This window comes from Dermacentor andersoni, chromosome 3 (assembly GCF_023375885.2).
Source record: "Dermacentor andersoni chromosome 3, qqDerAnde1_hic_scaffold, whole genome shotgun sequence".
NCBI lineage: Eukaryota > Metazoa > Arthropoda > Arachnida > Ixodida > Ixodidae > Dermacentor > Dermacentor andersoni.
Window position 1 is genome coordinate 150,609,378 of NC_092816.1, and position 61,580 is coordinate 150,670,957.

A 61,580-nucleotide genomic window follows, 5' to 3' on the forward strand; every position below is an offset into this window, starting at 1 on the left:
CATTGCAAATAAAAGCACTTGTCATTCCCAAAACATTGCCTCGTGTTCGCCGATGAGATTAACACCTTTGTTCACCCCTGTTCAACAAGCCCATTTCTTTCGAAGATAAGGTTACGGAAGGCTGACTAACGCAGTCGCCACCTTTTATGGGTATGTGCCTCTGCGACATAAAAGTTACACACTCATGATACCTAGCTTTACATGCGTCGTAGTTTCCTGTGCATGCACCTGCCGCCGCCGTTCTCTGCTCGACAAACATCACATATCGCATTCGCCCTTGTGGTACCGCTACATGGACGTCTCATGTTGTGTATCCGCCATATTTGGTTTACATTTAATATCATGCAAATATGAATATTGCATGAGAATAAAGTTGTCACCCTTGCGTGGCGTAAAGATACACATTGAGTGAGGTTTCAGATAAGCTTCATTTCACATAGGTATCAAAATGTGCATTGGATCAGCATAATGTTTTTTTTTAGAATGCCGTATACAATTGCTCCAACGTGTATTTTCCTGCAAGAGTATAACGTGCGTTCTTGGAATTTTCGTAAATTTAATAATACATATTTATGCATACGTACGTAAGTAGGTAGGTACATACATACATGCATACATACATACATACATACATATATGCATGCATACATGCATGCATGCATACATGCATGCATGCATACATGCATACGTACATACATACATACATACATACATAGAATAAACGTTGCAGACCAATGCATGGTGACATCGGTCCACAAATTAATTATGGGGTTTTACGTGCCAAAACCACTTTCTGATTATGAGGCACGCCATAGTGGAGAACTCCGGAAATTTCGACCACCTGGGGTTCTTTAACGTGCACCTAAATCTAAGTACACGGGTGTTTTTCGCATTTCGCCGCCATCGAAATGCGGCCGCCGAGGCCGGGATGCGATCCCGCGACCTCGTTCTCAGCAGCCCAACACCATAGCCACTGAGCAACCACGGCGGGTATCGGTCCACAAATTTGAGGCAGTGGCAACGTAGGCTTAAATGTTATCGATAGCCACGGTATCTGGCATACCACTGCATACGATGTCTACAAATCTGGTCAAGATTAAACTGAAGGCTGCTATCTCTGAATCACTCCAAGTTGAAGGGTCCGTTCTATGCGTAATCTGGACTCCTACAGCCGACGGTTAAAAGATATTGAGGGCCGATTCACAACAAAGTGGGCAATGCACCACGCTTACACCACGAGGAGCGAAAAGTTGCTACTGACTGACAAAGTAGGTTATTAGAGACAAACTGCAACGAAATTTCACTTCATCTAAACTGGTTATAAATTAGTGATATGTGCTACTGAAGCAATCTTAGTAATGTTGGAGGACTGGTAGCTGCCTCATTTCTTGTATTAGCAGCCTCTAAACAGCACTTAAACAGACGGCTCATGCACCTAATAAAGGGAAAATGAGACATGCACTCGAAAGAAAAGCCTCGCAGTTGAAGAAAAATTCGTCCCGGTATGGCACTCGAACACGGGACCACCGCCTATCCGGGGCAGCCGCTCTACCATCTGAGCTAACCAGGCAGCTAGCAGGTGGGAGGGCGAAGTCGAATTTATCAACAACTCGAAGCAAAGTCAAGAGTTTGACGTAATAGTTCTGCTGAAACTCGCAACAGCAAGTCGCATCCGATAGTTACCAGCGTACCATGGACAGCCGTGGACGGCCCATAATTCCTGGGGTTATGCCAGGGAGTGGAGCGTCCTCAGTCATGTGTCGTTTCCAGCGATCAGAAATGACGGCGTTCTTTTTTTTTTTTTTACTCTAAAGTTTCGGTATCAAGCACGTTTATTTTTCCATGCATTTCATGATGCTTCTTCTCGCACTTCAGACGTGAAATTTGGACGCAGGTTACTATTAGGAAATTTATGCGCCATAATAATTTGCAATAATCCACCCATTTCTTGGGCAATCCCCCATCGTGGGTAGGAGCCACACGCATCACAGGCTACAAGAACAACTACTACTACTCCGCATGCCCGATATATAACAGTGGACTGTGTATGCGGTCGGTTCATTTTGTTGCAGTTGGCCGTTAAATTGAGGTACATTGGATGCCTGAAACGGAGCGTGAAGTCGGCTTATGTAAGACCGGAATAATTGGATATTCCTGGGACCTGAGACCTTCCTCTGGCCTTTGACAATGCGCAATATAAACTGAGAAGCACAAGCGAAAGCAGAAAAAAAAAAGATACAGACAGAAACAAACAAATATTACATATTAGAAGGGAGTACATAATTAGCCGCTTTAGTATTGCTATTTTATACCATCCATTTTAGAGCGCTGGAAAGCTCTACTAGTCGCTTAGGATTCAAGTATATTTCGCAGGGAAGTGCGCAGTAACAGGAACAAGCAGGTTATGTAGCCCACATGAGGCTAGATCAGTTTTGTTATTATACTTTGTAGCTGCTCTGCAGGACTTTTATAGTTCTACTGAAGCGCTATAGACATATTCACTGGGCGAGGAGGAAAGGGCACGCGGCGAGCTTTCCTACTCTCCGGTTTGTGCGAGGGCGCTGCTTGAATGTGTTGCCTAGTGTTCCTGTACATGCTCCCGCAGGGTACGGGATATACAGGCACACTAGTCCCGAACGATTTGGAAATGTTCTAGCTTGTTCTCCGTGAAATTTAGGCGATGTCGGTTCATACAAGCTCGTCTAGAAACGGCTGTGTAGCCTTTCGGTGCAGCGGCAGCTACAGCATGGGGAAATTTACATTCGCTGCGCAAACGTGCGACGTGCATCATCAGCCGCGGTGTGCGCACGTGTTGTGAACTATTTTGGCTGTATCGGGTTTTCACTCCACGAATATAACCGACGTCTTTGAATTGCCAGCATGAATTGGAAAATCTTGTACCTGACCACTTGGCGCGGGAACATAAGAGTGCGTGTACGGCCAATCCACTGCAAACCCGAATCATCTAAGCGCCAATCATTATAGAACACTTCCGTCAGCCGCCGGCGTCGTTCTCCTGCATTTCAAGTGTACTAGATCTGAAATCACTATGTTATGCCTGCGCTCTAGTCTACGTTAGCCTCTTGTATGATGCCGGTGGCGTTGCTCAACACAGCGCTCACTGCGGTTGGTAAACCAGCCTCATACATAAAAGCGCTGTGCTTCGGCATTGCCTACTAAAGAGCAGCTCTTAGGCGCCCGTTCCTAGGTGAAGTGTCAGCGTTCGCTAAGTGTCAGAATCCTGGTGCCTGCCCAACTACCACCTCACACAGTCCGACACGAAGCAGGCCGACACACTTTTGAGGATAGCTTTCAAGACCGCTCTCCGCCTGCCGATGAGTATATCGACTGAAAAATATTGGCTCTAGGGTTGCACAGCACCCTCAGCGAACTGACAGAAGCCCTTTACGCCTCGCAACAACAGAGACTTGCGCGGACTCGCACGGGCCGGCAGGTCCTGCAAACCTTGGGGTTCCCAGCTATAATAACACGAACCCAAGAAACCTGCTTGATACCTCGTCACGTCCAGGACAGGTTTCACGTTGCCCCGATACCACGCAACATAGATCCCAACCTGCACTCCAGCAGGAGGAGCGCAAGGGCCCAGTACATGGAGAAAGCATTCAGGTTCAATACCACAGCCAGTTTTACGGACGCCGCCATGTATGGGACGAACAACAAGGGCGCAGTGGCAGTGGCATGTGACCACCGAGGCCACGTAACCTCCGCTGCATACAACCGCCCCTGCACGATTACGGAAGCCGAAGAGCTGGCCATCGCGTTAGCCATCCGCGAGGGCCTACACGCAAACCAACCACTGATGATCCTCACGGATTCCCAGCAGGCCTATCGCAACTTCCTACAGGGAAGAATTGGAAGACCTGCTGCACAAGTCCTTGCCCAAATACTCAAGGAGGACCCTGAGGACTTCACCACCCAAACCATCATCTGGATACCGGGCCACACTGGCATCACGGGCAACCTGCAGGCCGACAGAGCAGATCGAGGATCCGTACATAACCGAGCGCTCATGACGCCGGCTGCAGAAGACCCGGACCCTGTCGATCTCGAATATTCAGCCATCGTGAACTAACACAGAGGGCGTCGCTTGCGATATCCACCACCCCATCGAAATCTAAAGACAGAGTATGCCGCTGCCTGGCGTAGGCTCCAGACAGGCACTTACACGAACCTGCACGTAATACATCGGATACACTCCACAGCCTACAGGGACGACACCAACCCTATACCACATTACGTGGGAGTGCACACTACACAACGTAGAACACCCCGACACGAACACCACGAGGGAGCAATGGGAGGCACTGCAGTCCAGCTCGGCCCTCGACGACCAGCTCAAGCTTGTAAGGAGAGCTGAGGAGATGGCAAGAGCCAGCGGAGCCCTGGACTAGGGGCACCGACCATTAGCGGTTTTTCTGATTATTCTTTTAATAAAATGTATCGATCTATGTCAGTGTTCGCGCGGTTACAAAGCGCGAACGCGCGCATGCCTCGCGCGTTCGTCGTCGTCTTCTTCCACAGCTGGCCCCGTTGCCACTCTTCATGCCAGCGTTCCCATACTGCCCCTCCCCCTGCGAAGGCGCTGACGGCACTGGCCCACTACCAGTCGGTGCGGTGATTTCGGTATCAAATTCTGTGACTCAATATATCTCAAAATAAAAACACGTATAAAGCTGCGTTCAAATTTCCCATCAGGGAATATCGTAATCGTCGGACATTTTTTGCGCTGTAAAGCAATTAACATCCAAAGGGGATCACATAAAAGGAATTCGACGACTATTTGTGGGGACACAATTGCCGTAGGATGGCAAAGAACGTCCTAGACGATGGGCCGAACATGACAAAACAACCCTCCCTGCCTTTCTGTCTTCCCTTCTCTCTCTCTCTCTATGACAAAACAACAACAAAAATTGGCTTTCATCGTCTTTCTTTCGCCCCCGCCCCCCAAAAGAAAGAAAGAATGAGCTAATGCTGCAATGAGAGCTCGTGTGGTCATGCCGCATGCTTCTGCCATGTTCTATACAGAACAAACCGATATACGACCCGGCAGCTAACACTGCTTCAGATGTCCGTGCAGTCCGCACTCAACCACTCGGCAAGTGCCATTCGCACTGCGCCGAATGGTGTGATTACTAACAAAAGCTATATTATTCGTGGGCGGAAACCTCGTCCAATAAACGAGGTAGTCGAAAAATGTATGCAGATAACATTTTGAACGGATGTCAAAATAAACAGCACAGCGAATTCCGTAGCAGAACGGTACCCACGCTATCGGGATCGTCATATGTTTTCTAACTGCTCATCGCTGCTAAACCGCAGCTTAGAACTACAGTGAGAATGCTGCAGTAAGGTCACATTAGCGAAATAAATGTTTAGAAATGCAATTGATCTCCGAGGCTGATTTCAGGCTCAAACACGCGCGCACACATCACGCTGAGTGCGCCGCGTCCGCCTCAACGCCGTAGAAACTCAGGCCACGATTGCTTAAATCACTTCACTGCGTCTCTCATAACCGCGCTTCCCACGTAGAAGACGCCACGTCATGTTAAACAGATTGCGCGATCGCGAACACAACCACCAGAAACTGCCGACGAGCGTGTACCTGGCATACAACACGGAGCGCTCGCCCAAGCCAGCACGCCGGCTGCCCATAGACGACGCCACTGCCTACACAGTAAGCAGGCACCCACGAAAGAAAAACGTATATACGGAACGAATAATCAATATGGCCCCTTATCATTATTGTCATTATCATCATTACCATCATCATCCTCATTTCTGTCCCCGTGGACATAAACTAGCTTATATCATTACTGCGTGCTTTTCTTCCTATGGAGCTTGATTTTTTTTCTTATCGGACAAAGTAGAGCTGCATTGCGCTCTAAAATGTCCGGTCAAACATAGCATTAACGCAGCGGCCAAATCTGAACGCGGTCGTAGTCAGTATTATTTATTCGTCTGGTTCTTCTTTCTTGCTTTCGTTTGTTTTATCGCGTCCGATTACCGAGTGTCGAAGACTAAGGTTGGTTGGTGCATTCATTCATTCATTCATTCATTCATTCATTCATTCATTCAGTCAGTCAGTCAGTCAGTCAGTCAGTCAGTCAGTCAGTCAGTCAGTCAGTCAGTCAGTCAGTCATTCAAATGCTCATATGCCGATGAAGAAACCACTAACTTGGTGCCTCGAAAGCCGCGAGCTTCTCGAGGCTATGAACTTTCTGAATGTTTCTAAAAACCCTCGCTCACTCGTACGACACTTTCCAAATGGTAAAGTTGTTAACATATGTTGCATTTTCCCAGGTAGACTACACATTAGGAAACCTTTTAGGTGTTCATGTTACCTAGCACAGACTGATTCTACGAAGCCATTTTTGCGTGAGGTTTATGGCGAAAACAGCAGGTGAAATTGCGTTCTAAGAAGTTATATTCCTCGACCCTAAAAAATAGATATCAATGAGGAAACATAGGAGTAGGCAAGCCACGGCGCTGTCTCATATTTCTGATGCGAAAGCGTCAAATGACCCATTGAGCGAAAAAATACGGCGTCCGTAGCAGCTAAACAGCACCTAAATTCCCATTGGCTGCGACGCCAAGTCACGTGCGCGCCTTGAAAGGGCAGAGCCGGCTAAGGGGAACATCTGCTGAATCAACACCCTCTGAATATTCTTCAAGGCCTCTCCACCGGTCGCATGACGTCACGCCAAGTGACCGTGCCGGCGCTGCGCTTCGCTATCTCAGAGTTGCGCCCGTTTGCACTGCAGTTAGGGTACTGCCCCGCTTAGCTGCCAAGAAGTTCCAAACCGTCTGATACAGTGATTTGTTCATTTTTCTTTCGTGGTTAGCGCAAAAAAAAAAAAATGAAGCGGAGTAGTTTGTGCATGCCTAATACTGGTTTTTATCTGCTTTATTTATAGTTGGTTTCATTATTACAGGACACCTTATATACTGAAAAATATTCCCGCTTTGAGCTCCTAATCAAGCTTTTTCCCTTATAAATTTAAACATTTTCACATACTCTGCGACGATACTATATTGAGCATTCTGGAAGTTTATAAAAAGTCTTCTGCTTCGCTGTTAGTATTTTACATTCAGATATAATGGCGTGCACTCACAGGAACGTTGAGCTGTCAGAGTTCAACCATATGTGTTAATGGGGGCAAAATACTATTACGGCACGCCATATAAGTTGTCTACGCGTGCACAAGGGAAGCATTGTGTAGCTAGTCCAACCAATGTAATAAGAAACCATGAGACGCCAGCAGTGAAGTGTTCGCAAAAGTATTTTTATTGCGTTAGAAAGAACTTGCATCCACTTTTATTGCATTCACTTTTTCTTGAGCGTTGCTCCATTGCGGGCTGCCACCTTCTGCTGCGCATTGTCTTGTATAGTGCCATTCTTACTTTACAAAAGTTGCTTAAAACTACATTGGTTGCAACACGAACTACCAAACGCAAGAGAGTTTGTGCACTATGACCATTCTCGCATGTCTCAATGTCTGGTTCTTCCAGGAGAGAAATCGTCTGCGAACTCACAACACCCCGCTGATTACCACAGGAGAGAAAATCTTTCGCGTTGGCTCCGAAAGACAATTTCTCTGCAACTAATTTAGTCACCAGTACCATATGCACTGTGCATGGCTGCGGAAATTTCAGCCCTCCTCTCGATAGGTTAACTATCATGGCTGTGTTTTCCGCTTCAATCTCACGGTTTTGAATAACCAGTGTACTGAAGCAAATGGAGCACGAAAGCTTCTTTAAAGCAGCATGAGCAGCGTATCCTGCAATGTAAACAATGGCATCCATATCGGAGTGGGCACGTGCAATATCGTCGTCACTGACAGCCACGGAAAAGTTGCATCCTACAAGTTCTTCACTGATGCCTTCACACTCTGTTTCATCGCGTGGAAATGTCAAAAGTTTTTGAAGACGAAGCTTTTTCTCACATTCGTAGAGTTGACGCACCGAAATATGGTACTGTGCTCCTGCTAGTTGGCGGTAACGGCCAAACCGGTCTTTTAGTGCGTCCGTCTGAAACTTTCCCAGCAAGACGTACTTAAAGTGAAGTTCCTCCAAGCAGTACCGCGAGAGTTCAACCAGGTAATAGCACGTCAGTCGCAAAGCACTGTGCGTCTCTTTCGTCAGCGAGCCACTGCTGGCGCCAATTCGTATCCAAGCGTCCAGCCAGTCGACAACTGCACTCAGGAAAGTTAACTGAGTGTCGCCAACAGACGTTACAGGATATTGCATGCTGTCCCTAAGCATCTGGCCTTTGCAAGGGTCTTTAACGTTGACTATTCGCCACCATGTGAGGATAATGTCAATGAAAGAGCGGTCGACTCAGCTTGAGGAATCTTCAATGCGGAACCATGTGTTCTAAGTGCATTTGACACGAACTCATTCATGAGATCCAGGACGAGTTTCACATTTTGCCGCTCCAAAGAGGTGGGATTCACGGCTTTTGCGTTCAATCTATAGCCAGCCTTCACAAGCGATGATTTCTCTGCAGAATAAAGCTGCCTCACAGCTGCAAAAGAAGCAGCTTTCATACGAGGAGGCCCTTCAGGCATGGTTCCATTCAAGTCCATTTCAGGGAAATAGAGACATGTTCCGTGGTTTTTTTGGTTGATCCAATTGTTCCGGACGCACTTCAGCAGATGCACAGGATCTACAACGTAGAAAAGAGGACGAGCGTTGTCTGCTGGATGGGGATAAACAATGTTCAGTTGAGGGCTTGCAGCAAATAAGGACATCATCTTGCGGTTCAGAGCATTGTTGTCTGTTACTACAGCGATAACTTTAAGGCCCATTTTCTCAACATTTAAGATTATGTTCTTGGCATGCTCGTGCAAAATTTCTGCGCTCATTTTGCTCACAGGCAGTATGTGAATGACATCCTTATTTGCAGAAAGGAGCGACTGTATCATGAACACATGAGCTGTTGTGGCGGGTTCTGTGGAATGAACCGATGATCCTACTATTGTGCCCCCTTTGTAGTCAAAGTATGGTTTTATGTGGATCTCATCAATCATCAGGGTGACGGTCTTTTCATGGTCTTGCATTGACTTCACTCGTTCTCGAATGTAGGAAAGGTAGTGCGTTTGCTTTTGCTCTAGAAGAGGGTCAGCTTTGTAATTTGAGCAAACACGCCGGAGTGTGGAAGGATGGGGCAAGATAATTCTTGATGCAGCTCTTGTGAAGTGATAAGCATGAGGAGAAATCGAATTCATAATACTTGCGAATACCAATAGTTCTGGACTATACACACGCTGCTTCGCAAGAAGAAGTGTTATCTGCTGACCCAGAAATTTCAACAAAGCAGAGTGTTCTTTCGGCGTATCACTGTCCTCAATGACGTCTGCAAGAAGTGAACTGACTAAGTACAATACTTTAGTTTCCTTCGACTCTTTCGTCACTCCAGGTATATCATGGAAGTGTTTCTCGATCTCCTCTAGCAACAAGGACAGACTGGAGGTGTCACATACTTGAATTGGCACAGTGCTACCCCAAGGAAGCTACTGAAGCTTCACTCCGTTCAGGAAAACGGAAAGTGATAGATCTGGGAGAACTAGCAAGGCGCATTTCACATTAGGTGAAGGATCGTTCTCAATGAGAAGAAACATAACGCGCTTTTCATCGACAGAAATAGTCCAAAACGTTGTGTTGCAAATCCCAGACAGCTTAGCTTTCAGTTCCTCGTATGATGAAATTTTGTTTCTTTTGTGTTCTAGTTCATTAGATTCAAGGGATCTTCTCATAGCCTCCTGCAGCGCAGCATTTTCCCTTCTTGCTTTTTTGGTGTCTGGCGATTCACTGCGTGCTGGCGTTGAGGAAAAATATTTTGGACAGTTTGGGAACAGAGAAGGCACAACATCCTTCTTTAACTGCAGTCTATCACGCTTCATCTCTATTGTTCTTCCTGTCTGTTCATCTTGATGAGACAACGTCATGATGAAGTCATCTGCGTGGAAGTGCAGTTCACATACCTGCGTGAGAAAATGAAATGAGGGAAGGCCATTCGTCAGAACTGTCTATTGCATAAAACGCTCAGTAAAAAGCATCTTAAGAGCGTGGACATTTTCCACATTTTCCACGCAAACAGACAAAAATTGTAGCACGCAGAAGTGACGCAATTTATACTAAGGGCGATAATCTAGGTATAGGAGCTAAAATGTGAGAATGAAGTTCGTTCGAGCGTCCGTAAAGATGTTATTATTCCTGTACAGATGTACGCACAGTCTAGCGCTCATCCGCGTAAATAAATGCCTGCTGTCCAATCCGTACTTTATTTAAAATGCTCTCACTGCCTACGAAGGGTACTTTCCATTCTTGGAGTCACAGTCCATACAATAGCAAAAGCTCATCACTAAAAAAAATTACCTGAAGCAAAGCTTCAGTGCCTTACCCTCGAATGCGCTGTAGGTGTGAAATCCTTCCGTGGAATGGCTCGCAACCATGCTTTCTTCAGTGCTTCGTCTCTTGGAAAGCAGTAAACACGCACTTTTGGGCCATTGTCATAGTTTCCACGGCACCCGGGAACACAGCACCGGCCCATATTTCACAAAGGTACACTCGGCGCAACAAGGCAGGCATTCAGCGATTAACTCCGGGTGAACTTTCCATTCCTACGATAGTACACGTATACAGGCCACAAAGGAACAGCCACACGGAAAAGATACTGCTGACGTTGCAGAGGTTGTCTAAGTAAACACAAGTAAACACAACAAAACACTTGTATTGCATTAGGACCGTTGCACGGCGAAGAGGTGGCAGCGACTGACTGACGCCGCTGACGCTGCTAGCGAGTCAACTGAACTAGACGCTGGATGAGACGCTGGCTGCGCTCAAGTTCACTTGCGCGCGCTCCACGCGCGTTCGTGGCGAACGCGGGAACAGGGATGGCGTCGGCATTGGCGTTTGTGCTGTCTCTTGCGGGAATGGCCATGCCGGTCGAGCAGCCGGACACATGGTGTGACGTAGCACGTGTGGAAAGGAGGGTCAGGAGAGGCCTGAAGAATATTGACAGGGTGTTGGCTGAATCGATGGCGCGCCAGGTGTTGCGTGAGGGGAGAGGGCATCGTTGCGATGCCACTACACCTTGGCTCTCGGAAGCCCGCGTTATCCGCGCGTTCCTTGTGCGCGCAAGCTCTCGCCTGTATTCTAACTTCACTTCGGTGATTGCTACAAAGGAACTAACGTTTAAAAAATATATAAATTCGGAAGGGAAAACGCTGGCCGTAGAAAGTCTTGAACCTATGCCCCCGCGCTCAGAAGCCGAGTGCCTTACCCACTGGGCTAAACAAGCGCCTCATAGATAAGCCGGCCTGTGCGCTCTGCTTTGTGACGTCGTGCTACTTGGACCGACATGTCCATTGCCAAGCCCGGCATGACAAAACGGTCATGTCAAAATCGCCGCAGCTTACTCGCGAGTGTCCCCATTAAGATTAAGAGGTAGGGCGAGGTAGCATGACGTCACGGATCGAAGTGCAGAGGCCTTGTGCTCTCTAGGAAGCGTTGGCCAAGCGTCTCAAAGTGCTCGCATGCCCCCGAGGAGTTCTTAACCTGAAGGGTCGCTCAGCTACGTTCAATTGGAGATTGACGTTTTCGCATTCACAACTCATAAGTGCTTAGGTGTCCTCGTATTTCTTTCTATCAAACTTGGCAAGGCCAACATGGAAAATCGTCTACACGTTCAAGAGTAGGAGCCCTTATGATATAAGATAAGCCGAATTCTGAGTTTTTAAGTTGTATTTTTTTCCAAGAAAGCATTTCAGATTGACATATTTGAAAGTGATAACCGTACTAAATGCTGTTCTACAGCAACTATAGCTTTGACAGCTACTGTTGTCATACCAACATGCTCATCCTATACTAATTTAAATCGAGGAGTTCAGCTGTTCGAAATTTGTTATTTTGTACCTCTTACGCCTTTCTAAGTTAAACCACTCCCACAAATCTTACAGAAGAAAATTAAATATTACAAACAGCTTTTTTGCGGCAAACGCTTCATAATTTTTCGTGTCATTACTTGATATGTTTATCGCAGTGCAGTAATTTAGGCTCTGAGCACAAATTTCAAACATGTTCAAAAGAATAATAAAGTTTTATATTGAAGATAATGACCACTCGTTTAAGAAAAGTATTAAATAAGACACTGTCTGACGTGTGATCAGTTACATTGGATCATGTGAGCAGGCTTTAATTCCTTTATTCTTGTTCCCCTCATTCCTTCAGCTCGTCGTCCTTTTCCACATGTGCCTGCTTATTAAAATGTCCAAAGCAATGCACTAGAATATAACAAGAATTAAAACATGGTGCTATCCCAGCTTTAAAAGTTCTTGTGAGAACTTATCAGAGCGATAGCGGCTGAAAATAACCAACAGCCGCTGAAAGGAATCTTTCAAGTGCCGCCTAAATTAGCGTTCGCTGACGCGGCGGCAATGACGACGATGACAATGACTGTGACCCCAACGTCTTCAGACATCGTCGTATCGTGCGCCGTTTCGTTTCCTGCCAAACATTCTTTTGCCTCCTCAGAATGTTACTGGCATCTGCGACAAGTCATCTAGATTACACGTTAACCTTCGCGACCTCAAATCTATCGTCTCTTCGTGCATGTCAGTTAGGCGCCCTACCGTGGGAGCATTCTGGAAGTTCATAAGCTTGATCTCGGATCCTGAAGTTGTGCTTTTATTGTGCGTGTACTATGGCGAATCACGTTCTGATGTCATAAGGCGCCTAACGTCTTCTTCTCGTTCGTTCTTTCTTCCCGCATCTCCCATCTGTGAGGTCGAAACACCTCGCGTGTACGAGCCATGTTTCTTGAAGTGGCGGAATCAAAACCCTGGCCCCCAGCGGCTGCATTTCGATGGGGGCGAACAGCAAGAAACGCCCACGTACCATGCGTCGGATGCACGTTAAACGACCCCATGCGATAAAATTTAATCAGCAGTTCCACACTACGGCATGCCTCATAATCATATCGTCGTTTGGCACGTAAAATACCAGAATTAAATCATTTTAATGTTCAAGAACACAACAAAAACAACACAACGAAAACAAACTAACAAACAAAAACAAAAGAAACCCGAGGATATGGAACTTGTGCGGCGGCTCCTATTCCTTAACGTCTCACATTTATCGTAATTTATCTCTACTTCGACGGCGTGAGAATAATAGCTTTCTTCGCAACGCATGCACGGAAACCATCGAAAGCCGAAGAACCAAAGCCAGGTCCCGCTTTACACAACCACATGTCAGCGACCGCAAATATGAGTCCCGTTACTTCATGCAGTGCATCATGTCAAAGAGTGGGCCACCGTCTAGACTCTGACAGAGCTATTGGAAGTGCAGTTGTTACCAAGACTTGAACGTCAGTACTGTTCTTTATCACTACTGAGATGAAAATGAACTACAAGGAACCCGTATGGGGGTTTTCTTTGTAGCAATTGCTTGGATTGCATGGACGTCTCATTTTCCCGTTATCAGTGTGGGCACGTCAGGGTGGCCTCGCAACCCATCTTAAGTTTTTTCGTGCCTTTGATTGTTCAGCTAAATAATTCCTTTCATTGTAAGAACGTTCTCTTTGCTATTACATTAGCGTACACACACACACACACACACACGTATATATATATATATATATATATATATATATATATATATATATTTATATATATATATATATATATATATATATATATATATATATATAATACAAAGAAAAGTTCCGCAGGTCCGGTGCATAGGTAGTTGAAGAAACGGAGCACACTTACGAAAATTGCATCTTTACCTTAAGACCTAAAACCTTAAAGATGCAATTTTCGTAAGTGTGCTCCGTTTCTTCAACTATATATATATATATATATACAACCAGGCACAAATAGAGCCAATTATAGTTCATCTGTCCAACGCAAATTTTTCTGATATTAAGTGCCGTGCCTCGTCACATGGTGTACAATTTTGTCCCGCCGCAGGATATTCGAACGAACTTCAGCAGTAAAAGGATTTGGAAAAATGTTCCGGCCGTCCGAGACTTCGCGAGCTTTATCATGACACACATCAGGCTTCACACGAACGCCCTCAACTTCCGTTAGCTCAAGAAGCAGAAAAATGCGTTCCGAAACCTCAGCGCAAGCACTGGCATAGCTATAAAGCTCGCGGACAAGTGGGGAGCCACCTTAATTATGAATACTGAGGTACTACATGAAAGAAGCCGATCGCCAGCTAGAGAACACCATATTTTACCAACAGGCAGACAAAACCCCAGTTTAGCATTTAAAGAAGTCGTTCGGAGCCCCTTCAGCGACCTTCTAAAACAAAACAGCATCATTGATGCCGTTGCCAAATCACTTCTTCCTCTAAGCCCTACCGCAGGCAAGTTTTTGTCTTGTACCGAAAATGTGTAAATAAAATAATCCTGGCTGACGCATTGTCTCTGGAATTGAAATCTTAACAGAAATAATTTCGAGTTACGTAGATGGCCTTCTTAAAGTGGATGGAGTGTAAAACGTCGGCCTAAACGCCTAAATTAAATGTTTTGGCTTTTCTACGTACGTGCACCTATATATATATATATATATATATATATATATATATATATATATATATATATATATATATATAGACAGAGAGAGAGAGCGGTAGGAAGGCAGGGAGATTAGTCAGAAGCCCCGCTCTTTCCTTATGCTCTGGGGAAGGCGATAAAGGAGGAAATATCCCACCACGAAGTTTTCATGGCACAATGGACAAGCTATCTTCGGCGCGTGTTCAATCGAAGTTCATTGATTATATTGTTCTGCTGGGGACAGTCAGCAACATTAACTAGACCGGAAAACCCGGTTGCTATCTGCATAGCCAAATCTGTACATCGATATCGGCATCACTACAACGTCCCAGCTCTCTATTTCCGGTGTCGGTATTGCTTCAAGCGTGTCGCGACGTGTCTATGTCCTACAGTAGGGATGAACAATAAAGAAATAGAGCGTGGGGGAATTTAACTATTGTGCGAACGTTCAGCCGAGAGAACGTCACAAAACCGCTCGGCAAGACGGATTCAGAATGCCAGCAATGATTGTGTACACTTATATGACCAAACATTACAAATATAGTAGTACTAAATAAATAATAAAGAAGTAAATACTATATAGAAGTATCAGGCCAACGGCGGACTGTTCGTAACCGTCTTCAGTTACTCAGATAATTTTCGAAGCGCGATTCATTAGCTGATTTCTTACACTTAATTAGGCGAAATTTAATAAGAAGCTGAACTGCTGCGATGTTCGACTTTCATGGGCTGGCAGTTGCTGCGCTGATGACGTATTGCTACGAAGTGTTTCGTGTTCCGTACATGCATGCCTTATCTGATGGTCACTTTATGAGGAATTACGCAGTGTGCAAGTATACATAGTATAAGCACGTGCTACAAGTTCCAGTTAAGTTCACACTCATTTCCGCAACAGCTTGGCGATCTAGGTATATTAACTATCTTTATTGTTACTAGCGATGCATTGCTAAGATCCTAACAACATATTCAGAATAAAAACAGGGACAGCGCAACAAAGGACGAGCGAGTAAAGAGCACAGCACAGAGCGCTCTGCCCTGTGCTCTTTACTCGCTCGTCCTGTATTGCGCTGTTCCTGTTTTTATTCTGACGATGAACCAACCAGCCCCTTTGAACACACTACTAGCAACATATGTTATAGTGACTTACAAACGCCCTTTCTTAAGTAATTACTTCAGTTTTCTTTTTTGTAATCGTGTACACGTTTAACAGACTATTCTGGGCCGTATACGTGGACCTAGCTATCTCGAATGGCAACGTGCAGTCTTAAGGTTTTGGAAAGAAATTATTAGCTAAGCAGTCACTATATTTAGCGACGAAAAGCTGCAATATTTGTCAATAGATATGCCCAGTTCTGAACGGCGTTGCAAATACCTTCTGCTGAAAATCATGAAACGAGTATCGTTTCTCTGTCTGTCTGTCTGTCTGTCTGTCTGTCTGTCTGTCTGTCTGTCTGTCTGTCTGTCTGTCTGTCTGTCTGTCTGTCTGTCTGTCTGTCTGTCTGTCCGTCCGTCCGTCCGTCCGTCCGTCCGTCCGTCCGTCCGTCCGTCCGTCCGTCCGTGCGGAAGTCCTAAAGAGCTGCAATTGTGGTTTAATTTTGCTGCGCAGGAAAGCAACTGTGATTCATAAGCAGGTTCAACGCAGCTATCTTTTTTTTTGCAGTACTACTAGCAACAGACAAAAGTTCGTAACGGCTTCAGCACTCGACACCCAACAGCGAGACAGTATACTAAGATCACAACTGGACAACGCACACATGGTATGCATGACTGCGATGAATGGCAAATAAAGTAGTACTGATAGGTATGGCGCTTGAGCGTCATCCTAATTTTTCTTTCTCATTGACTGATACTGGCCTGTACGAGACATCGCAGCAGTGGATACCGTTAACAACTATGATGCAACACAGGTTACGATAATATACAGGCGAATTTTATCTGCGAGCACACGCTTAGTCAATTCATTTACGAAACTGTTGAACGGCAGATTGCGCAGCGCACAACGCTTACGGTATTCCACAGTTGAACGGTCGGAGGTCGTGCTCCTGCCTCTCCTTCTGTTCCTGCGCGTTACGAATTTACGCAATTTTAGCATCAGACTCCTCCAAATCTAAGGAAACTAAATTGTTCCAGGTTTGCCTGCCAGAACACCGCGACCTGGTTACGAAGCAGGTATAACCTGTAGGACGCCGGCTTAATTTTGACCATCTGGGTTTATTTACCGTGAACACAAGTGCACGGTACACGAGCATCTTTTTGCATCCCGCACTTAGCAATACACGTGCGACCGCCGCGGCGGGGAGGGAACTCGTGACCTCGAGCTGAGCAGCTCGACGCCATAACCACTCAGATACCGCGGCCAGTTCTTTCAAAGATCCCAGCCAACTCAGAAAATGAAATTACTCCCGCGATATATCGGCGAAAAAAAAAAAAGTCATTTGGAAGTAATATCCAGGGGAACAAGCCAACTAGACGCAAACGCAGAGACAAGCAGTGCGCAGGACGATGCTGGACTAATAACTGACGTTATTATTTGCCTATGACCGCAAGGTTCTCAACAAGTGCATGCGCCAGCACGAAACGACACCGCACAACCAGATTTTTTTTTTCACGTGTCACTGACACATGCTATCGAAATCACATGTCTAGGTACGAACACTATTCAGTTAGGTTGAGCGACGGTACACTAATACAATAGTCATTGGGCTTCTTAAAAAGCTTAAAAAGTCTCCCTAGCGGTTCGCGCCTTTCCTCAGCCAAGAATCGTTACCGAACTAAACATAGGAACAGACCCAGATATATTGCAATGGTGGCCTAAATGTCCAACCTCACTTGCGCCTACTTCGTTTTCACTAGTTTAATTCCTTGTCGACCTGATAGCAACTACGCCAGTACTTAGCCTTACTGCCAGATAAACGGCCCAGTCATCTCCAGCAACAGATAAGCGTCGGGAAAGGAACAGCGTATCGGGACTGCCACGTCGTGATAGTTTCGATCACTCGGCTTATTATCAGTCATTGGGAGCACAATGAAAGGGATCGTTTCAGCTAAAAGTGGGACATCTCATGATATAGTCATACGGCGGCTTTTGGAAAAATGACAACCAAAAGGAAGTGGGGGGGGGGCGGATTTCCTCTTCTTTCATTTTAACAAAGCGCGTCAAAAGCGGTGCTATCACTGACTCAGCGTGAGAGCGAAAGTTAGTCAGGCGGGGAAATTAGGGCCGCTTTATAAGAAGCAGCCTCAATCCTCGCGGGTACCATTTGGACGCGAACTATACGCTTACTTGCTGTGCGCCTAGCCAGAGGAGCGGATCCACAGCGAAGATGTTCACCAAGGCGCAAGCCCTGGCCATGACGCAGATGATGGCGGTGATTTTCTCCAAGCTGCCAGCGCAAGAAGACTACTACGACTTCCACGAACTGTCCGAGACGTACGACTTCATTATCGGTGAGTCCTCTCTTCTTGGCCAAGCGGGGTTGCACGGGCGACGGCCCGCGTGTATCGGGCACGTGTGCGTGAAGTCAGAGTTCCACTTTCAGAGCAGCCTAACACTAAGTCACTTTAGAGCGGTGTAGAATGTGGTTATATCGCGACTGCGTCTAAGTTTCCTAGTGGTGGGAAGCAGCTTAATCAAGAAGGAAACCATAAGCTAACCTTGGATTTTTTTTTCATTCGTCTTTGCTTATTTCATCTGTAGGAGCGCCACCGCTGCCGCCTGTGTAATGTCAGCTATATCGAGGTGTTCTTCCCGTCTCTGCACCGTTTTATTTTTACGCAGAAAAAGTAGCTCAAAGGCTAACAGACTGAATTTCTGCTCATTTGCCGCACAGTCTATAATCATCGCTGTGCAAAACGTCAGTGCTGGACCGACGACGCCTTTGACAATCCAACCATGCGGCACACGTGCGACCTTTCGTAACCGGAACTATACCATTGGTTACCGAGCTAACTGTCGCCTATGCCGAGTTTTATATCCGCGCGTTTAGTTGTATGAATTAAGTAGTTATGGCGCTTCTGCGATAGCAGAGAGCTTCCTCTTACCGCGAATGGGAGGCTTTGTAGGACAGTAAAGACGTCAAGGGCGAAGGGCCAATGTCGCCCTGACGTACCCGCGTCAGGGTGCCGTATGATGTCATGGTTTATGATAGCGTTCGCAAGCGTCTAGTTAGCTGTTTGTCCGCAAGGAAGGAGCCTCTACATTTCATGCTAAAGGAACAGAGACTCAACCTGGCAAATTTTGCTAACTTATGATAAATGCGGTAAATTGTTTGGAAATTTGTGACGTCACACTTACGTGCCCACGCTCAGGGTTACGACGCGATATTCCAGAATGGGAAGCTTGCCCTTGATTTTATCCACTAAAGCTTTCTTAATTTTCCATCTTCATTTTTTTTTACCTTAAAGATCACTAATTACGTAAGGGGTGGGTGAATGTATTACAGGTACGCTAGTAAAATATACACAAGCGATGCATTTGTAATGAAGTTGAGTTATCTCTGTAAGCCAAGTTTGATGTTCTTTTTCACCATATGAACATATATGAAGAGCTTTTTTTATCTAAAAGAGCCGAATCTAGAAACCGAAACTAGTTGAAATTATGCTCCAATAGGAAGCGCATATAATCAGCTTTCCCTAAAAAAAAAACCTATCAGAACGAATTGGGTCAAATGACGCCAGCAACACAGATGCACAGATCCTGTTTGAAATCGAAAATTAGCCTTTCGGTGTATAGATCAAAGTGAGTCAAATCCACTCCACCTGTAGGAGCACGCTTACTGCACAATGTGATCGAGGCACTATGGCAATTTATTTCCAAGTTGTGCTCCTGGTTATGTTATAGCCTTCAATGCTGCTCAAGAAAAAAAATTCCTGTGAGACATTACAAATGAGGCTCCCTATGCTTAAAAGCAGACAAATTTTCTATCTCCAAATATTACTCTGTGTTCATGAAGCATGGCTAGCACCCCTAATTGCCAACGTTCTAATAGCTTTTCTGCTAAAAATAACATCAGACCGTTCTGACAGTCGTTTTCAACAATGTTTTCTGACCAAAACTGCATCAAATAGAGTGTTTAGAATTAAAAAGAATCAAATGGGAATTTTACAGGCTAATATTGGCAAATATGCTGCATAATTTTTCATTACTTGTCGCTTGCAGAGTTGCCCTAGCTGACATGTAATAGGTATCGTATAATTGCTTTTGTAACATTTCATGTCCGTTCGAGAACAAATATTTTCCTTTTTTCACAAGTTCTGCTTAGGTGAATTTGACTCATTTCGAAAAAAGAAAATAACGCATCATGTAGAACTTCCGAAGGAAACATTTCTGCGCTGATTAAGCGCTGCTCTTTTAGGTTACTTCGAAGGCCAATATTCAATATTCACGGCAGCCAGCATCCGTAGCATTGAGCTTCAATGCCAAAGCCTAGCTACCCAAAAAAGATAATTAAGGCAATAAATAGAAATTCCTTTTCACCATAAAACATTTTCTTTATCGAACCAGACAGTAAGGAAAGTTGATTCGACCGGAGGTGCATGATCAAATACACAGAATAACTTGTTCATCATGGTCAGCCTATGTTGCTCTCACTGCTGATCGAAGACCAGAGATGTCCATTTACGTCAGTCACGCGTTAGTTGACACCATATTATTTCTGATCCTCCTTCTGACTTATAGAGCTCGAAAATATGACATGGAGACATTCAGCAACATGACAAAAATTAACCAGCAAACACGAATTACAATATGACACATTACAATGCACGTAGTAATTCCTAGGTCGAACGGATTACTGCAGTGAAAGCGCGTATTACAATGTTTAGCTCTACTGGAACAAAAATTGACGTAAAATGTACGCGGTTAGATAAACATGAGCCTAGTTTAATAGAGACACAGTTTTGAAGACTACAGTCGAAGGAAGTTGTCCTCACTGCTAACCAGCAATTCATCCTCTAAAGCTGCCCACATAGGAGTAGGATAAAAAGATTACCCTAAGTTGTAGAAAGGCAAGTAATCGTGAAATTAAAAGAAATAAATTTAGCAGAAAAAGTCAAACGATCGATCCTGTGCCAGGCTTGAAGCCAGTCATCGAAAGAGTTCACAACCGTTTCAAGAAGTGCAAAATAAGTGGATAGTAAGCCAAGCAATCCTAAGAACGTGAATATGATAATAGGCGGAATCATCGGAACTATTTCGACATAAAACTGCTCGTATACCCTCCTTTTCATCACTGTTATCTCTTTCTGAAGATGACTGGGCCGTTGATATAGTCATGAGCGCTGTCAGCATTTCACTTTTTTTTTGCTCGCGCACTGTTGGAGTCATTATTTTCTCTGTGTTGGCTGGGAGCTTTAAGGAACTCGCCGGGGTAGCGAAGTTCCTATGGCGGTGCGCTTCTGAGCTCGACGTCCCGGGTGCGATCCCAGTCGCGGCGGCTGCGTTGCCACGGGAGCGAGATGCAAAAAATTCCCGTGTGCTCAGCTTTACGTGCCCGTTAAAGAACCCCAGGTGGTCGAAATTAAAACGGAGTTCCCCTTCCCCCTACGGCGTGCCTCATAATCATAATCATGGTTTTGGCACGTAAAACCCCAGAACGCAAAAAGAAAACTCAGCTGCTCCTTTCTACAACGTAATTAGTTCTAGCAAATGTCACCGCAAACTGAAACCGAATTGCCGGAGAGAATAAATGCCACGCCCTCGGCAGACGCCCGACAGTATTGTGCTGTTTGCGCCTCGCCACCCGACAAGCATGACGCGACTGTCCTAATCAAGCCGCGATTGTCGTTCGGTTCGTGCTTGCGCGACTGGCCAGCTTAGGAATTTCTCGGATAACGAGCATCGAGGTTTGCATAACAATGAATCGTCTGCTATTTTCAATTAAACGGTTATGCAGTCCAATTTTCATAATCGCTTGCCCAATTACTACCTCGAGTCATGTTTAAAAGTAGGTCTGTTTGGCGAAAAGCAACATCGAGAAAAATCGCTGGATTGGCCCACCTTCCCTATAGTTCCCTATATTTAGGGATTTTTGTGAGACATTCCGTATACGTGGCTCATGTTCACAAGAAAAGTTAAAGAAGAAAAGAAAAGTATATGGTGCTGCCTGATCAAGCAGAGAACACGAACTCAGACAAACAAAAGAATTGTACCACGTACATACATGGCGGTGGATTGTATATCTGCCAGAGGCAAGTTACATATTAATGCACTGGTTGCATGGGGCTCTTGCATTGCCCAGGGGGCGCTGCGAAAAAGGTGCTAAAAAGCGCCCTCCGTCCAAAAATGGGTCGTACCAAGCTCTGTCGTCTGCTTCGGAAAGCACGATTACAATATGGACCCGCCACTTTCGGTTGTGTTGTATCACAGCCTGCAGCGAATATCGGGCGCCGAAGATTTTTTTCAGGGGTGGCACGCTGCGTAAAGGCAAGAAATTATGCAGTGCCGAATACGTGTACGCCGTTTAAGAATTAAGCGGCGAAGTTTTAGCGCGGTCTCAATCGCAAGTGAAGCGAGTCGCATGCGAAGTGGAACATCACGTAAGGTTTGCACGCTGCCCGATTCAGGCGCAGAAACGCGAGGAAATGCTTGCTATAAATGAATCCACAGCAGCGATAAGCAGACATCATGTTTACGGAACTGCTCGAGCACACGACGGTACGCGCCGCGATGTACGAACTACTCGAGCGCACGATCGTACGCGCCGCGACGGCAGCGGTCTTTCGACATGCCGCGAAACGGCAGGCCTTCCGCAATCTTTGTTGACTGCATGCCGCCAGACAAGTAGTTATACCTGCACTGTAGTAGCGGCCATCTGTCCCTTTAGCAATTGATAAATGACTGATGCAATGCATATGAGCTCGCAGTAACGTACGTGCGAATCGCGCTGCAGCGCGAGCTCGTGCACTGCTCGCTTGACGTAGCTTTTAATGACAGCGCTCTAACATCGACGTGCTGCAACCAATACCACCTTGCTGCGCTGCCTCAACGTGCTGGCTTGAGGTCAAGTATGAGTACATTTAACCCTCTAACCTGTGCTGCTCGTAGTGGGGTAGTGAATTGTCACCGAATCAGCCCGACCATGTGTGCTCATTTGCACAACCCTGGTCACTTCACCACTTCGCACCGGTCGAATTGTTAATTGTCGCTGTGGCCGGGTCTCGAATCGTGAATCACCAGCCATGCCTGGCTGCTATGTCGGTCTGCTGTCGGGACTGTAGGTGCAAAAGACCGAATTTTTGAACGCAGATAATCAAGCAAGCTTCAAGACAGGTGAAGCATTCAGCATGGCGCGAAGTTTCGCTTACTCAGCGCGACGAACTGCAGCTATGCAGCGCGCCCGTCGCTCCACTTCGTGAGGCCTTGAAGGAAAACGGTAGAATCTGATGTTGGGATTCAGGCCTTCTTGTTCATGGCAGCCCACGACGCAGAAGTAATGACGGTGACGCCTTTTCGAGGCTGGGCTAGGTCGCTCCGGAACAGCGTCACCGATTCCTTTTGCTCCCAGCATTACGTCCGACGGCTCACGGAGAGTCCGTTTTCGTTAAACTATAGGCTGCGGCGAGCTCGCAGCGTGGTCGGCATGGTCTGTGAGAAGTGACGAGCCTTTTCGCACTCCCAACAGGGCAGAAAAAAGTGCGAATCGACGCAAAACTCAGCCTAGAAACGTGCTTCGCCACAGCCAGGACTCAATACGACCCAAGCTGGTACGACCCAGATGTCGTTTCCCGCGCCGCCACCAGGCGCCGCTACTATACCTCAAACTCCAGCGCAAGACGCCCATAACGGGGGTGGAGGGGAGGGGGATAAGAAATCACGCGCATATTGTTGTGCGCACAGACGACGGAAATTGTGAGTGCCGTGGGTCCTGTACCGCACAGATACAATTCAGTAAACTTGTTTTTGATGGCTTGGCTACGAGAGGCCAGGCTGGCCGATAAACAAGCCATGCGCGCCCATGAGCTGCCGATAAGAAACGGCAGAACCATGGCCAAAAAAAGGACTCCTATTTTCCAAGGAACAGTTGCTGTACGAAAGCCGGTGTATAGTCAGAAGTATACCAGGTGTTCGTTCTTTTTTTTTTTTTAGCCGCACCATCTCTTTAAATATTTCCTGTGGCACACACCGCAATTTTAAACCTTGAGCTAAATTTACAAGATGAGACGGCCGTTACCTCTACGAGAAATGATAATGCTTAATTGGAGAATTAACGTAGTTACACTAATGAACTTTCTCATTATTAATTTTGTTGCGCTTATGTCAGTGTACAAGCTATATAGCAAGCGAGTTCGCATGACGTATCCACTTGAACGAATTATCAGGGCTACACCAGTTTCAAGGTATAATAATTTTCGAAGTGTGTGACTGGATACATTCGCGTTCCAGTTACTTTTGTGCTTCAATGCATGAAGCAGCTTTTTCTTAAAATGTGAGTGGAGCAGCAGTGCATCTTTATCGCAAGTGTGACGGTGCACACATCTCGAAACCAGTGCCATCCTCAGAATTTGTTCCAAGTCGACTTACTGCGCAGACTCACTGGCTAAAATTCGTAGATTTATATACTGGTCGGAATGTAAGTAATTCAAAATACAATTATAGTAATTAGAATACTGGTTCGATTAAGCATTTTGATTTCTCCTTCAAGTAACGGCCACGTCCCCTAGTAATTTACTCGGGATAAGCATTGTGATATCTGTCATATGGAATTTTTTTTAATGTGGTGCAGTTAAAAAAACCATGCTACCTACAGCTGTCCCGAAAGCGAAAATTGAGCGCGCCGACGTTTATCTGCGGCTACTGTCTGGCACCGGTCGCGCCACAGTCAAAAGACCCCCGCTGCGATAGCAAGCCACGCACGCAGAAGTGATTACCTGGTCTAAGAAAACGGTTAGCTCTGAGACCATGAACACCATCATGCAAGGCGCCCCAAAGGGCCCCCATCAACGTCACATTGCTGCGGCATGCAGCACATGCTGGATGGGCTGTAGAAGGTGGCCGCTCCGACCAAGTGAAGTTGGACCATGCTACACCACTCTAATCGATCTCGCGTTGGGAGCAAGACCCCACCATAGAGAGAAAGAGTGCGTGATTGAGGAGAGGAAGAGTTGCTATAATATGCGACCACTTAGGAAGCACGGCTCAGTGCCTGCCCCTGGATTCCACATGGAGTCACGGAAATGGCCAGGGAATATAACATTGATGAGTTGTTCCGAAAATATCCTTTTCTCGATGTGATTTTAAACCCCCAACTTCGATGGACTCACCCTTTGACCGCACTTGAGGACCGAATTGTTTGCACCATAAGTGTTCTCTGCAGAATGGCGGGTACTAAATGGTGACGGACGACTGCGTTCCTTGGGACGCGTTCATTCAACTCTTTTCTTTTGTTTTTTTTTCGCCATAGAATCGCGAACTCCGCACCTATTTGCACAGCTTGTTTACGACCTCACTTCATCGAATACAGCTGTTACAGGCTCGGAGCTTACGTGTGTGCCTAGGAGAACCGCTAGTTACACGTCCAGTCGTCTGGCTAAAACAGACACAGAAGCACGAGAGCCACAATTTACTGCAATTTCCAGCATGTACAAACGTGCAGGAGACTCATTGGATCTCCTCCTCAGCATTCTTCTCAGCCGAATTTCTCGTTGATTCAAAACCGTCCGGGTGCGCTGATAGGCGCCGTGTTTAAAGATTACTAGTGAGGAGCTTCACAACCACCTTTTTGGCAATTGGACCTCTGCTACTTTCCATGCGGCTTCTACAAGTACCGAATATAGAAACGTTAGTCGAAGACCTTTAAATAATAAGGTAAGGTTTTGACTATAACAGCGACACAACTGGTCTTACATCAACTATTCGAAAAGTATTAGCGGTCTATATTCACGTTTACGCCGGCGGTCCTGTTCACAAATGAGACGCGACAACAATTTATGCGATGCCAGCTTTGCAAGTGAAGTGCGCTTGTCTGCTAGAAAGCACGTCGTTGCCGGCGAGTGCACAATTATAGTGGCCTCCGAACCACAGATTTTGTACACATATCTTCATCTTCAGCAGCAGCAGCAGTCTGGCTAGGCCCACTGCAGGGCAAAGGCCTCTCCCATACTTCTCCAACTGCCCCGGTCAGGGGCACATATACGAGAGACCAAAAATAAAAAAAAAGGAGAGTGGGCTCCTTATCTGCTTTCAGGTCTGCTCGAGCGTCGTAAATGTAATTATGTTCGTAAGACTGATGCACCCCTGTCGTAGAAGTTTCTTCTTGAGTCATCTGCGACGGCTGTTTAGGTATTGTGAATCGGCTTACGCTTCCTATTGGCGCAAGCACTGACGTACGCACCTGCACTGCACATACGTATTTTTTCGACGGCAGCGCTCGTCTTTGCAGCGGTGGACATGGAAAGCATGCTGATCTTACGAACAGTTATAGCTTTGTCAATACGCTTTTTTCGCAAGATCTTCTTACGCCTACATTTGTTCGTAAGTTCGCACAGTGAATTCTGCCCCTGTACGGCAGTTGGGGAGAATTCTGAGCTCAGCTGGTTTATACCGGTGAAGTACGTGGACATGCCGGCATTTCGGGAAAGCAAACAGTGAATGAAGCTGCCCAAAATGGCTTTAATTTGAGAAGAATATTTTTTTTACAAAAGCCGACGCTTCGAACATGGCAACAAAATGTGCCTATGCAGAAAAAACATATCGTCTCGAATCTGCCACTTCGCTAAAGTAACTTTCTGCGACAAACTGACTCTGGCGTTAGATCTAGAGTTCCACGTCCTCGCCACTCAGAGAGATTGTGTGATCGGCTTCTACTGAACGTAGCATTCACGAACAATTATTTGCATCGCATAGGATGTGCCAGTGATCCCCACTGTGATAACTCTGGCAGCTTAGACAGTGGAGCGCGTATTACTTGAATGATCTGCGTACCATGACGAGGGGTATCCGTTTGAGCGCCAAATGGACATTACTTGTCACGGTCCGCTACTTTTACCTGGCATTTCAATTTCAATGCCCGGCCTTTCAAAACAGGGGTGGGTCTTGGGATAATTGTTCCAATATCTGTCAGAAATTTGTCTTCTCGGAAAGCTTTAAAAATTCACTTTATGATAACATTATTATTATTATCATCATCATCAGCCTATCTTATGCCCACTGCAGGGCGAAGGCCTCTCCCTGCGATCTTCAATTACCCCTGTCCTGTGCCAACCAATTCCAACTAGCACCCGCAAATTTCCTCATTTCGTCGCACCACCTAGCTTTCTGCCGTCCTCTACTGCGCTTCCGTTCTCTTGGTACCCATTCTGTCACCCTAATGGTCCAACGGTTATCTAACCTGCGCATAACATGACCTGCCCAGCGCCATTTTTTTCTCTTACTGTCAATGAGAATATCGTCTTTAGCCGTTCGCTCTCTGATCCAAACCGCTCTCTTTCTGTCTCTTAAAGTTATGCCTAGCATTCTTCGCTCCATCGCTCTTTGCGCGGTCCTTAACTTGTTCTCAAGCTTCTTTATCAGTCTCGAAGTCTGTGCCCTATATGTTATAGAAAAGCCTTAATTCACCAATCGACTCACCTGTAAATACGAATATTAGGTTCACTCGCGCATTTCATATTTATTTTCTTTCTTTTCTTTCCCCTCTCCTCTGCGATAATTTAATCCTCTTTACCCTGCCCATACAGTGTAGTATGTATGCGGTTGTATACACGCTTGCAAAAATGTCTATATTCTAATAAAGGGCTTCTCTATCTCTCTCTTTATATATATATATATATATATATATATATATATACATATATATATATATATATATATATATCCCAGTGAATCAGCGAAGTAATCCTTAATAAATCATCAATGGTAGCACACGGGCGCTACCTAAGTGTATCTATGTCAATATGCGGTGACGAAACGAAATCAGTTCAAGCATCAAGGAGCGCCACATCCATTAAGAAATTTCGATACAGCATCAAATCAATCAGACCGAACCAATCAGATTAAGAAACCAGTATTATCGGATATGTGTAATAAAATGTACGTAAAAGTGGCTTTCATTGTAAGTTTATTAAAACAAAGCCTAAATGGAAGAAACAAAAGTGAGTAAAGTACTGTCATTGTTCCGTACGCGGTCACAGCGCTTTACTTCTGGCCGAAAAGTGCTGCGTTCGGTAACTAGCTGTCCCGTAATGGAGCGATCCCATGTCACGCATTTCGAAGGCGAGCGAACAGCCCTGACTGATGCTATGACGGCAAAAGCACGCCATTAGTGCGTTTCATACGGCTGCCGTAACAGTAGACTACGTTCCTTTATGCTGGGGCGGATAAAAGTAGAGAAGCTGTCCTTATTTCATCATTGAAACAGCTGGTCACAATGCCTTGCTTGCCTTTGAGTAAGCCTGCGGCCGAATGCGCAAAAGTTTTTGTACGTAAACGCTGTGTACCATTACGCGGCTGCCATCGCTTGTATGTCCAACATTACGACGAATTTACATACAGTCTTACGAACAATTTCTAACGTAAGAGAATTTTTGCCAGTACATCCTGTTACAGTCAATGCCAAGCCTTCTCTAACCTCTCTACACTGCATGTGCAACTTGACGAGTTTGCTTAAAGAACCGTGTATCGCTTCTGCGAATTTTAATAAGAGCTTTGTTGACGTTAGACCTAACGAGAAGTAACCGAAACATTCAATCCCGCGCTGCTCTTGTCGTAACTTACGGCAAGAAGTGGCGCTTATATATAGCAGTATGAAAAATCTGCACCTCGTTGAGTGTTGCTGTCTATTTAGAGAGATAAAGAGGCAGAAATAAGTAGGGAAAGGCGTCGAGGTTAACCGGAAGAGAAAGATATGGTTTGCTGCCCTATAAGTTTAGAAAGTGGTAAGAGCCCGTATTTAAAACTGTATTTGATATCAGTTTACGGCTGACATTTCCGCTTTCCCCGGACTCTTTGTATTTTCGGTGTATCCTTATCCCCGTCATGATTTAAACAGCATTATTTCCTTCTGAATTCGCCTTGTAATCTTCTGACTATCCCCTGCGTAATGTTCGCTGGAACAGTATTTGTCGATGCGTATGTGTACCTAGTATATAGTATATTTGATCATTTCACATCGCACGCAGTGTATCCGATTCGTTAATTTCTTTTGTCGTTTTTTGCCTATTCGCTGTGGTCCGGGCGATGACCTAGGATTGTGTAGGCCACGTTCAGAGCCTGTCTCTTTTTGCCACACCTCGTTGACATGTTGCCCTGCGCTGTCTGCATGAAGGCACATTCAAATGCTTAGCAGTGCATCCTAAGGCTGCGTGTGACAGCACCCAACTTGCCGACGTTCCTCCGTGCAGTTGGCGGCGGGTCGGCGGGCGCCCTCTTGGCAAACCGCCTGTCGGCGAAGCCCTCCCTTCGCGTGCTCCTGCTCGAGGCCGGAGGAGTGGAAGACACCCTGAGCGCTGTGCCGCTGATGGCCACGCTGCAGCTTCAGGGGCCCAAGGACTGGGCCTACTGGACGGAGCCCCAGAGAAACGCATGCCTCGCGCTCACCGACCAGGTACGCAGTTTATCGTGGCTCAGTTGTGTGCAAGTTTCTTTTTCTTTTTTTGTGTGTGTGTGGCCTCCGGCCTCAAGTCTATCTAGTTCAGCAGCGACGTGCTTCATCAGTACGGCGGCGGGAACTTCCCCAGTCATCTAGTTTTAATAAGAAAAAAGAACAATACGTCTTCTAGGAATGAAAATCGACGTCGTGGCTGCTGAAAGGGCTCTTGTGTTCTAGCTCATGAACTTGGATTCAGAACTTGAGGCTTCTGGCCACGGCTTGTGAACTGCCCTCAGGAAAACGTTGCCGAGTCAGAATCGTCGTCTTCCTTATATTTTTTAGCGCTGTTATATAAGTTGTGAGGAACCAACTAGCCTAGCAAGTAATCATTCTGGTTCCTCAGTGCTTTTTGCATCGCTGTGGCTCTGTTCCACGAGGCATCATCTCCTTACACACGCTGGATCGCTGTAAACTGATAAAATATTCCTTTAAAACTTAATTTTTTCATCACAAGTTTCATTTTATTTTGAAAATTAAATAATCCTTCTGCCTCTGTTTAAACTTTGAGATTTTTGCCACTACAACAATATGACATACATCTAAGCATTAAAGATTTCAAAAGTATTTTGGCTGAAGTGGCTCAGTAATAGCAACTGAAGCTTGCCAAGTCTTTCGCTCTTTTAGAAAGCAACGTGAGGCTTATAGCGCGTGAAAAAGAAGACTTGTCTTTTTCACGCGCTATAAGCCTCGCGATGTCTTACCAACAAGCCCAAAACACTGCTTTATAGAAAGCAACGTTGTCCGTCTTTACCGATAAAAGTTCGAGCGAAGGCAAGACCCCGTGTGGTAACGTCACGCAAGCTGGTGCGGTAACATCGAGGTGGCGCTGCCACCTGTCACTCATTTTCACGCGTTTTCTGGCTAGCCGGGCCTCTCTTCACTGTATGAGTGACTTCATCTGGTGTTCCAGAAAGGCAATTTCCGAACACAGCGCAATCTTGTTCTTTCCTTTTTTTTCACTTTAGCGTCCATTTAGGCGCACTTCCAGCGAAAAACCTGTCCTGCCCTGGTTTACCATGAGTTGTTGCCAAGCGTACACACTCCACTTGCGCGTGGTGCGGGTGCTTGCGGCTGGTCTTCGAATGGTCGACCCAAGCAGACGAGAAGACGTGTTGAGCGATAATTTTGAACGAACAGCATAAAAGTGGTGCAGATAACTTTAGCTTCATAAAGATGGGCAGCGTACTAAAGGCTGCAGTTAGCTACCCAAGTTGGAATTAAACTAAGTAGGGATCCTGCATGCGGCTGGCAGTTGATCGAGAGCCAGCTCCAAACTTACATCGGCCTTTGTAGAAACTTCTACAGAATTGCCTGACCTGTGTGAAGACTCTCGTATACACTAAAGGTTGCATTTAAAAATCCTTGTGGGCTTCAGGCTAACGCTGACAGTCTACGGTTAGCCTGATAATTGCCTCCTATTATGGAGTTTGCTTTAGTATGCTAAAGCTTATTTCTTTCTTTTTTTTCTTTTTGCGCTACCTCATGGTGACAAAAATGTCATATCCATACGCGATATGAAAATAGAAACAGCGAAATCGTTTTGAGGGCAGACGTTCCGGCGGGCACTAACCAATGTATGGGAAGGGGGGGGGGTATTAATTTTGCCGGTCACGAGCTGTAGACAGGTGCGGAAAAATAATTTTAATTTTGTTTGCCCCGTTATCTTATTATGGATGCACTGAAAAAAAAAGAGAAAAGTATTCGAGGTAGCAGATTATGTGCAAATAGCCAGCGCACCATGACCCCTAGAACTCTGTACTGTATCTCAGCTTTAAGAGTAGTCATTTGTGAACAAGCAGCAATGTGTGAACACTTCACAGAACGCCCGCATCAAACTTGCGCTGAATACAATTCGTTTTGAAAGAGAGGGCTTCTTTTATTTGTGTATCTGTGACAAAACACTTTGCCTTAGATTAAAGTACGATCTTCAAGCTATGGTTCAGCGTTGTTAGTGACTGAATGTCGGTAAATTCGACATGTGTATATTGATATGGCAGTAACGCAAGTGCGTTTAATTACCTTACGGCGGTAAAGAAAAAGGAAGTGCGTCAGCTTTAGGTACGCATTGTAAAGTACCTTCAATACGCGTGTCACAGGTACATAAATTTATGTATTCCGAGGCCGCGCAGACTCCATTGAAATAAACTGGTGGTAGGATGATCCTGTACGTACGGTTTAGTTAGTTCTTGTAATTGCACGGTAATTAAACCGTGATTTAGAGCAACCACTCAGGTCGCGTATTTTTTTTCCTCTCGTAAGAATAATTGAATTATTTGATCAAAACACGTGTACAAGTTCATTACTACTGGCAGGCATTACAAGCGAAAATGAAATTATGCTGAACACATCCCTGATGTCTGTCCATGTGAGCGTAGCTTTATCAGTTTAGAGGATGGTTCATTGAAACATGACACATGGTGTGTCGTACAATGTGCAGGGGCCCTATCACGTAAAACTATTCCAATATGCTTTTATTTCAATCTCCTGACGTCAAATTTGCGTAACCGCCGACGCAAGCATCTGGCGGTGACCCGCAGGGTTGTCTGAACAAACCTGTCAAACGCTCTCCTCGTTCATAGGAGGCCACTTTTGTTTGCTTGAAAAACGAATAACATTGCCTACACTGAGCGGCTTGTCTTATCTAATTGGCTGACAAGAGGAGAGGAGCACGCTCAAGTGTAGAGGGATTCGATGGGGCCGAGCCACTGCACTGAAAATCGATAACCAGATGAAGAAGGTGGTGTCAGCGTCTGCGATTCGTCCGCTTTCGATTACTTAGCTTGCGCTGGCTAGACGACAATCGCGGCGCCATGCAACGGAAGGTTAAGAATGACGCTAAACCGGATCCTCAGCAAAGAGGAGTAGGAGTTGCGAGAACGAGTTCGTAAACGTGCCGAAAGTGCTCGAAAACGTCACACAGCCACGCAAAAAGTTTTATTACACGCAAATAAACCCATGCTCTCCGGCAGGTACGAGTAGCGAGTGCCTGAGCGATCGGCGGCAGCCATCTTTTATTCCTTTTGGAACGGGGCAGCCTGTGGCTATACAAAAGAAAATTCAGCTTTGTTAGGCATATTAATGCATTCTTAACGCGTGCACGTTGCTTTGACGCGGTGAGTTTTTGCGCTTTTGTGAAATCGCATGACAGGAGGTGAAGTGTGGTGCCACCCAAAAACTTTGGACCAATATCCGAGGTCTTATGGCGAAAAGGCGTCGAATCAGAAATAATTTTTCTTTTGTTCGGTGAAATCATGCATGATCAGTGTGTACACATCATATCAAATGGAGAGCTATCGCGGTTTTCGTGACGTCGCGTGGCAGACAGGCGAAGTGCGGGTGGTCCAAAAAGGTTTTTGACCAATCGCGGAGGGCTGATTGCAGAAATGGAGCAGAAAAGTTTGGAATGAGGTCTCTCTATTTACAAACTACACCACTGTGGCCGCGACAGTTCCACAGTATACTGTAATGGAAAAATGCAACGTGAGAACAGGCGGCGCTTCATGCGCGCAATGCTACCCAATGTCTCTCGAAGTGGCTCAGCACACATTGAAGAACTGTATAATAAAGTGCAATTCACGCCACTTAAATGCTTCCATGGTACTTATCTTGCACCTGAAAGAGCTCCATAAGTAACAACAGAAATTATGTGCAAAGTAAGAAAACAAAACAAAGAAAAACAAGCCACTAAATAACAGGAAATTACATAAAGTTTTCAAAAAGCTGAAGAAACAATGCGATTGTCCAACTATTGTGGTAGAAACACGCTGGTACCATTTATCTTGACTAAAATAGAAATTCTTGCAAGGATATAGGTAAATAGCGCATTATAGACGAGGGACAACCGCAGCACCCTGTTTGTCTCGTTTCTTCGGTCGTGCCCTGTGAATCTGTGGGTTAGTTATATTTAACCATGCATCTTTTATAGAAATACTGCAACTTTATTTTTCGTAGTACTGCTTTTGTTCAGTCGTAATACTAGTATTCCTATTACTAACAGTAATACTACAAGGTATCTACTAGCTAATACTACTGCTGCTACTACATTTTTTTTTTTCAATTTTACCCACTTGTATAATACTTATACTGCTCAATATTGTACTGCGTGTTATTTTTTATTGATTCTATTGCATTATTCTCGAATTAGTTTTTCTGCACCTTGGATAAAATGTCGTTGTTGAATTGGCAGTAAGTTTAAATGCACAAGTAGAGCCGTCCTCCGTTACTCGCTCACGTCCTTGCTCCTCCGGCCATGCCGAACGTTACACAGCGCAGTCCGTGGCCACGTGGCAAGGTGCTGGGCGGCTGCTCGGCCGTGAACTTCATGCTGTACGTGCGTGGACACCCCGAGGACTACGACCGCTGGAGCCGCGTGCATGGCGCCACCGGGTGGGACTGGGAGAGCGTGCTGCCCTTCTTCAAACGCTTCGAGGACCAGACCGACATACGCCTGGCTTCGTCCGGTACCGTCCCTTCGTCGAATGTCTCGACTCCGTGCGATTCAGTGGGCGTGGCGTCCCGCATTTCCTGGAACATACCCAGTGTCGCCAAACGGAGAGCATAGAGGGCGCCACCTCCCTTTAGGTTGTCGCAGCTCGTGGTGCATGGTTAGGGCCGCGTCAATTTTCTTATGACGAATGTTTCATGTGGGAACAGTCGAGAAGTAGAGCACTGCAATGCAATTGTCTCTCTCGAAGTTTTACAGTTACGGCCATCCCACCACGATGAAAACGCACTGACCATTGCAGACGAGCCATTCGTGGTAAAGTACCGGCAGTGATTGTTTTAGTACACCGTAACGTTGCATCACCCTTCGCCCATGGTGTACGCATCGGAAATGATTCGAGTTGTTGTCGAAGTAATGTGTCAAGCTATACCCCCTGGTCGCTAAACGTACACGCGCAATCTGGCGGTTTGTTGGGAAGCGCCCATATTTTTGTGGTTATTCCATGTGCCTCCCGTTGCGACTTGCTGCAGGCATGTACGGCGTGGGCGGCGAGTTGACCGTGTCCATGCCCGCGTCAAACACACCGCTGGCAAGGACGTTCTTGGAGGCTGGCAAGGAACTGGGCTACGACATCGTTGACTACAATGCCGGCCGTGGCCAGATGATAGGTGAGGCCGCACGTGGTGGAACCTCTTGGTGCTAAAACCTCAATCGCAAGGAATATAAACGTGTTATGTGCCACAGGCAATTGAAAATACCCTTAAAATTAAGAATAGAAAGAACGCTTGCACACTTACTGCCCCTTTCAATATGGTGGCGTTGAAAGTAAGCGCTTACATCCTTGTCCGCTTGCGTGCTGTAGTAGTCTCCAAGGCGGTATCGACCGATGACCATCGTCGCACGATAAAACGCGTATCTGTATGTGCGCAGGGTTCTCGACCTTCCAGACGACCATGCGCAACGGTTCCCGCTGGAGCACAGCCAGCGCATTCCTGAGGCCCGTCTCCGGTCCCGCAGGAAGAAAGAACTTGCACATCTCCCTGCACTCGACGGCCAACAGGGTGCGTGGTATACTGCACGAATTATAGTTTTTAATTTTTCCGGAATTTAAAAAGAAAAATACGCCTGTTGTCGATAGCCTAATTGTAATCGTTGAGCCGGATTATTCGGAGAGGCTGACATTACTTGCACGGGACCCGGAGTTCTTTAACGTCGAATCGATCCCGCGACCTCGTGGTTGGTGTTAGAAGGCCATGTATATGTCTACGACTGCGCCGACGTGACGCGTGAGTGCTCGAACGATGTTTTAGGCGTGGGAGCCCCTCCCGGCTGTCACGGGAAAAAACAGTCCGGGGGTAAGAGGTCATTATTTTGGACAAGCGTAGAACCAAGCTACGCGGACCCTTCGAGTACTGTACAGTGCAATCTCGGTGCAATATTTTTTGCGCGTTTACACCTTCGCTCCTTCTTGGTTCTGATTTTGTTCTCTCCCCCCCTCTCTTACCACTACCTCTCCTCTCTGCTGGCGTCAACATCAATGTTAGACCGTTACGATGGAGTCAGCAGCCATTTGCTTATTTCTTTTTTTTTCGCTCCCCCCCCCCCAAGTTCATTAAAAAAATCACTTCTCTCTCTTTTTCAATGCACGAGCTCTCATTTAGATGAAAATTCTCCGGCTAAAAAAATATTTCACGTCTTGTGATGCATAATTTATATTTTGTTAACATTCTAGAACTGTGAAAAAAAAACCTATAAATAACGATTCCGCATTCACACAGTGACAGATCCCATGAACAGCGGATAAAAAGATTTGACGGTGCTTCAAGCTTTGCCCTCAGGAAAAGTCCTGATTTTGCCTCACACAAGAAATATCTCGTCACTGTAAAAAAGATACCGCATCAAATTTATCTGTGTCTGAGCAAAACGACACGCTTGGTCACATTGGCATTTGAAGCACTATGCATGCAATCGTACGTCTGCGTTTACGGTCACTGAGTATGCCGGTGCGGTCAGCATCAGTGCAAACAGTCATCTGCGTTCGGAAGAAATTTTATAAAAATAGTTTTTAACTGACGGATAACACTGCCTGTTTCCATCAGCTTGCGTTCGTTACTATTAATGAAAGATGATATTTCAAATATTTTTCACGTAATTTTCCTAATTTATTCATATATGACAACAATTATTTTACAGCGAAGCTGTTAGCCTTTAGTTGATGGGGATTTTTGGTGTCCACCTGCAAAAAAAAAAAAAATGTAACTGAAAAAAATTTATATCTCCTTTGGAATCAGGCGCACAGGATACAACACACAGCTCAGTATTAATTTCAACAAATAAAAGCAAAAAACAAGCATGAAAACCGCATGATGAATGATAAAGCGCCTGTGAACAATGTGAGACACGTTCCTTCTCCCTGCGTCTGTTTCCCGGTAAAAATTACGGTTAAACAAGCTGCTCCGGTGGGAAACGTGCAACAGCAGCATACGAATCAGTGAGTTACGTCACCAAACTTAATACATAAAAGGGAGACTTGCCTAGCAACCTATTCGGTTCATTGCAAGACCGCTATGGGTATAGACCACGCAAAGTTAATACTTCCGAAGAGCAGCGTTAATACGATGAGGATCGAAGAGTGCAAAATCGTAATGCTCGAGAACGGTGTCGTGCTAAGACTAGGCAGCACAAGAACATTTAATATCCCCATCGACGGCATTTGAGTGGTTTTCTAACAGCTTCTCTGGTCATCCACTTTCGCAGAGTCGGGATAGCGAGTGAGTAAAAACTTTATTCTAAATGTCCGGCGATTTGGGCGGAGTGAGGCCATAAGCACCCCAGTCTAGGCAACGGCCTCGAGTCCTTGGACACGGGAGGCTTCCTCGGCGTGCCGGACGACCCACAGTTGATCAGCGAGGTCGTCGCCTAGCAGGGCCGCCTCCCAACGTACGTGCCCCTCGGTTCGAGACTGCCATGTCTACCCCTTTCGTCGGGGACTCCTGGTACTCGCTACCGCTGCATTCCCACAGCATGTGCTGCAGCGTCGCTCTGACTCCGCAGGCTTTACAATCGTCTGACGAATAAATGTCCGGGTAGCAGAGGTGAAGGATCGCCTTGTTCGGATATGGATGTGTATGCAATTGCCTCCAGGCAACCGCCTGTTTCTTGTGCAGTTTGGCATGTGGCGGTGGGTGTTTACATCTGTTCAATCTGTAGTGTTGCGTGATGTCTCTGTATCTCTGAAGGATCGCATGACCACTGTCATGCGATCCCCCACGACCACTCCCGCATCGCTCTCGCGGTGGGCGAGACGCCGGGATTGCTGGCGGGCGCCGCGGCTCATCATGTAAGTCCTCGAGCCACGTCGGGATGGCGAGTCGATTTTTTGTGTCTTGCTTAGTTTAAAAAGAACGGGGACAGGGCGCGTTGACCTGCCAGTAAAATATCATATTTAAGACTTCGTAGGGGTTGCCGCAAGGTGTAATGAATGGGAACCAAATAAAATCTTGTAATCAGCACCAAAGACAATGTGCGTGGGTTTTCTGCTCCCAGGTGCTGTTCGAAGGCACGCGAGCCGTGGGCGTGGAGTTCGTGAAGAATGGCCGCATCCGTACCGCATTTGCCACCCGCGAGGTCGTCCTGTCGGCGGGTGTCATCGAGTCGCCGCACCTGCTCCTGCTGTCAGGCATCGGACCCAAGGAACAGCTGAAGGAGTTCGGGGTAACGTATTCTTCGCTTCAATGCCTCTTCGAAGGGAACGTAGAATGCTGAGTTTATTTCACTTGCCAACTATGGAAAAAAATTCGCTTCTCTGGAACAAAAGTAATCAATTGGCTAATTGACCGTTAACTACGCCATTTACTTTCGTGTGGCTATTCTGCTATAGCATTTCAAATTCTCATCTGTAATGAAGACCAAGTTGCGCGTTCAGAAAAGAGAACCGCAGGAAAAGGTGACGGAGACAGAAAGAGCGCACCCGAATTTCCGTCTCCGTCACCTTTTCCTGTGGTTGTCTTTTTTGAATGCGCAACTTGGTTCCTCATAGCAATGCACCAACTAGCCCAGCAAGAAGTTCTTCTAAACTATCTCATTTGTAAATCTGTCGTTTTACGTATGCTCAGCTTTTTTTTTTTTTTTTTTTTGGTCCACGTGGCGTTAACCTAACCTTCTTGCACAAGACATCGCGCATCGGGCCCAATTACGACAAAATGAAAGGTGCAGGGGGTACATGGAGCTCTACAGTAAATATAAAAAAAACTTCCAAAGGCAATCTTTCTGAACAACTCCAAGTAAAGTGCCGTACAATTTGAGACTAGACCCAGGTGTGTGAGGACGAAATGTTCCAGGTTAGTTTGACAAAGCGTAGGCGTTTCTGCCTTGGTGTACATGCGAGTCTGGAGAAGGGTTAAGCGTACTTTTCTCATACAGTGTAATGCCACTAAACTTCAAATGGAATATATCAGCACAGATGTCTAGAAAACATTGGTATTTAGTGCGGAATATGGGAGATTAAAACCGAAATGTAGAAATGAATAAGAGGAGGTTGTAGGAGCGGCGAAAATGGGTGTTAGAATAGCTCTTCATCAAGGAAGCCTTTAGGTCGCAAGAACTCCTGCTTCGTGGCCCGGGAGACGCATTTTGCCAGCCTATACGCAGGGGGTTCCCGCCAACACTAAGCAAGTTTTCTTTTAAAAAGGAGTGCTTTCTTGATGCTTGAAAGCACCCGTACATTGTTAGTAGCCTCCTAACTAAGCCTACAGTACTTTTTGTGTGTTCTGTTTAACAACGGGTAGTGATTACTTAACGCAGTTTTTAATTGTTACCTTATGACCGCAATGTCAATACAGTCTGTAGAGCACATTAGAAAACGCTATGTTGAGTTGTTTCCCGCAGGCTATATACTTTCTGCGTAACCTTTTTTTAATTAATTTATTTATTTAAAAGAAAGCAGCCGCGTGGCGTGCAGGGTCGCGCAGCCGGATTTGAAGAATTTGCAGCCTTTCTTCAAAGCACACAAAGGAAGAGGTACGCATACGGTAACGCTTCGCAAGAGATGCCACACAAACCTCATACTGACATAGTGGCCATAAAGCCGGTAATTAAGATGTTAGTTCTTGATCCTGACTGATCAGGTAATTCAGAATGTAAGGAACGCGGGAGCCTTCCTTTGAAAGTTGCTAACATCACAAAGGCGGTTTCATTGGCTCAGATGGATTCACTTTCTTTTAAATTTTGCGGTGTGTTAGGTGGCACTCCCATGTCTTTCATTGCTGTCAAAGAGAATCCTGTCGAGTAAGCACACCGTTCAAGTGCAGGCTTTGGAAATAGCTCGAAAACATTTTCCAAGAAACGCTGCTGACCAGTACCATCTCTCGCAGCCCACCCAATTGATCCCGTAGCTTTTACAACCCTGCTGAACACCACTCCGGCAGATAAAACATGAGACCTAAAAGGTGCGCGAATATACTCCGACAGTAAAGCAAGAAATATACGAATGCGTTTACCCGATGCTTTTCTGGCCCACTTTTGCCAACAATACCCGCTGCTTGAGTTCCCAGCTTGTGCTGCCTGATGTGTCGTTGTAAATGCCACAACTGCCGTGGTATATTCGTAGATTCCGGTGATCGCCGACCTGCCAGGCGTCGGAGAGAACCTGGCCGAGCACTTGTATCCCGGTGGCGTCAGCGCTAGCGTCAAACGCAAGATCGACATAGACGTCACGCCGTTCGCCGGACCACTGCTCTTCTACTCCCGCAACAAAGGTACGCGGGTGCACGGCCAACCTTGGTACAGTCTGTTGTCAATATAACGAACGCATAGATATAGTGGAATATCGGGATATCAGTATAAGCATACTCAAAATGTGTCTCTGTTCTATCACCCTGTAACAAATATCCTTATAGCGAATGGCGGATTTAAGAAGGCATTTTCGCCCCGGATGGGACTCTGTTGTAACGAGGCTTGACTTCACAGGCAAACGACTGTTCTCTTTGTGTCCTATCAATTGCAGCCCACGTTCTACTACTGTCTTCAACATCTGTCTCAGTAAATCCATGTAAGGTCGTGTGGCTACAAATATGTCTTTTTTTTTCTGTAGTTATCCGAAATACAGCGTGAATCTCTATGCGCCATTTGCAAACTCATTGGTTGATGGTCAACTTACGGAGCTTGCGGTACCAAGGCCACCCACGGCCTATGGGCGACATCTTAGTGAGAGCCTCCCGAATAATTTCAACTACCTGGCGTTCTCAATCGTCCGCCCAAAGCACAGTACACATGCTCTTTTAATGAGGTGTCCATTAAAGGCTCCTGATATTTTATTGTTATTTTTTCGTGGTCGCTATCACCTGCACTTAACCAGTTACATCAAAGAAGCGCCAGTTAACGTTTATTGCCTGGTTTTGGACCGTTACTAACTTGTGTGCGTCCGACTTCCCTGCCCCTCCTCCCCTTTCTTTCTCTCAGTCTCGTCTAATATATACAGACTCGAAAGATTCGTAGCTATAGGTAACTTTTAAAAACTGCTGGATATTTGCATTCGAGAACCACCATCTGATTATGAGGCATGGCACGCGAGGGTATAGTAAGCGTAATCATTAACTCAGTACGTTAAGAAGGACAGTTGGAAATAAAGAAGAAGGTGCGCCGAGCACGGGCCGCAGCCACGGGGGCTGGCCCGCTCGGTTGCTGCGAGATGACAAACAAGCCAGGCGTCTGGGTCTAACACCCCTCGTTGAGCTACATGGACTACCTGGTCTTGCCCGTGGTCTGTGGGCACAGCATCCTGAGAGTCCTATGGAAGTTTAACGACCACATCTGCTCGGACACCAGGGGGGCTCACTGCACGCCGCGCGACCGTGAGCAACGGACCGACCACTTGCCGTTGGTAATGCTTGGCCTTTGAGTCTCGTCCTCCGTCGCAACCATGGGCGCTCTGCAGTTGAACTTGTTTTTGGCTCCCTCTTACGTTATCCCGGCGACCTGCTTGCCACAGAGAAGGCGCCACTTCAACACCAGCCCTATCTTCAACGCCTCCGAGACTACTTTTGCGACCTACAGCCCGTTTAACCTATGTCAGCCAGGCAACACACATTCGAGGACCCAGACCTCGCGTCTGCCGCACATGTTTTTCGAAGGCGAGACGGCATACGGGCGCCTATAACGCCGGCCTATGATGGACTCTTTCTGGTTCTGCGCCGTTCCCCCAAGACTTTTGTCGCTGCTCAGCGTAGACGCGAGGAGACAGTCTCTACACATCGCCTCAAGCCGGCCTACGTGGAGACACCCATCACCCATTTGCATCCCCAGAGCACATATTTCTCAGAGCCCGACGCTCTGCATTTGTCATTGAATTCTCATGAGGTCGGGTTCATTTCAAGCTTTCGATCCAAGCAGATGCGGGTGCTAGAAAACATTTAGAAGAACAGCAGTTTTCGTTTTAGCTCTTGCTTAGCTTACGCGTACGCTTTGTAACCAATCAATTTCCGCACAAGGCTATGTGTGCTCATGGAAAACGCAGGTACTCATGGATCCGACCGGTTCCCGCAAAAATACGGCAACAAATATCGACGCGGTCGTCCTCCAAACTGCAACCGCAGACTTTGCGACGCCTGTTTCTCCGTTCTCATTTATGCGTCTACTGTAGGCACGAGAGGCTTAATTCTCCGAGCATGAACGTTCCACAGTGAGAAATGCAGCGAGAAATTCGACGTAGGGACTAACAAAACGTGTTGGCGCGTATTTCTTTTTTTTTCTAGCTTTCATGAGTAAACTTTACAATACGAGATGCATAATTATAGCCATCGAAAGTGCTTTCGGAGGCCAAGCTTAACTGGACGGCTGATTAGCGTTCTAGCCTAATCGCAGCTATAATTGGAAACTTTCAAATTGTTTTGCAACTGCATTAGTTACAATTACTACGTGTTGAGTGAGTCACTGTTCATAAACCACGTTTATCTCAACAGCTACTGAAAAGCTAGTGAAGGATCGTGGTAAGCAGTTAATACATTCATTTCTGAAGGAACAGAATGCAAGAGTGCACGCAATAGTTCCTCTTCTATAAAAAAGTTTGCCTTACAGGAAACACATGCTTGATTCGTGCAAGTTATATATACATAAAGAATTGGTTGTGTTCAACGAAGTCCAACAGGGATATATGGTGCGGACCATAGATTCACAGATGGTAGTCAGGTGAGCGGCTTACATCGGTGTACAATTTCACAAGATGTGCAGTATCTGCGAGGGAAGCTGGGCGAGGGCAGAAGAGACATGTCGCGCCGAACGCTGACCGACGGTCCAGAGCTCTTGTACGAGTAGCTAATGACGTCAGTACAGCACCTCACACGTATCCTTCTTAACGCAACCCTCTCGCGGCGGGAGAGACTAGGCGCACCCACACCGTTACCAGTGCGCGTGTGGATTGGCAAAGGACTGCCTTTTCGAATAGCTGGGGATTGTGGGAAGAACGGCAGTGGATATATCACTGGAGGTTGGTGACTAGTTGCGTCTGTCTGAACGCGTTCTGGAGAGGATCGCAGAGGTATTCAAACAATTGGCACCACGCACGGGACCGTCTACACTTCGTTATGCACTTTTACGGCGAAAGACGATCCGTTCAATACCTTGCGGAAGTCTTCCACCGCTTGGATTCAGTCATAAGACTTGCGCCGATCGGCTGCTTATGCCAACTAGAATATATGCTTTGGTCTTCAGAACTGAGCTAGTTGGCTAAATCCATCTTTCTGTTCGTTTCCAATCAATTTTTTCTCAATTATTGCTTTTTTTAGCGTTACTCGAACAGAAAGTTAGAACAAATGCTGTAAATGAAACGGGAGATATTGACGTCCATACACCGCTAATTAACTAGCGCTGCGCCATGTCGTCTGCTGTAAAAAGCTTGGACGACGTCTGCACATCCTAAATCGTGAGTGCCGGAAAGCTGCGAACTCGTGCTGAACTGACCCTGCGCGAAGTCAAATCAAAGAGAGCAGTGCAGACGGCGTGCGCTGCATTGTCAAATCGAAGACGAAAGTGCTGCACTGCCTGAACTAAAATGCAAGAAGTGCAGCGAAATCAAATACCCTTAATACGAACGACGCCAATGGCAAGGAGGAAAAGGCTGGATATGACAGAGCATATAGCAAGCGCATAGAAGTAGTGTCGATGTTTCTTCTGGTAACTTGTATCTCAAGGCGGTCATTGCGGTCATATGCAAGCTGCAGTTCGGCGATTATAGGCGGGGCGCCAGCAGAACATGAAAGTGGCATCTTTGAGACGAAAGTTAAGGGAGGAGAGGTTAGGGCAGTAGAAACTAAATGGCCGGCCGACACTGGCACCAAGAAAATTCTGGACTTGTTCAATGTCGTCACTCTCAGTGATGCCCATAAACTTATTGCGAATTGAGAGTAAGCGATGGGTTCATAGCATCGTTGGTCCAGAGGGTTTCAAGGGACTGGAAATCCCGTCCACGTATGGCGCTTAATACTGGCCCGGTCGGTGTCCAAGGCGATTGCCAACAGCATCTCAGCCTTTTAAATATACCTGGTAGCTCCTTGGCCGTAATTTGGCAACCTAGAGAGAGTGAAGGTTTATTAAAACCACCGCAGTCTGAATGATCCCGTTCATATACGTGTACCGGATTCAGACCGATCGGGCTGCGTTTCGACGATTTCAACGGTCCGCACAGCCCAACGCTTAACCCCGAAAACTTAACCATGGCGCCTGTGATCGCTTGCGCGTTGACGCCCGATCTTGGAGGCCACAATTTAATCCTGATGTTGCCGACGCCAGCTGCTTTTTCGTCTTCGAAAGTGAGACGCCTAAAGCCGAAAAGGCGTTACATCTGCGATGCTCGTTCGTCTGGGTACTAAGCGACAAAACGTTCATAGCAGAGAGTAAGGCTGCAGTGCTAAGTCGCGGGACCACTTCGCGACTTCAGCCTTTCGAGAGCGACCGCGTGCACCGTCATGTCGGGCATGCGCATTTCTGTGCCCCAACAAAACGTGGACACTTTGCAGGTTCAAAAACGCTTTCAACACCAAAACAGCCAGGAAAGACAAATAAGCACAAATTGACACGCTTTGTCGTCCCTGTCTCTTTAGCCCTAAATGCGTTTTTTGGCGATAAATCACGACCGCCACGACTACAAGCATAGAATGTTCGGTCTCCTGTTCTACCAGGTCCCTGGACCATCCCCGGCGGTGTGGAGACGGTCGCGTTCGTACAGACCGAGCCAGCCAATGGAACGGCCGCTGATGTGCCCGACATCGAAATCCTGCTCTTCTCTATGTCGCCGGCGTCCAGCGAAGGCGAGAGGTTCATGCTCGACATCGGACTCGAACAAGAGGTATTGCGTCTGCATGTATTCCCGTGAAAGTAAAAAAAAAAATCGTGAGAGAACCCGCAATTCATTCATGTACGCTCGCAGAGCTGCTGATAAGTTACTCGACAGATAATATTGCCGCAATGTAAGAACTCATCATAAACTTCAATCATGCAGAAGAAGCTTACGACAAAAAGGACACGACTACAAAAGATAAATAGAATGTGAACTATAACATGATGTACAAAATCTAGATACTAAAAAGAACCCCCGTACAGAGGGCTCAAAATATTACTAAACACATTATTCTCCTCGCAAACGTGGATTTTACTGTTCAGGAGCAACATTGCTTGTGTCCAGCAGTATTGACTGTTTGAATGATAATTATTTTAACCTCCAATTGAACACGTTGTCTACGATGGGCGCGGTGGAGAAAGCATCGAAATAACTGCCGACCAATAGTGCCTGTGGCTCATACTTGATATGATCTCGATATTTGACTTTTTGATTTGTTTAGCCTATATAATGACAAGACGTCCGCAAGAGTAAAACGAACGGCGACGGTTTCTCATTGGATCCCCTCCAATGAGAATGCACGCCTGTACAATTTATTGGAAAATCGGACTTTTTTATTTTGGATTCCCCTGTATTAGATCGCATCAAGTTCACTAGCAGATCGTGCACTCTTACTCGAAATGTGCTTAAGAGCAATACGGGGAGGAGGAGGAACAAACGTTTATTGAAACCAGGGGCCGTATAACGTAAAACTACCCCAATATGTTTTTATTCCAATCTCCTGACGTCAAATTTGTGTAACCACCGACGCAAACATCGGGCAGTCACCCGCAGGGTTGTCTGAACAGACCAATCAAACACTCCTCTCGTTCATAGGAGGTCACCTTCGTTTGCATGAAAAACGAATAACATTGCCTACACTGAGCGGCTTGTCTTATCTAATTGGCTCACAAAAGGCGAGGAGCACGCTCAAACGGAGAGGGATTTGATGGGGCCGAGCCAGTGCACTGAAAATAGATAACCGGATGAAGAGGGTGGTACCGGCGTCTGCGATTGGTCCGCTTTCCCTTACTTAGCTTGCGTTGGCTCGTCGACAATCGCGGCGGCATGCAACGGAAGCTTAAGAATGACGCTAAAACGGATTCTCAGCAAAGAAGAGTTGGCAGAATGAGGTCGTAAACGTGCTGAAAGTTCTCCGAAATGTTGCACGGCCATGCAGAAAGTTTCATTACACGCAAATAAACCCATGCTGTCCGGCAGGTGCGAGTAACCAGCGCGTGAGCAATCGGCGGCAGCCATCTTTTATTCCTTTCGAAACGGGCAGCCTGTAGCTATTCAGAAGGAAAATTCAGTTTTGTTCGGCATATTAACGCATCTTTAGCGCATACACGTTACTCTGACGCCTTGAGTTCTTGCGGTTTTATGACGTCGCGTGACACGCAGGTGAAATGGCCGCAGCCCGAAAGCTTTTGACCAATAGCCGAGGGCTAATGGCGAAAAGGCGTCGAATGAGAAATCATTATTTTTCTTTTGGTCCGTCAAATTATGCATAATCTGTGTGATATACGTCATATCAGATGGGGAGCTATCGCGGTTTTCGTGATGTTGCGTGACACACAGGTGAAGTGGGGGTGGTCCAAAAAAGTGTTTGACTAATCATGGAGAGATGATTGCAGAATTGGAATAGAAAAGTTTCGAATAGTTTTACGGTATAGCGCCCCAGCAATACGAGCACAAAAAAAAAATTCCGGCATTGCAATTTCCTTGACCGGCGATGCTCATTACATGGAAAATGCGTATCTCATACAAACAAGTCGGCCTGCAAACTTCGGTTTTCCTCGCGAAGCCACTTTTGGTGGATTATTGAATGTGTGCACCGTTGCTACAGGCGTACGACGAATACTACAAGCCCTTGCGCGGGAGCCACGGCTACAACCTGGTGCCCGTCCTGCTGCATCCCAAGTCTCGCGGTGTGCTGCGACTCAAGAGTGCCGATCCCCGGATTCCTCCGGCCATTGACCCCCGATACCTGTCACATCCAGATGACGTCCGGGTCATTGTCAAGGGTACGTACAAACGGAGACAACGAGAAAAGAAAGGAAAAACTACATTTTAGTATTAAAAGTGCAGAGAGGATGATGGCACGGGGTGGGTGGTTAGTCCCAGAGTTTCACATGCCACGTTATTCAGTGCGAACTGGTGACCTGCGCGAGGTACCGTTGGTACGTGGAACTGGTGGCTTTTGTCCGTCCTAGAGCTTCCTACAGGAATCTCTGGCACTGAGCATCTACGCTAGCTGTAAGTGAGGCGGTTTATCCAATGTGGGAAACCTGTGCTGAACGCGCATTCGCCTGAACTTCGTTCTTCTGTCTTCAAACAGTATTTGTGATTTTGCGAAATTGATTATGTTTAATAAACATCACTCTGCATATTCAGCCATTGGCACTGATTACGCGCGCGCGAGAGAAATTGTTGTGTTGCGGTGTTTAGAAAACTATGATGAAAATACAAGCCGTCGAAAACTAATGCCGCAAAAACGTCGGAAGCCACAAACGCAAAGATTATGGAAATCCTTGTGCTATGTCTATCATTTCCCAATGTTAACAATGCCGTTAATCATTCCCCGGTAACTGAACCATGGCCTTCGAAATGGACAACATCCGAGATCGAGAACCTGCTCGCGCCATCTCAAAGCCATGGCTAAATGATCGCTGCGCTTGTAATATTTTTGTCGAAAACGGTGCCGTCAGCTGTCGTCAGCTGCCATAAGCCGTGGCATACAATATCACACCGGTGCAATCTCGGAGGCCGCATTTCAGGTACCCGGATAATGGCAAGGGCAAGGGCCACAAAGCGGCGGTGAGGCGCTGCCTTCATCAAGCAAACCTCGTCAATTTTCGCGCTGTGCGATGACGAAGCTATAGGGGATTTGCATAATGACGACAACCCTGTGCTGCAATGAAGTGACGCAGGTTTTCGGCAGCCATGGTGAAGGATAGACACCGTAGACACGAGCGGGTCATAGCCGGTTACCTGTTTCATCGCGCGCACGGGCGTTTCGTGCTATTTCTGAGCGTTCATTCCGTGCAATTCGACATGCCAACCTACAGCTGCCTGCCGCTATATGCAGGCAGTTTGTGTACGCATACAGTTCCGGCTGTAAGGCTACACTTAATCACGCAAAGTTCAGTAAGCGTTCGATGCACCGTCTTCACCTCTGAAGTCGGCCGCTTCGGGGCTGTGCCAACCGTTTGTTCGGATTTCTGCACTAGTTGTAACATTTAGGCGCAGTAGCTTTGATTCACCAGTCACACGGCATATTTATTTAGAGGAATGCGTACAGCATATTTCACACTAATGATCTACTGCACACCGTCGTAATCAGTTGCGTCCCTGACCCAAATCGGCGTGGGCGAACGCAGTCGCGTTTCTTGAGGCAAGGATCATATGGTGGGCGACGGTGGCCGCCACAAGCTCGCCCGATCATATTGCTGAACACTCTAGCGTTTGCGAGGTCACTTCCCTCGAGCTGGATTATGATATCGAGCAATTGTTGCGCCAGTAAACGAGAACAAGATATCGACGCATAACGCGCTCCTTGATTTGATTCCCTACTTTCCATATAGTTTGCTTTGATCTAATCCGGAATGACGCAAAAGTCGACAAAACTTGCAGCTCATGCAGTCAAGGACTGCTACCCGTCGCCACTTTCACATCGTAGCAGTTAGAGATGTTTTCTTCAGGGCAAGCGCCAGAGCATGCCAAGACAATCCACCGATGCCGTTGCGGGAAACTTGCATTTGTACGGGGCCACGTTACGCGGCGAGTACGCTATGTACATATCAGAACATTACAACAAACTCAGTGAGACCTGTAACAGAGCCCGCATGGCCCACAAAAATTTCTACGCACGTCCTGCGCTCGCCCGCATGTCTATCTGTCACGATTGTGGTGAGAAAGCAATGGTCGCGTAGGGTTGTCGGCCTTATGCAAAATGTTTATATGATCCCTGTCGAAATATGTTTGATTTCACGACGAGTTTCACAACGCCACCGCAAAGCATCCCGGTAGCAGTAGTAGTATTACAACAACTGTGCTAATAAGCGTGTCTCTTTATGTACCACGAAAAGCGGCTCACCCACTCGAGATGAAAAAAACAGTGTTGTGGTGCAAAAAAGAAAAAAAAAAGAACAATCCGGCAGAGCCCGTCTACAACATTGCAATGGATGCGCGGGCACCACGGGGCGCGTCACACACGAAGTAGTACGTCTGGGTGCGCGTCACGTGGTCGCAGGTTTCCGGGTGTAGCGCAAACATATTCCGTACTACGCTAACGTGCAGACGGGAGCATTAACGTTACTCTGACGCGGCGCGTTGACGTCCAGATAGATATACGTTACCACGCAGGATGTCGAATGAAACTAGATTTGATCCCGTAGGTGGAGAACGCCAAGAGCGACGCCGTATGTATACACTCATGCCAAGTATCTATGTAAAGCCCCTGATGAGAGACATTTCAGGTATTATCAAATAAAGGAACATCGGCCGAACCTCTGCTACGCGCTATCTGCGATAGAGGTGAATAAGAACGATATTTCATTCTGCAGGTAAATCTACAGAATCTTTTCTTTAAATGTATAGTTTCAGTTTTTATTGAAATTAGTTTAAAGTAAATGCCAGCTATCGAATTCCAGCCTATGTTTTCTTTCTTCTTCTTTTTTTTATCCAATGGGACACTATGTAGCCTTAAACGAGCACTGGCACCCAGCAGATAAGGATAGCAGCAGTATACCTGCCGTCTGATCACTCACAAGTCACTTCGCGTGAAAAAAAAGAAAGAACGCTATTTCCGCCGTGCTGTGGCTTCGTTTGTCAGTTTCTCGGTCCCTTTGCTACGAGGAGCATAGGGTGAGTAGTTTGGGCTTCTGCGCTTACTTTACAGCAGCAAGAAAGAGGAAGCAAAAACACAAAATGGAGAGGGTGGGCGCCAAACATTAAATATTTGGTTTCCTTGGCGCTGTAAACACGTTTCCTAATGCCGGTAATAATCGGCAAGCCCCGCCTTACAGCCGTAGTACGCATAACGTCGTCCGCTTGTTGGCGCGAATTCGCGCGTTCGCGTTTACCGCGCGTGCGCGCCAACCCTTCCTCTGCGCGCAGGCATGAAGGCCTCGGCGCGCATCGCCGAGACCGAGGCGTTCAAGCAGCTCGGCTCGCGCCTCTGGCCCCGCCACTTCCCGGGCTGCGAGCGGCACCTGCTGTGGAGCGACGAGTACCTGGAGTGCCTGGCGAGGCACTACACCACCGCCCTGTGGCACCCGTCGGGCACCTGCAAGATGGGCGGCGGCAGCGACGCCGTCGTCGACCCCGAGCTCAGGTACGCGTTGCACGCACGCACGGACTTCGCCGGCTCCGCTTGTCCGAGGCTCACGCACCACCGCAATCCGTACAAGGCAACTTGCGCTGAGCCTTTTTAATGCGTCAGCATTCTACGTTCACTTCCCTGGGAAATCCGTTTCTGTCTGTCTGTAACGCGTGTTACGATACGCTCCACGGGTATGCATGGGGTGTTATGGGAGTACAGTGCTCACGGAATGAAACGCGTCAATTTAGGGCTAACTAATGCCCATACTTTCGTTTCCACCGGCTGCAGTTTGTGTCACATCGACGTAATTTTGGTGCGTACACTTAGAGCGGAGTCCGAGTTACCTATGGTGACCAGATTCCTAGCGACATGACATGGTACTCTCGACTTCTCTGCATATATGCAGCGTTCTACTAAATGATCGCAGTTGCGTTTCATTCCGTGAGCACTGTACATACGAGAATGCCTTATGACTACGTATGACTACCGACATTTATGATTATTATTATATGTAGTGAGTACTGAAGAGGTAATAAGAGTAATCGGGGTTAATAAAAGACTCATAAAATTGATTATACGGAAATTAATCATGAATAAGGCCCTTCAAGCCTAATTAACGGTAAGGAAGCCTAACGGTGAATAATCGCAATGAAATTAAGCATAATGACGCCTGACTGTAGGCCAATTGGAATACTGAGTCTAATTAAATTATTTTGGTTAAATATGATTGCCAGGAGTGCAGATTTTTGGGCTGTAGTTGCTTCGTTGCACTAATTAAGGTCATAGCGCTGGATTCACGCGTACAAAGACGACAGCACGTGCGGTGACTATCAACTTGTCCAGCGCTACGACCTCAATGACTATTTATCATTAGCCTAAAAAATACGGTTAAATTAATTTAGGCTAATTAAATTTAATTCCGGGTACCTAAGAATATTTAAGCGTAATATCAATTCATTACCTTTACATTGATTAAGATTAATCACGAATAATTCATGGTCATTAAGATGACGTCAGCCTAATTAAGATTGATTACGATTACATTACTTAAGCCAAATCAAGAATAATGAAGGCAATAAAATAAATTGTCCTACGTTACTTAGCCCTAATACTGATTAATTACGATGACGTAAATTTCGCCCAGTAAAATTAATTACGACTAATTAGGTTCACCAAATTAGGTAATTGCAACAAGTCCATGGAATACTTGCAGCACGTTGCGTCACCCTCGACTCATTGAGCCGCGGTGTGCGTATACACTCGACCACTCAACCAATCATTCGTTGCATGATCGTGCAAGATGAGCGACAGGAAGTAACGCTTAAGCGCTATCTGGCAGGTCCCCACTGGGGAATTTTCTGCAGTAATTTTTTTCTCGGTTGACAGACAGAGCCACGCGCAGACACACACAGTCTGGCTAGCGAGAAAAGGGAAGCGGGAAGGACGCTGCGACCTTTGGGCGCGACACCTCCGATCTCTGACGACGAGCCCGGAGAAGCGAGCGCGTTCCTATTGGCGATCACACTCGTACGCGGTAACGTTACCGAGACCGGCAAATCTTGGCACATAGTGGCCGGAGGAGCGACAAAGCATTGGTCGCGGTCGTTTGAAGATCGTCTCGTTTTCGTCGCTTCCCCCATAGCGGCCTGTGTCGGCAACGTTGCATTCGTCAGTGAAATCCGCGCAACACGCTCTGCCTGCTGATCGGCACCTTGCCCCGAGGCTTTCCACGCTTGACAGAAGCGCGAGAACTATCAGTGGGCGAGACCGGTTGGAAGGGTTAAGACAGAAGATATAGCATAGCCTGGCACAGACGAGACGGAAATTCAGGGGAGGTGGAATTGTCCGTGCTAGGCCTGTGGTCTGAAAAAAAAAATGGATGTAATCACTTATGTGCTTACCCACAACACAATTGCTGGAAAAATTTCACTACCGTTGCAGCAAGATAGCGCTTTCAATTCACGTAGGTCAAGTCATTACATTTCCTTGTGGGGATTTATACGTAAAGATGTGGCACACACGTTTAGCAAACGAAATTCTTATTTTAACTGCTACTTCACTGTGATAACAAACTCGTTAATGCTGCTTTCTCAACAGCTGTCTGTGTATACTGATCAATTTCCCACAGCTAAATTACCTTGACCCATGGATTTTTCATTCACTTGTAAATATGGCGCTCACGCATTAGCTTCTTGAACGGTTTATTTACTGCGTCTTTGTCGTTCTTCCGAATCCCGCTTTCAGGAAGACTAGTTTCCAAATGTTATAAGTCACTGTTCAACTGCCCATGAGCATTTCCTATTCTAGAATAGTTTCCGCTGCACAGGGGGGACAACGCATTGCGGGAACAGCTGAGTGCATGACTCGCCAGGAGGCGCTGGCCTCGCTAAGCGCCCAGGTAAGAAGCCTCGGACGCATTTCTGCGGCTGCGCGACTTGCCGCGAAGTTTAATTCATTCGCTCACTGCAAAACCTGCTCGGCTGCATAGTTCTCGGTTAACAACAGCGAATATAGCGCATCGCAGATGACTATCCGGTAAAGAAATGCAGAGAAGCACGCTGGCTTTCTTTTCCTTTTCTTTCTTTTTATTTTTTGGCAACGCACCACAAGTTTTGCTTCACAACGTAACATGCGCCCGGCGCCGAAGCAGACAATGCGGAGAAGAAAAAAAACCGCGCTTGCAGTGCTTTGTGCGCCTGTGCAGGACTCGTCCATGGTTTCTGCACCTCGCGAAGCTTCAGGCAGTCTCCGATGTCTAACCAAGAACGACAAGAAAGCCCAGTAATCTCTAACCTAATGGTCTCGTCCGCGCAGCATGTATTCAAACATCCTCCGCAAAGACAAATTATCGGGTTTTTCTTCTTTTTTTTTATTCCTTAAGACGACGAACAGCAGTCGCCAAGACTTAACGAAGTGCAATTTCCGTCAGCTGCTTAGCTAGCACTTACTCCATTCAGCAGCAGCTGTCAGTAGGTAGCTTCAATGTATTTACACACCCGCAGGCGAATGTGGAGCGTCCCACCTGACGTTAGCAAAGTTATCCGACGAAAAAAAGAAAGATTAAATAAACTCGGTGCAAGATACGATATGAATACTTACGATTGTCGGTAGTTAGAACGCTGACGAACGAACACCGTAGGTCTTATATTTGTATTTTGCCCCTTCTTTTTTACACTATATTTCTCTTTCGTTGAACGGCTAGGCTAACGTTAGCCGCGACACACGATGTATCGCGTACCGAAGACCCCTGCTTTCGTCTTACAACCATTTCAATAAGGTTAGCGGCTATTCGCTACATAACGACTACCTAACAAGCATGCTCACCTTTCAATTTCTCGGAAGTGAAAAGAAAATGGGTTTGCTATTCCTCCCCGTTTTGACCCGATTAACGTAGATGCGCTTGAACGCATTATGTCCTTTCTTCTGTTTTCCTTGCCTTGCTGAAAACCAATGGCCGATCAGAAATAAAACCTTGCAGCGCACAGTAGAGACGGCAAAGGCGTACACGTGTGCTGAGAGAGCCAGGAGAAGACGAACAGAATTTCAGTCGAAGCGATAACCGCGACAGTGAAGCGAACGAGTAAAGCGCCCTAATACAAAAAGGTACACGAAAAAAAAGAAAATGAGAGAAAACGCGTTTTCTTCTACACCTACTTCCGCTATGTTAATTTAAGTATGTGTACGTTTCAGAGATAGAACCAAATGCGCAAGATGTATTTAATTTTCCGTTGGCCACCGGAAGCGTGGCGACGCTATTTGCCAGATGCCAAAACTATGGCACAGCTGTCTACCCAGCACTCTCATAACGAATCTTCAAAGTATATGCCCCCCATATAGGCTCACGCATAGAAAAACGGGAAGCCTCAGTGCGAAGCCGCAACCGGTCCCTACCTCGCGCGCGACCTTAACCCTAAACGATTTCGCGCGCATGCGCGTACGTGCAGGGTTCTGGGCGGCGTGGAAGGCCTGCGAGTGGTGGATGCATCGGTGATGCCCGAGCCGCTGTCGGCGCACCTGAACGGCCCCACCATGATGATCGCCGAGAAGGCGGCGCACATGATCCTCCGGGACCTGGAGGGCGAGGATAACGAGCCCCTGGTGCCAGACGCCACGGCCGTCGTTTGAGACCTCCGTGGACGCCCCCCCGTATTCCAGACTCAAGAACATTGCATCACAACCAGCTTTCCGGCAGCCTTCTGGACGCGCTTGCGCTTTGCGTCAACTTATTCTGGGTGGTGTACAGAGCATCATCACAGAGTCGGTTATCGTCAAAGCGAAGCGTCTAAATCTATAATGTAGATTACCGCTAGTGTTGCCGTGCACCAGTTCGGGCGACGGTGCATGAAGCTAATATAATGTCGGCGTAGAGCCTACAGGCTGTAGACAAGAGCCAAACTATAGTTGATTCCTGGGCATGCAAAGCAAGCTGCACCGTGTAAATTGAAAGGTTATTGTGTATAGCTTAGATCGGTCTTGATCATGCCAGCTAGGTTGGGCGGTGTGTGTTTGATAAGCACGACGCGTGTCGTAGGTTGCGACTGGTCGGGCTTCACGGATCCTTGTCTTGTTGTAAACACAGATTGGAACTTTCTTTGCGCGTTAAAGCAAATGCGCGGGGAAATCTTAGGAATCTCGCAAATATCTCTAGACCGCACTTGTCATCCTGTCAAGACCGAAGGTCGGCAAGCCCACTTCGCTAGATTTACGTAAACGAATAAGGCCCATTTTCCACTCATTGAAAAAAAAAAAAAAAAAAAGCTGTGAATCCATGTTAAAGCATCTTCACGTCTGGCGACACAATCTGCAAGCATGCTTGTAACATTGTATAGCCCCTTATTGAGACGCATTAGACAATTATAGAAACTGCTAAAAACTTTATATAACGTATTATACACCTTGGTACTAGGAATTTTCATTGTAAAGCTCGCTAGTTGGTTATTTCGACTACGCTTTATAAGTTGTAATATCGGGCTTGTCGAACTGAAAAATGGACTGATATAAACAGTACAATGCATTGGCAACAGCGTGCTTGAGCTATTTGAAATTGCTGGCTTTGATTTGTCGTCCCGGACCTACGTACAGTATGGCCTTACACACTAGCACGAAGTACCGTGGGATTGCACGCCCTTATATCTGCTTTAGTTTGTTCAGGTCGTAATTCATACTTTCTGTTAAGTTTTAAAAACACCCGGGACCTGTGATGCGCAGTGTTTGTACAAATAAATACATGAACATTCCTCATTGAATAAAATTATTCCATCTCGAATGAGCGCTGTTGTGTACGTTTCATGAGCGCTGTTGTGTACGTTTCCCTATTAAGGCGAAGTTTTATTTGCCTACCATCCGATTCTTTCACCTGGATCAGTCGCTGGTCGGGTTCTCGCCAAAAAGATTCCTCCTCACTTTTAAAAAAGCAAAAAAAAAAAGGCAAGCATGTCCTGCCGCAGGATTCAAACCTCTACTGCCAGGTGCAGTAGTCCGATGATTTAAACATTAGGTCACAACCACTTTTATTTTCATAGTATTTATTACGAACATAATATGTATTTGCGTAAGTATTTCCTTAGCGGCAAAATCAGTCTTAGCCGGGTCCACAAGCACAAAACAAAACACTTCACAGTACAATTTTTACAGTGAACAGTTCTCTAAATGGAAGGCAGAAGGATACACTGCATCGGCAATGGATCCCAGTTTGGCTGGAAGTCTCTTTGATCATAAAAGTATTTCAGTTGTGAAATCACCTGAATGAAATGCGACTGGGAAGAAAAAATTGGTTCTGCACTCCGATCTAACATGCGAGTTTCCCATAAACTGCGCAGTGCCATAAATAGCAGCATGTCAAAAGGCACATCTTCCCATTTCGGCGGCATGAGATATGGTATCGGACGAGGACTTACATCAAGATCTTTTTTAAGTACTTTGGAGAACGCCCCAAGACAAGATAGCGTCCATGCAGTCAATAAAGCAGGGTTCTCTAATTAAGGCGCCACTCACAGTTCTTTTATATTCCTTTACTGCGTTGTTAGCAACACTACGCACACATGTATAAAGCCGGTCACTTGGTGCTAAAAATTATTTTTACTTCATTTGGCTAGACATTACAAAATTTTAAAAGCCTTCGGAGAGGCGATCGCGGTCACCAAACCATGAAGCTTCTGAAACAACTCGGGGTGGGGAGGGGCGGGGGGTGTTCATTATGTGCTTTAGGGCATCGCGCGTGTGCGTACTACTTCTTATTAAGTGTTGCCTCGCAGATTTTGCATCTATACTCGCGCATTCCTTACATCTATGCGCTTTTTGCACCCACTGCTCATACACAAAAAGCATCAGTATGTCAGCTGGGCGCTCCCCCTTGTGCCTCCGGATGGCAAGAAACGAACAGCGAAAAGGGATTGGCGGCTGTTCTATTTTCAAAATTTGTTTGAGAACGCCCCACAAGAAAGGAGTTGAGCTCATCTTTGATTGCCACGACTCTATTAAGCCACAATCGCATGCACGCTTCTCTCGTGCATACGATAACCACCTAGCTCTTTGAGATGATCGCCATTTGTTATGGTGCTGATTTCCATTCTATGGCACATACCCATAATGGAGAGGCGGGGGGGAGGAGGGGTGTTACCGGGCAATAATCTCGTGCGCCTGCTGGTTATGATGATTATTTCGATTCTATGGCACACGCCCCCAACGGGGGAGTGGCCAATAAGCGGGCACTGTACATATCGCACCAACGCCAACTTGCTCTTTTTGATGATCGCGACGTGTTGATGGTTTTAGTTCCATACTATAAGTGCTTACGTTGTGCCTTTAAGTACTTTTGCAAAACGACGCCCTGCCTGCATTTGTTGATCCCCACTCAGTTAACGAGCACAAATGCGAGTCAAATATAGGCAAAGACGCAACTGAAGATTTGAGAGAAGATACGCGATACATTGTGCCGTGTGTTGTCATACAGAGCTCTAATAAGTTTTCCATCACGCGCAAACCAACTAACCCGCACTACTTTTGACGTAACTGGAACTATCGCAACGCCTATAATGCTGCTTTCGTAAAAAAAAAAAGAATGAAAGACCGCTGACCGCATAAGCGAGGGAGCGTTATCGAAACAATGTACGATTGTTGTAATACAGTGCGCTTTCTCAATACCCACGCTTGTTACCTGCATGCCATGATATGCGCCTGCAAGCGTAACAGTGGGTCCATACTACCTGTTCCAAGTGTTGCCCCAGAGCAACATGATTTTTTACTGTGGAGCTATTAGAACCTCGCAGGATTTCTCTTGACGATGATTTTATCCTTGACGCACTTAAATTTACACCGCGCTTCACCGTGCTAACATTCACTCCAGCAATGTCTTCTCATCTTTGTCTTATGCCGACACCCAATCACCGGGCATCGGGATGAACCTGGGAGTGGAGAGTGTTTCACAATACACTGTACTAACATGGTTATGCTGAGAAACGGAGAGCAATATAGTTGGGCGATCGTGGCGCCGACATGAAAGAAGGGAAGCACGGGTAGATGACACGCTCCAGTGTGCAGGGCGAAGGCATCTGTTTGAGGTATCGCGCTGGGCACAGTTTTCGACCTAGTCCGCGTTTCTCACGGTAAGCTCTTTACAGCCATTTTCCTTTGCGTGCGAAATCAACTTTAACGCGACAGGCGTTAAGGGCCCCATGTCGCAGAAAATCCAGCGTCGACGCCGTTGTCCGTGTGAGAAAATTGATCCCTAACCACGTAGGCTCTTCGGCTGGCGCATATGCATTACTGAAATAATCGATTTTTTCAAAGTAAAACGCGTCAGAAAATTCGTAAAGTACGACTTACACTCAACTTACAGACATGGTAGCGTCGAATTGTAATTTGAATATACGAGAAAACATGTTTGTTACGCGGAACCTCGAACACGTACCCCTTTTCCAGCTGCTGTTCGACGTCTTATAGGGGGCGATGGTTTGGGCTAGTTGGTTTTCCATGAGACTGAGTGGTGCAGCTCGAAACAAAACAGGGGACACAGGAAAAAAAACGAGGACAAGCGGTTACTGCCAAACAGGAGCGGCGCGCCCCGCTCAGTTCCATGCAGCACCATCCGGATGGCACTCGCCTCCGCAGCAGCGGCGGCGCCTGCCGTGCGAGTGGAAAAAAAAAGAACCAGAAAGCTCGCCTTCGTGCATATTGTTCGCCTCCAGCGTTCACAGGTAAACATTATGGTTGCATACGCTGCATTTGCCGGGAAGCGTGAGAAGCAGTCAGGGATCTTTGAATGGTATCACATTCCACTCTTAAATCTTAATATTGAAGAGCTGAGAAGCAATTTTCATGGTACCTATTTTTAATGCAAGGGAAAGTTTACCAGTCAGAGTGTGTAATCAAGAAGTGGTAACGCGGAAAACGCCGTGGAACATTTTTTATCAGAATTTTTTTATATGCAGTGAAGATGTAGTCTTTCACTGGCAACGTGCTCAAAGCCATGCTCAAAGCGGTGGTAGGTGAGCGCGATAATGATTATACGCCGGCATTATGGGAGGCAGACGACAGTGCGGCCGTAATTGTGACAAAGTATTTTGTAATTCGACGTTCCTGCTATTCATGTTTGCCGAAGTGTTAAGTACTTTTGTGGTAATGGTTACGTGTTTTCATTGTTTCCGGCCCAAGTGCTTTGGTATTTAAACGTCAAAGCGAAACCATTCGGATTGAAAACGAAACGACGATTTTACGCGTGATACGCAGTTCAGCGTGTAGCCGTAGCCCTACGTGCGCTTTTGAGTTCCGTAGCATAGAATAAAGCGCAAGTTCTAATATTATAGCAACTGTAATTTTAAGCAATAATTATGTTGTACTTAATAACAGCTGGCTTACAGTAATCTCATAGACTACGTCGGAAGTACCAAGATTTTATTGTCAGGCCTCGCCACTTACTGGTCTTTGAGATTTTCTTTGCCAGTTTAAAATTATAATCCCTTCTTCAGTCCCGAACAGCGTGCCTGTTTCTATCACCATAAATCACGATCAGTTCATTTCCATCAACGTCTCACAACACTTTCTGGCCAGTTGTCCTCCAAGCCTCCTCCAAGTTTTTTGTTTGTGCTTCCACCGACATTCATTTCGATAGGTTCTCCCTCAGCAGCGATACGCTGGAAGTTGAGTTTTCGGGGCCAACAGAAAAGTGTTCTGTGTGCAAGCATCATGTAGCTATTGTAGATGTCAAGGGTCGACCGTCACGGCCATAGAGTTTCTCACTATAACACCTAGAGGGTAATCTGGCGCCACCGTCTATGGGAGTTTCTTAAGGGGGCACCGTGCCGTTATGGGAATGACGGTACATGCGTCTGCGAGGCTCGTGTTGGCTGGTGTTGTAAGAGGCTTCGTCTAAAACGTGGATATGGCTGCGCAAATAACGCGTTCTCAAAGTAAAATCCTCATAAAATCTTTCCATTCACGCATATTACATCTTTATTCACCCACAATGCATGACCAAGCGAAGAAAAGCAAGGACAGACGACCAACTGTTTCAAAGCGAGCGCGAACCTTGTCGTCTGTCTTCCAACTTTAGCGGCCCGCTGATACTTTTTATGTAACATGTAGTCGTACACACAATAACAAGTTCTCATAGTTAAACAAAACATGTTTTCGCGTAATAATAAATCTAAGACAGCTTTTCACGTGCTGTTTTAGTAGAAAATGAATCATTGTGACAGACGGAACGGTACTTGCCAAGCCCGTCTTCAAGGTGTCCTGTCTCTACGAGAACGATGCCAATCTGAAGTCACAATAAACCGGCATTCCCATGCATACCACAGCGCAGCAGCGCCAGATTTCCCTCTAGGTAATGTAGTGAGAGACTCTATGGTCACGGCATCAGGGACATTTCTTTACGACGGGACATTGTAATCGAATTGTAGTCGAATGTGAAAATGTATATACAGATAAAACTGAAAATAACAATGGCTATATTTGGCTACAAATTTGTTTTGCTCTTTTTTGTGTTTGGCTACATTTGGGCTACAGTTTCTTTAGCTTTGGGCTACGCCGCGTTGTCCGACCTGGCAACACTGGTAATGGACTCCTCGCGGGCAAACAAGCGCGTTGAGACGCTTGACACGTTTTGATTTCGCCTTGCGAGGCGCGTTCAGAACGCAGGCGAGAGCTTGCGCAAACAAGGAACGCGGGTAAAAAATTATGCGTGACTCTGCTATCGCAAACAACAGAGACCAGCGGAGCTGGGGGAAGCCTACTAAAGATAGACTAAGTGTGCGGTTTAGCACCTTTACTGGCATTCCCCCAGCACTGCCGGTTTCTGGTGTTTGCGATAGCAGAGCCACGCGTAATTTTTTGCAGGTATACATTAGACATAAACTGAAAACCGTGAGAGTGCAAGACCACCACACGTTCCACCGGTAATGTTGTCTAAGGCAGATCAAACTAAAAACCTCGTTAAAAAACTACTTTTTGTAGTACGTGATAGCACAAATTTACTTACCCAGTGTTCTCACGTCGAGTAGAGGGACAAAGCCTCTCTGTACCTTTCGTACTCCAACAACGACGGGATGGTTTAGTGTGCTCTCTCTTTGCCTTCGCGAGGCCGAGAATACTCAAGCGTGTAATTAAGTAGCACTTGGTGTACCAATCCGACAGTAGCCGACGTGGAAAGAGATGTTGTTTGAGCTGTTGCTCCTCCAGGCAATGCTGGGCACCAATGCGTAAATCTTCTTGCCACGAATTACTATTCTTCACATTGAAACGAAACGTTACGACTGCCTCATTAACTTACCAGTTTTAGGGTGCTTTCTTATACATTATTTCATTGCTCCTTTGTTTTCGTACTCGCATAATAACTGTGCGCCAGTCAGGTATCCCTAACATAAAGTGCTATCGCTGTTTTCTCTTGCACAAGTTGAATTCAATGTGTGGTGTTTATTGGCGCAAGGGCCAGGTATGGCCAAAGAGCGCCAAGCCAGTGTTGATGAGTTTGCAGTGAAGGTATGGCTTCTATGAAGTTGGTGTGACGTGGCTGTAAAGGGGCCTTAAAATATCGTCGCTCTAACGTTCATAAAGTCTATGTGTAATGAGATCATGGCAACGACAAAAGACGTGTACTATGAGCATTAAGGTGCAGTGCGAAATAATCATACCATATAAAACATGTATAAGATTCTAAAATTCACTAGAGCACCAAGGCCTCGTCAGAGCCTTTGAAACACAAGGGTCTAGAGGCATGTGCTATACAAAACAACTGTCACAGCGGCATCCTCTTTAATGAGGATCCGCTACGAACTTAATGGGCTTATAACATGTAGTATCACATCATTTAAGAAATTGAGGACTGCTTTGGTGTTAAAAAACTGCTCTTTACCTAGAAACATAGCCGGGTGAAGAGGGACGCAATAATGATATGCAAGAGGAAAATGCTTCTTTCTCTCAGATTCGGCTTTCCGGCACTCCAAGAGGACGTGGAGGGCGGTCAGCCTCTCACCACATCGACCACAAGTTGGAGTTTCATTTCCAGTAAGCAGAAAATTGTGGGTACCAAATGTGTGCCCTATTCTGAGACGGCAGAATAGGACATCTGTTCGCAGTGATTTTGTTGGGAAGGGCCAAAAACCTAACTGTGGCTTTACAACATGCAGTTTATTATTTGTTTCTGCGTTCCACATGCGTTGCCAGTGTTGTCGCAGTTTCTTTCTTAAGAAAGGCTTCAGATCTGTGACAGGAACAGTAGCCGTAGGAAAAGTGGTTACTGATGTGAGTGATGTGGCCATTTTATCAGCCAGTACATTGCCCTCGATATCTCTATGGCCAGGTACCCAGCATATAACTACGTGTCTATGTGATAAATATGACATAAAAGTGACTAAAGCTCAATGAAAACAGGATTTTTATGCTTTTGTAAAGAATTTAGCGCTTTTACAACACTTAGCGAGTCTGTGAATACAGTTGCTCTGTCGAGCTTTAGTTTCTTTATATGTTTTACTGCAGACAGTACTGCATAGGCTTCTGCAGTGAAGATACTTGTTTGCGGGTTCAATACATCACATTTAGAAAAAGGGGGACCAACAGCAGCATAAGATACACCAGCATGTGATTTTGACGCATCTGTGTAGATTTCAGAGCAGGAGTACTTCGATTGAAGTGCACGCAAATGCATAGCGATATCGAGGTCAGGTGCGTGTTTTGTGACCTCTACAAAGGATACGTCACAGTCTATCACCTGCCACTCCCAGGGTGTTAATAGCTTAGCTGGAGGCATTAGGCGATGTTCGAGAATTGGGACATCCATT

General features: G+C 46.3%; 1 protein-coding gene across 1 annotated transcript; it reads left to right on the forward strand.

The window, feature by feature from the left end:
* The first annotated feature begins 17,907 nt into the window (after positions 1 to 17,907).
* LOC126524265 (uncharacterized GMC-type oxidoreductase Mb1310-like) lies at positions 17,908 to 54,889 on the forward strand. Its single transcript, XM_055067125.1, has 12 exons — positions 17,908 to 18,031; positions 26,092 to 26,147; positions 28,864 to 29,121; positions 33,434 to 33,626; positions 34,141 to 34,278; positions 34,541 to 34,671; positions 37,157 to 37,324; positions 39,219 to 39,366; positions 43,783 to 43,949; positions 45,829 to 46,006; positions 49,101 to 49,317; positions 53,250 to 54,889. Exons 1-12 carry the CDS (start codon positions 17,908 to 17,910, stop codon positions 53,428 to 53,430), a joined length of 1,959 nt encoding a protein of 652 aa, XP_054923100.1. The 3' UTR covers positions 53,431 to 54,889.
* The last annotated feature ends 6,691 nt before the right edge of the window (positions 54,890 to 61,580 follow it).

Bases quoted from the DNA above. Each gene is read 5' to 3' on its own strand.
- LOC126524265 (XM_055067125.1), top strand. From the start codon at position 17,908: ATGTTCACCAAGGCGCAAGCCCTGGCCATGACGCAGATGATGGCGGTG. The intron at 33,627-34,140 runs GTACCGTCCCTT...GACTTGCTGCAG, and splicing joins CATACGCCTGGCTTCGTCCG to GCATGTACGGCGTGGGCGGC. The intron at 46,007-49,100 runs GTACGTACAAAC...CTCTGCGCGCAG, and splicing joins CGTCCGGGTCATTGTCAAGG to GCATGAAGGCCTCGGCGCGC.